Raw genomic sequence first — 69,748 nt, forward strand, 5'->3', positions numbered from 1 at the left:
GGGGATTTCAGGGAGAAACAGGCTGATGGCTGATGGTGTTAGCAAATCCTTACAACCATGTGTGAGCCCAAAAATGGAAAGCAGTGGATGTCTGCAGGTGAAAGAGGAGGAGGATTGTCCTGGGAATAAAGCAGGAGGGAAGGTCCCTCCTGTGCCAAGCAGGGATGATACAGACATTTCCATCTTGTGTGCATGCCTCAGGCTGGCAGATGGGGAATGCCCACTGCTGGGGGTGGCTGTGCTCAGTCATCCACATGAGCTGACCTTGCTGACCAGCACCCTTGGGTACAACCTCTCCAGTCCCATGGACTGGTAAGGGTGTGGTTTGCCAAAGCAACCCCTGGCTTGATCCCCATCTACCAGTGGCTGTTCCTTTCCAGAGTCCTGCCTCAAAGCTCAAAGGCCTGGGAGACCTCGCTGGTGGAAACTCAGGCAAGGAGGACATAGATCTATCTACACCTACTCTTACTAAATTCAGCCGTGGTCCCCCATTCTCTCTGTTTCTTCTTTAAGCGTTGCTGATGTAGCAACAGCTCATCTTGGTTCCCGTTGCATTCCCTTTCCAGGTTCAATTGAGTTTTTGTAAGGATCATTGCTGTGCTTGAAGGATGCTGTCCTTGAAGACAAGGTGTATCCAGGCACATTGTGAAAATGAGCAGTCTGTTCCTTGGCTGTACCATCATGGGTGCGATGTTCTTTGTGTTCACACAATGCCTGCAGCTGCTGGGTAGAGGAGGAGCAGACCTTGCCTCTCTGATGGCATCTGACGGCTGATACCTCTGATGGGTGGCATCAGTCACTGGCACACAGGCAGCAAATCGCACTCCCTGCAATGCCATCTGGGCTGTCTGTCACACACCCACCCTGAATGAGAATTGCTTTCCTGGAGGTCCTCTGCTGTTCCTGCAAGCCCTGGCATCTCCTGTAGCTCTGTGGGCCTGGATTTGAACAGGAAATTGCGTTGCTGCCCTAAATTCTGTTAGGCAATGTGGGGCTGAACCTGAGACAACTGGCAATGTAGTTAGTGGAGACCTGGTAAATACAGCGGAAGGAGAAGAGGGAGACTGAGCTCTTCCTATGGCGCATCCCTCCAATTGTTCAGATGAATAACTCTGTAAGCTGCCCTGAACATAATAAGTTCAACTGCCCTTCTTTTGGGCATCAGCTCTCCTTTCAGAAGGCCAAAGGAAATTCTCAACAGCCTCCAAGAGGATGCCCCCAGATCCTGCCCTGTCTGTATGAGCTGCACCATTTCAGTTTACAGTTCCCTGCCCATGTCTTGGACCACCCCTGGCACCTCAAATGTCACCAGACATCTGCATCTCACTCCTCGCATCCCTCTCCAATGATGAGCATGGGAGCTGAGACAGGCCACTCACATGCAGATGCCTATGTTCTGCACAGCTGAAATGAGGCAAGAGGAATCCCACCTCTGCTGGGTTTGTGGCAGGCATGGGAGGGAGCTGAGTCCCTTTCCACCACCAGCACTACAGATCCTGATTGAGATGCCTCGATTGACTCTGTGAATCCCTTCTTTCAGAAAGTGTAAATTTTTCTGTCACTGTCTAGGTGTCCTGTCTAATGATGGGACAAGGAAAGGTGATTCTCATGCCCAAATCTTTTCCTCATAGGAGAAATGACAGTGCTAGGAATACTTGTCTCCCCTCAGCTGAGAGAGGGAACATGAGTGATGCCTTCAGCCTGTTTCACAGCAGGTTCCCCTGGAGCCCCAGGGACACCTGGAGGGAGCCCAGAGGGGCAGAGAAAGTGGTGCCTTGGGCTGGGCCTCTGCTGCTGGGCTGGGCTGGGCTCCTGGGATGGAGGGAGCTGCTGGCAAGTGGGCAGCACTGCAGAGAGACAGCTCTGCCCAGGAGCAGCTCCTCTGCAAAGCGCAGCAGGGCTGAGGGCACTGCCTGCAGGCACGGATGGGAGAGGAGTGAGGCAGAGAGAGGTTAAAAAAAAACCTGGAGTGGGAAGACGCTGAGAGCTCACCAGCAGAGAAATCTTCACAGATAGAAGGTCTGTGGCTGCAGGGCATTGCATCTGCAGATCCTGGTGGGATCTCCTAAAGCTGGCATGTCGCACAGGCTGCAAGATTTGTAAGTACCACTCTCAGAGATTCTCTGGTGTAGAGGCAGAGGATGTGCTCCAGAGCAGGGACTCCCTGCTGCACCATCAGAGGGAAAGAGCAGGATGGCTGCCTTCTCCCAGGGATGGCTGCAGGGGTGTGAAGGTGGGTGTGCAGCCAGGGGTGCCCAGGGCTGTCCTTGTGAGCAGGGTCCCTGCACCGCAGGGGGCTGTGTGCTGGGGCAGGGACTCTGCCTGCCAGGGTCAGCACGCAGCCTGTCCGAGGAATTCACCACGGTGCTGCAGGGGGAAGCTGTGGGTGGAAGGAGCAGCCCCCAGCAAGGCAGGGTCCTTCTGCTGTTGAGAGGGTGCTGCATGGGTCAGGGCTGCTCACAGGCCCAGATCAACCCCAGAATATTTCCAAGGGGATATCTCAAGGAGAAGATCAAGGCAGGGATTAGTAGAACGATAAGGAGATTTCCTGAGTCTGTCTTTTGAGTTTCCTATTCCAGGGGGGTAGGGAAGGGGAGAGAAAAAGATCAATGGAAAAGGATCTCTGAAGTTTTAATAAGTCACTGAGACTCCTGAACTGCAATACTGAGTGATCAGTAGGTCTGTCAGAAGCCACGTAACATGCCTTCAGCCACTGCTCTGCCTATGGACAGCACCAGCATCACCTCTGCTGGACCCATCAGGGTTCTTCTGACCTGCCCTTTTCCACCTGCAAACAGGAACATGCACCCAGCCAGTGCCCTGCAAACAGGCAGGTTTCTGGAGGGCCAGGGTGAGTGCACAGAGACTGGGATGGGGTCTGTGAGCACTGACAGGGAAAAGACATGGGACAGGGAAACACTTCCCAGGGTGAGAATCTTCAGGCAGCAAGGATATGATCTGGGAATGAGAGGAAACAAAAAACAGAAGTATGTAGGAGGCGGAACGCAGAAAACTCCATTTGATCCCTTCCAGTGCAGACCCCTTCCTCTGAGCAAGCCCCCTTGCCTCCTCTCCCACCCACCAAAGCCTCTGCCCTCAGGGCTGGGGGCTCCAAGGCGTGAACCACCTCCTCTGCAGCCAGAGCTCCAGCAGAGCCGTGGTGCAGCTCTGCAGCCACGGGCCCAGTTCCCTCTGCAGAGCACAGGGGCTGAGAGCAGCTGCCCGGCAATGGTGGTGTCTGGGAGGTGGCGTGCACAGCTGGGGAAGGGGAACGCTGTCTGAGTGCCCCAATGCCTCTGCCCTGGCCTCTCTCAGCCACATCCTCAATGTATATTTTTCCTTGTTTCTCCACTTGTCTTTATGATTGTTATGTCATTCTTGCTGCCAGGATCCCTGGGGAGGTGGAGTTTCAGCTGCAGAGTCACACACTGATTTTGTGGGTTCTTTCATGCAGGTGTGTCCATGGGAACAAGTGTCCCAGCTTTCCTCTAACCTTTGTGGCTGTGTGCAATGCAGTGTGCGGGACTGGGGAATAAGCTGGTTTTCCCTTGATCAGATGGTGTCATTAGGAGACTTGGCTATCTCCCTGACGTTTCCTTCCAAACTCCCCTCCAGGATGCAAACCTGTCCTATAGCACCTTTGTGTTATCTGAAATCCTCATGGAGAAGTGCAGAGATGCTATGACAGAGAACGTTCTTTTGGGTTTGTAAAATGAGCCATGTGTGTCCTTGGGTGGAAGTGGGGTGCTGAGACCTTGAGAAAAGGTGAGACATTTAGTGGTCTGCCCTGGATCCCTCTGCTCACAGCAGTGTCTGGTTTTTTTTTTTTTTCAGGGTAACACAAGAGTGAGATCACCCCCATCTCAAGAACAAGCCCACGGCAGCTTGGAGGGAACAAGTCAGAGGGACAGACCAGCTCCCCTCAGTCTCCACTAAGCCCCAGACAATCCTTTTGCCTCGCAGGACTCGCTCTGCTCTCCCTGAGTGAAGCAGAAATGCTGAGGGTTTCTGGCATCCAAGAAAACTCCTCAGGTGAGATGGGGGGAGCTTTAAAAACCCCAAACACTCTCAAACTGCCATCCGCTATCCCCGTTCCTTAGCACTGGGAGTGCAGATGCTGACAGGCCCTTCTGCGTTAGGAGCAGTTTCATCTGACAAAGTTGAACACCAGGACTGGCCCCTGCCCCACCGTTCCCATGACCTCACTGCTGCAGAGCACGGCTGACTCCTCAGCAGCCAGCGGGCAGAGGCCCTGCTCCCCACACTATGTTCAGCCAGAGCTGCAGCCACTGAGCTGAAGGAAGGTCTCCTGGAAAAGGAGTAGGCGGGGTGGAGGCTGTGGTATAGCAGGGTGAAAGTGTATGAGAAAGGCTTAGATTTTGCTCAGAGAAGTCTCCCCTAACGCTTCATTGACTCTTCCTGTAGGAACAGGACCCCGTGCACAGAGGCAGCAGATGTCCAACACCAGCTCCATCACCCACTTCCTTCTCCTGGCCTTCACAGACAGGCGGGAGCTGCAGCTCTTGCACTTCTGGCTCTTCCTGGGCATCTACCTGGCTGCCCTCCTGGGCAATGGCCTCATCATCACTGCCGTAGTCTGTGACCACCGCCTCCACACCCCCATGTACTTCTTCCTCGTCAACCTCTCTCTCCTCGACCTGGACTGCATCTCCACCACTGTCCCCAAATCCATGGCCAATTCCCTCTGGAACAACAGGGCCATTCCGTACTATGGTTGCACTGCACAAGTCTTTCTGTTTCTCGTTTTATTGCAGCTGAGTTGTATCTTCTCACTGTCATGGCCTATGACCGCTACATTGCCATCTGCAAACCCCTGCACTACGGAATCCTCTTGAGCAGCAGAGCTTGTGTCCAGATGGCAGCAGCTGCCTGGGGCACTGGGTTTCTCAATGCTGTGCTGCACACAGCCAATACATTTTCACTCCCCCTCTGCAAGGGCAATACTCTGGATCAATTCTTCTGTGAAATCCCCCAGATCCTCAAGCTCTCCTGCACACACTCCTACCTCAGGGAGATTGGGCTTCTTGTGGTTAGTATCTTAGTGAACTTAGGGTGTTTTGTTTTCATTGTGCTGTCCTATGTGCAGGTCTTCAGGGCCGTGCTGAGGATCCCCTCCGAGCAAGGAAGGCACAAAGCCTTTTCCACGTGCCTCCCTCACCTGGCCGTGGTCTCCCTGTTTATCAGCAGTGGCATGTTTGCCTACCTGAAGCCCCCCTCCATCTCCTCCCCATCCCTGGATCTGGTGGTGGCAGTGCTGTACTCAGTGGTGCCTCCAGCAGTGAACCCCCTCATCTACAGCATGAGGAACCAGGAGCTCAAAGGCGCACTGAAGAAGCTCATTCAATCCATAGTCTTTCAGCAGCAATAAGCTGCCCATGTCTCCTCACAAGTGATTTCCAATGTATCTGAGGAATCTCCTGTGCTTTGGTCATTTTATCTGTGAGAATTCTTTTTGTCCAGGAATGTCTGCATGCAGTCCACTTCTCCAGAGGCATGAACCCAGTCTGGCTGACCTAAAGCACATGTGCCTTGCCCGATGGTAGAGCTGGCCTCCCATGTCACACCTCTGTAATAAAAGGGGATTTCGTCAGTGCTGGTGTCTGGAGGTCGGGCTCTTCTTCCAAAGCTGAGGTCGGGAACAGGATAAACCATTGCCCCCGTGAGTCTGTTCTGCTGTGCTTGGTTTCTCCATGGGCTGAGGGCAGTAGGGCTCAGGGCGATGTGTTAGGGAATGGGACTGGAGGGAGCTTTCAGTTACTGGAGTGAGCCTCCCTATTTGGCCACTTGCAGCACTCTCCAATCTCCACAGGTTTATGGCTGAGTTTTGCTGCACGGCCATTTTTGCCTCCTCCTGCTGGGCTCAGGGCCTGCACTGGGGGAATGGCCAGCCTTGCTCGACCTCTCTCCTTGTCCAGACCCTGGCAGACCCCGGAGCAGGGATGTCTGCGAAACCCCACATGGGATGCAGATAGGGCTGATTATGTTCCAGGACCTGGGGGAGGCTGTCTCAAATAGGAGGAACAGAAAGGGACAGGGCACAAAGGGACGTCATGGAGATCATGCAAGAGAAACTGTTCCTCACACCAAATACACCCTTTGCTCCCCAGTGCCAACAAGGCACTGACAGGGGCCATGAAGCAGCTGCCAGGGGGTGACCACCTGGAGTTGGGGGCTGCAATAGAAGTCAAGAGCAAAGAGAAGAGCGTCCATTGCTGTGTTAGAGACCAAGGCTGAACAAGGCAAATGCAGGGCTGCTGCTGAATGAGGATGGTAATCTAATAAACAGGAGCCAGCAATGGGGCTGAGGGGCTCAAGGCCTTCTGTGCCTGAGTCTTTAGTGAAAAGGTCTCCCAGGCCTATGTGCTCAATGAAGGCGTTCAAGAAGGACGAGAGCACGTATTGGCAGGAACCTCATGAAATCCCACAAGGACAAATGCCAGTTTCTGCCCCTGCAAGGGACTCACCCTGGCAATGGCACAGGCTGGGGGCTGCCTGGCTGGGAGAAGCCCTGTGGGAAAGGTCCTGTTGGTCAGGTCCTGGTGGTCAGCGAGCTGGACAGGAGGCAGCCGTGTGCCCTGGCAGCAAGGGAGGCCACCAGCATCCTGGGCTGTGTGATCAGGAGCATGGCCAGGAGGTGGAGGGAAGGGATTCTCTGGAATATTCCATCCAAATTTCAGATCCTCAATTCAGGAACAATACTGGCAAGCTGGAGTGGTTTTAGCAAAGGTCCCTGAGGACAGGCAGGGACTGGAGCACTTTGCCGGTGAGGAGAGGCTGAGGGAGCTGGGCTTGTCCAGCCTTGAGAAGGGAAGGCTGAGGGGGAGCTCATCCTGGCCTGCCAGTCCCTACAAGGAGGATATGGAGAATACAGAGCCAGGGTCTTCACCATGGTGCATGGTGGGAAGACAAAAGACAATGGGAGGAAGGTGAAAGAGAAGAGGTTCAGCCAGGACATAAGGAAACCTTTTTTCCCCATGAGCTCAGCCAAGTGCTGGAACAGGTCACCCAGAGAGGTTCTGCAGTCTCTGTCCTTGCAGGTTTTCAAACTTAGACTGAATCAAGCCTTGAACGGCTTGGGTCTGATCCTGCTTCTGAGAGGGTGGGCTGCAGCCTTCCTGAGGTCCCTTCAACCTCAGTTCTCTTACGAACCTATGAAGCTGGGCCCTGTTTCTAACTGGAGCAGAGCAGATGTTTATGGGACATGAATCCTCCCGCGCTGTAAGTGACCATCTAACCCAACATCTAGAGCAGTGAAGAGAGGTCGACACCTCAGTGTGACTCGCTCTGTGCAAAGACTGAGGAGTCCTGGGCAGGGAAGGTTCTGGGGACATGGGGCTCTGTGCAAGACACAAAAGGATCTTGTTTTAATGCCTGTAGGCCTGTCAGATGTCAGTTAATATCAATGAAAATGGAAGCAAGAAGAACTGAAGAGAAAGATCCAAAGCAAAGAAAGGTGTCAACACATTTCTCAGCTTTTCTTCAGTCTGTTGTGGTTTAACCCAGCAGCGATAATGGAACCAGAGCTGGCTTCAGCATGCAACGATCCAACACCACTCACCATCTCTCCTGCCCTGAAGGACTGTTATGCCAGGTCGAGCCCAAAGTCATGGACCAAAGGAACTCAGCAGACATTTTAGAGGGATGGCCCATAGACCAAGGGACTGATCTCTGTGTGTTTATATCAAAAGAGAGGAAAAGTGGTGGTGATTCATTGGAACGTATTGGAAAGTGTGGGACCTGGGCATGAGGTATATGGTATAGAATATGGGGTGGATACTGTCCTTGGTTTGGCTGGGATAGAGTTAATTTTATTGGGTTTTTTTTCCTGGTATCTGGTATAGTGCTGTGTTTTGGATTTAGTATGAGAATAATGTTGAGAACACACTGATGTTTTAGTTGTTGCTGAGTAATGCTTACACTAGTCAAGGACTTTTTAGCTTCTCGTGCTCTGCCAGCGAGAAGCTGGGAGGGGACACAGCCAGGACAGCCGACCCAAACTGGTCAAAGGGCTATTCCATACCATATGACATCATGCTCAGTATATAAACTGGGGGGAGCTGGCCAGGGAGGGCACTGCCTTTTTGTGGTCCGACAACTGATGTCTGCCTGGAAGGGTGCACAATTCTTTTTTTTTTTATAATTAAAAAAAAAATAAAATATACGAGCACATTTGCATCAGCTGAATCACTGGAGTACTTTCAAGAAACAACAATGTTTTCCCACCATGACAGAATAGGAATTTCCTGGAAGTGTACTAATGGCAGGAGAAGAAATATTGATCTTCCCCTGGACTTGTCTTACCACTACTCTGTCTAGTATCTCATCTCCCTCATCATTCAGGTGTTTCCACCTCTCCTGAGTAAGTGGCCATGACTAAGGACATCTTCTCAGCAGACTCTCTGGATGTATGCCCTTCCCATTGTTTTCAGGTTTCCTCCTCCGCTTGCTCTTGGATCGTTCAGATGCCTCTCAACTTTCTGGTTTCTGCTTTGAGCTTTAGGGAGTTAGAGACTTGCCCCATTTTTCAGGAGTCTAATTAACTCTTTAGTCAACACCTTAATCATGTGTTTATATCTTTGCTTTCTTATCTGTCTAAAAGTGTTCTTGTACAGAAATCCCTTGTGAAAGGTGGACCACGTTAGCTGCTGCTTGGACTCAGCAGACAGCTGAGGAGAGAGTTTTCAAGCTGATTAAATGGCATCATGTTTAACTTTTGTTTGTTGGCAATGAAGAGAAACCTTTCAGTGGCTGTGTGCAGCCCAGTTCTCTAAGGAAAGCAGGTGGGAGCTGGTGCAAAGGAGCTGTAACATCCATCTGCAGAGCTCAGTAGAGAAGTCTGGTATGAGGAAAGGGATGCAAGTCCCAGGTGGCCGATGAGGGAACTGGTGGGCTTGGGGAGGTGAGGAGCAAGGTCGTCCAGGCAGACCTCAAGGGACTACTTCTCCTTCCCTTCCAGACCTCCTGACGAGTCATCTTAGATCAATATCCACTGGAGCATGCTGCTTCTTCAGTAGACTGAAAAATCAGACAAAATACCCTTAAGAAGCAAAACTGATTTTTTTTACTGAACTCTTCCTCTTTGCCTACCCCACTGAAACAGCTCCAATTAGCTGTACAAGACATGAAGACTTGAAAAAAAGTGCAGGAACAGCAAGGCACAGTAGGGCTTTCTGCATTGTAATGAGCCCCAGGGCGCATTTGGTGCTGAGTCCTTGAGCCTGAGATACTGAGGGGAGATTTGCACAAACCTTTCCAGAAGTCAAAGTCAGAAGCAAAACTCAAAGTACCTTGAAGCATTAAGGGGTCCCTCTGAGGGCCATTACTGACAAGGCCTCCCCATGGAGTCGTTAGAGCAGAAAATTGGAGGCAGTGCTGGCAGGCAGGCAAAGGCAGAGTGCAAGTGGCTCTAATGCTTTGTCAAGCCTTGATGTGTTTCTCAAGCCAAACCCCAAGCCCTGACCCTTGATCGTGTCCCTCACGTGTGGCTCAGGGCTCTTCCTGGGGCACTGGGATGTGGGCTGTGCGATGCCAAGTAAAGGACAACGGTATCACACTGCCTGGCCTCTCTGCCAGGGTGCAAGGAGGCAAGGAGGCTCCGGTGGCATGAGGACAATGTGTCTTCTCACAGGCCTTGGTGTCAGAGGCATCAGCCATAGCCCAGGGGACCAAGGCCTCTGTTCTGTCAGGGACTTCTCAGCACCCTTGGCCATCTCTACCGCAGGCTGTCCTAGGCTGTCCCACGCCTATGGCTGTTTCTCTTCAGGCTGTAGACACCCAACCTGCTTCCACCACACACCATCTTCCTCCCCATACTGATGTCTCTCTGTCCTCACTGGTGACTCTTCTTTGAAACAGACTCATTTCCTGATCCAGACTCCCTCTGGGTGACCTCTTGCACCACAGCACTGCCCTTGGAGTGACATTGCTTTCTTCCTCATGTCCAGTCTGGACCTCCCAAACTGCAGGTTTTGCTAGTTTTCCTTTTTCATGGTCTTTCCCAGGTGCCACCACCTCTGAAAGCATATTTCAAGCTGTCATGGCCTACACGATCCCACACTCCCCAGATCTTCTGATTCACTAGGCCTAAGAAGCCCAGGTCTCTCAGTCTCTCTACACATGGCCCCTAACCCCAACTTGGCAGACCTCTGGATCATCTTCAGCTTCTCGCCATTCCTCCAGAATGGGGACCCCCACACTGGGACACAGTATTCCAGATGTGGCCACACCAGTGCTGAGTCAAGACGGATGACAACTCCCTTTGTCTGATGGCCATGCTCCTCCCAGTGCAGCTCAATATGCACATGGGTATGTTCACGTTTAGCACCATCACTGGCTGCTATGGCACCCCTTGTAATGCCCAGGCCCTTTTCTTTGAGGTTGCTCCTCATCCAGCCCAGTCTGAGCCTGCCTTGATGAGGACATACTAATTAAATGAAATTGCAAGCCAAGGCAGGTATTACCACGGTGACCATCCCAGAAATACCACATGAGGGTACAAAGCAAGACAAACCGTATCTGATGAGAAAAAGGTAACCAGAGGTGGACTATTTGTATGGGAGGGCATGAGCATGATCAAAGGGAAGAACTTGGGAGGGGCAAAAGAGGGAAAAAGAAAATACAAGGTGAAGCCAAGGACATGGCCGGGGCTGTTCAGGGGTACCTGCCAAGCAGCCCTTCACCTGCAACAGGCTGATTGGAGTGGGGCAAGAAAGCCACACTTGCTCTGACCATAGTTATGCCTGACTGACTTCCAGGGTCATGGGGAACCTGAGTGCTTTCCCTCAAATCCTCAAGAGAAAAGCCATGGTGGCTGGAAACACGGAATCGTTCAGGCTGCAAGTGACCTCTGGAGGTTTCCAGTCCAACCTCCTGCTGACAGCAGGGTCACCCGTGGGGTCACAGCAGGTTGCACAGGACTTCATTCACGTTGGGCTTCAAACCCACCAAAGATGGAGATGGCACCTCCTCTCTGGGAAACCTTGCTCATTGGCCCTCATCATCCCATCATGCACAACAGGGAAGAGCCTGACTCTTCTGGATCACCTCCTGGTAGGTGTGGGAAGGCTGTTCCAATGGTGTCCCCAGAGCCTTCTTTTTTTCCACTGAGTCAACAAATCCAGCTTTCTTAATCTAGGAAAATTACAAAATGACAACACTGTGGCAGTGATTAGAGGTGATGTTTCTGTTTACTTTTGGAGAGACCTTAAAGCACAGTTGTAACCCTCGTGTCTTCAAAGGATGGCCCCCGCTGAGCAAGAGTCCCTCACATGTGCAAATCACCAGACGTTGCCCAGCACGTGGGTCAGTGCACCTGGCATTAGGTATTGAAAAGTTAAGCTGCCGAGCCTCTGCTAAGTACAGTTCCCCTGAGGTGCTATAGACCACTATAGGAGGAGATGACACCATCCTCTGTACTGCTCCTTCCTCCTCGCTGTCAAAGGAGACCAGGCAATGAACTCATCTTTTTAGACATTACAGTCATAAAAGTCTGTGTTGGAATAAGTTCATTCCACTGAATTTGCTAGATCAGCTGAAGTATTGGCTCTGAGAGCATTGCGTCAAGGACTGGACATTTACTTCACCAGACCTGATCTGCAGACAGCTGCCTTGTTACTCAAAACTACATTTCTGACCAATATTCAAGATTTTATACCAAAGCAGAAGAGAGGTAATTTGAGGCAGTTAAGTTGGACTTTATTTCAGGCATGTTTTTGTTCTAACCAGGAGGTTAATGGAGATGTAAGCACCACTTGGTAGAGAAATAAAGCCATTATTCTTCTTTTGATTGTGTTCCACCTATTTTCTGTCATTTCCTAAAGGCTAAGAGGTTCAACAAAGATCTGTCACCAAAATAATCAGGAAACCAGGTTTAGAAGCAAGAAGTTGCATCAGAACTGAAGGGGGTGAAGCTTGTTGAGAATTGGCTGTACCATGGAGGGATGAAGCCCTTTGCTTGTTGCTTTCTGTCTCGGTTTCCACACGTAGAAAATGCCATTGTGGTATTCACCAGGGTTTGTAAAGTGCTTGTAGGTCATTTGAAAGGCATTCCTAGGGAAGGCCTTCTTAGGAGGATCTCTTGCAGGAGAGAACCTGGTGTGATATTCATTTCAGGAAACTTTACACTGCTAAGAAAGAAAGGCCTCATTTCTGCAAATATATCATCATCATGTGTTTGTCCTCCCCACCCCTGTCCGCTTTCAAAATCCACTTACAAAAACTCTTCTCAGGTGGAAAAGTGTTGCCTGAAGGTGATCACCCTTCTCTTCAAGCCTGCCTTGAGGGCATCTTTCATCATCTGGTTCCTCAGGCTGAAAAGAAAGGGACTCATCAAAGGAGTTACCACTGTGTTGAGAAGGACCACTGCCTTGTTGTAGGACATGTGGTGACTTGAAGGCTGGGCATACATAAGTATGCAGCTGCCGTAGCCCAAGATGACAAAGGTGAAGTGAGAGGAGCATGTAGAGAATGCCTTGTGCCTTGAGGAAGCTGAGGACAACCTAAATATGGTGTTAATGATGTAAAGGTAGGGCACTGCTGTCATGCCCAGTGAGCCAAGTAGGATGATGGATGAGGCCATGAAGGTGATCAGCTCAACAATCTGTGTTTGTGCCCAGGACAACTTGATCAAAAGCACGCTGTCGCAGAAGAAGTGGTCAATATGATTGGCATTGCAGAAGGGCATCCTGGCAACCAGGACAGTGGAGACAACGGTGGCCAGGAAGCCTGCAGCCCACGAGCCCAAGAGTAGCTGAAGGCAAAGCTGACCGTTCATGAGCATGGGGTACTGCAGAGGGTGGCATATGGCCACATAGCGGTCATAGGACATGAGAGCCAGAAGGACAAACTCGATGTAGCCCAGAAGGGAGTAGAAGTAGCCCTGAGTTAAGCAGCCTGGGAAGGAAATGGCTTTGCTGCCCATCAGCAAGTTTCCTATGGCTTTGGGTATGATGGATGTAGCGATGAAGATGTCCAAGCAGGAGAGGTTACAGAGGGAAAAGTACATGGGCCTGCAGAGGTCTCTTCCAGGCAGAACGAGGGCAATGATCAGCAAGTTTCCCACTAAGATCACCAGGTACGAAGCAGGAGAGGGATTGCCATTAGGCGCTGCTGATGGTGGCGGGAGGGGAAGCCCAAGAGAAGGAACTCTGTGACAGGTGTGTGGTTCAACATTTCTGCATCGGAGCTGCAGTGAGCAAGGGCAGATGGTCAGTGGAGGAAACAATGCCTGAGGAGGTTACAAGAAGATGAGACAGAGCAAAAGAATGTAGAAGGACGAGAAAAGGCGTTCACGGAGACATTCACGCAAAGGCTGGAAGGAAAACAGAAGAGAGGAGAGAAGAATCAACCTAGAGCAAGAAGGCACCATTTTATGCACTAGGAGCAAACGTAGTATGGGGGTTAGAGCAGGAATCCACCATAAACACAATGCAAGGTATTGTATTTGAGCTCTTTACCCAACAGTCCCTTTACAGGCAGTGGGGAAAAAACAGATGTTTCTCAACCGGTTTTATTCTAATCTATTTAAAGGTATCCTTTAGGATGAGCTATAATGCATTCTAGTGCAAGATAAAACAGCGCAGCCAAGTGCCTTTAACCTTCTGATTAGGACAGAAAGAGAGAGAAGGTGGCATGAAGATGGTGACCAATGAGGGGGCGTGTGGGAAGTAAAGGTAAGAAGGCGAGTGAGAGAAGAGGGAAGTTTTATTCCCTGGGAAAGGTTTGGTTTTCAGGGAAAGTCAGAGCCAAAGAGGGAGAAGACAAACATCCCGTGTTTAAAACTCTTCCATTTTCAGGACTGTCTTTCCATCCACGCTTGAACTTTGTCGGGTAGAACAGAAAACTTTATAAACAGATTCCTCCTCAGTCACTGACAACTTTCTTGCTGAAAAACAGTTTTGATAAACCTTTCTGGCTGTCGGAGGGAAAAAGAAAAGAAGATTTGAAAAGCAGCAGAGAAAAGGGGAATAAACAAAGGAAAAACCTAAGAGCATAACAAGATTGAAAAAGATGGGGGGGTAGGGAGGCGGAGAAGGGAAATTCATTCAGTTGGGGGATAAAAAATACCTTGTAAAGCAAACAAATAAAGAAACTAAATAAACTAATAGGAAATTGAGTCTTCTCTCTCCTGTGGTGTTTGGTTCTTTGTTTCTTTTTCTGTTTTTCTTTTCTTTCCTGTGGAATGAAGCCTGGTTTGGTAAGGAGTTCATCCTTACCAAGTCAAGAATTTATTATCTGAGGGCTTGGAAAGTTTGAATTCCTGGTGCAGTGCTTCTTTCCAAACAGCCTTCCCCTATGCGGGCCATCTCCTTCCTGTCCTGCTGGTTTTGCTCACAAAACCTACACAAGCCTGAAAACCTCAGACCCATCGGGCTCTGTGCAGCTTAGCTGAGATGGGCCAACAAGCCCACATCAAAGGAAGGGGTAGAGATCCCGACACAGGTCTCGCTTCCCGAGAAATATCACAGGGAAAGGAGGAATGTCAAAGGAGGGTGGCAGGTAAGAAGGCAGGCAGGCCAGGAATTAAAAAACAGCCAAATCAATGAAAATCGAGGTGAAATGTGACAAACCACTGACATGAATCTATGATGTGCTGGGAGCATTAGCGGGGGGAAAGAGAAGCCCAGCAGACTTTGTGTGAAGCACCATCTCCTTTCCTCCCACAACCCCTAAAGAACAGTCTATCAGGGCTCCTTTCAAGGCTCCTGTAAAGCCTTTGTGGGTGAGCTGGGAATGCCATTTGTGCTGAGGCACTTCCTCCAGACTGAAGGAGTCTCTGATTTTTCTTCCCCTTTTGTGGAGAACATTTCTAAGGCCTTCGGTACATTCCCTGAGGAGTCATGGCCTTGGTGCTAAAGGGTTCCTCAGCAGAGCAGCTCTGAGAGGGTGAGGGGAGATTAATGACAATGATAGCTGGCAGCTATCATTGCATCCTAACCCCTGCAGAAGTCGAGATCCATTCTGTGAAGTATTCTGTGAGGGAGAAGCACCGAATCTTAAAAGGTGCTGTCAAGAGATGTAAACCGTGAAAGCAGCTTCTGTGGAGTGACTTCCATGCTACCTGCCTTGTCTTTACAATGTTGGACACCTAAAGCATAGGTGGTTTTTAGTGTCAGAGTAATCTCCTTAGTTTTCCTGGGGTTTGCCAATGAAGTTCAGGACACAGTTCAACTTATTGCAGAAATGGATTTCTAAAGGTAGAGGAAAGGAGTCGATTCCTCTTCTGCACTTGCAAGGGGAGCCCTGACTGACAAATCAACACCTGGCCTCTTCATTGCAGACCTCTGGGAGATTTGCAGAGATCATTCATTGCTGTCTAGGGGCCACCTGACTGTCTCCTTCCAGTCCAGAAGGAAGCCGATGTCCTGAGGGTTTGGTGCTAAAACTGGCAACATTGTGAAGGCCTCTCTGCCCATCGTAGTGCATCTGAAATAGGACAAGGTATCTCTCTTTGGGTGGAATTGTTCCTCTAAAGCTGAGAGAGGAATCTCATTCTTCAGGGCTTTGGGAGTCTCCTCCTTGATGACACTGAAGAAGACTTTCCTCTCCTTGAGTACAGATAGCCTCTTACTTCCCCTTTCTCCACAGCACTCATGAAAACAAGACCTCCTTTGCACTCCATGTCGGCAGGCCAGCCCCATCCTCTGGCACTGTCTGGCAGAGCACAAGCCTCTGCCCATGGATTTCTTCCTGATCTCCTGACTTCGCAGTGGACTGGATGACCCTGCACTTGTCTAAGCTGGGCCCCAGATCAATTCTCCTTTCAACTCATTTCTTCATTTCCAGTGCAGGCAGGGGGTGTAGAGCAGGGGCTGATAGAACCCACTGCTCCCTCCATTTCATATATACAGTTTATGTTGCTGTAGGCATGATAGTCAAGAGAAGGTTTAAAGGGAAATTGGAAGGAGGCCATTGCAGTGGCTCTGCGGATCGGTAGAAGAGATGTTTCCCAAATTATCAAAGAGTCATAGAATCGTTGAAGCTGGAAAAGACCCTTTAGATCATTGAGTCCAACCATTAACCTAGCGCTGCCAAGTCCACCACTAAACCATGTCCCTAAGCACCACGTCTACCTGTCTTTTAAGTACCTCCAGGGATGGGGACTCAACCACTTCCCTGGGCAGCCTGTGCCAGTGCCTGACTACCAATTCAGAGAACTAATTTTTCCTTCGCTCCAATCTAAACCTCCCCTGGTGTACCTTGAGGCCTTTTCCTCTTGTCCTATCGCTTGTTACTTGGGAGAAGAGACTGACACCCACTTCCCTACAACCTCCTTTCAGGTAGCTGTAGAGAGTGATAAGGTCTCCCCTCAGCCTCCTTTTCTCCAGGCTAAAAAACCCCAGTTCCCTCAGCCGTAAGACCTGTTCTCTAGACCCTTCACCAGCCTTGTTGCCCTACTCTGGACATGCCCCAGCACCTCAATGTCTTGCTTGTAGTGAGGCGCCCAAAACTGAACACAGTATTCGAGGTGCAGCCTCACCAGCGCCGAGTACAGGGGGATGAGCACTTCCCTGGTCCTGCTGGCCACGCTATTCCTGATACAAGCCAGGATGCTATCGGCCTTTTTGGCCACCTGGGCACTCGACCAGCTCACATTCAGCTGGCTGTCGACCAACACCCCCAGGTCCTTTTCCTCTGGGCAGCTCTCCAGCCACTCCTCCCCCAGCCTGTAGCGTTGCATGGGGTTGTTGTGACATAAGTGCAGGACCCAGCACTGAGCCTTTTGAATCTCATACAGCTGACCTCAGCCCATCTATCCAGTTTGTCCAGGTCCCTCTGTAGGGCCTTCCTACCCTCCAGCAGAACAGAACTTCTTCCCAACTTGGTGTTGCCTGCCAACTTACTGAGGGTGCACGTGATCCCCTCATCCAGATCATTGATAAAGATATTAAACAGAACTGGTCCCAGTACTGAGCCCTGGGGAACACCACTTGTGACCAGCCACAAACTGCATTGAACTCCATCCACCACCACTCTTTGGGCCTGGCCATCCAGATAGTTTTTTACCCAGCAGAGAGTACACCCATCCACGCCATGAGCAGCCAGTTTCTCCAGAAGAATGCTGTGGGAAACAGAGTCAAACGGTGTCAAACACGCAGTTGTGCTGGAGAGCCCTGGCATCTCGCATAGCACTACAGGCCTGTATTTGGTCATTGAGTAGCTGCCCTGAATTAGGTTAGGCAATGTAGGGATGTCCACGGGCGTTGTGCCATTACAGTCCATGGTGATCTAGTGTATGCAGCTGATGGAGAAGATGGCTGATGCCTATGGCAATGGCTACATCTGCCCCCCTGACTACCTCAATAGGCTGCCCTGAACGTAAGGAGTAGGGAACAGTTCAGATGTCCTAAACGTGGGCATCTGCTGTTAGCCAAAGGAAGTCCCCTCTAAGCTCAAGCATGATGCCTCCAGATACTGCCCTCTCTGTGAACCACTGCATTACAGCTTGCAGTTACCTGCACATACCTTGGACCACCTCTGACACCTCAGATGTCACCAGGTGTTTGAGTCTGAACAGCTCACTCCTTGCCTCCATCCCCAGCAATTACCACGGGAGCTGAGACAAGAAGCTCCCAGGAACCAGGTTCCTATTTTGTGTCCACCTGACCGGAAGCAAGAGGAATCCCATCTCCTGTGGGTTTGTGCAGCCATAGATGAGAGCTGAGTGCCCTTCCAGCCCCAGGACTACAAACAAAGGATGAGCAGCCTCAATTGACTCAGCTGAATCCCTTCCCTCAGCAGGTGTAAAGGAGCTCTGTCACTGTCCAGGTGTCCTGTCCCATACCAGAAGTAAGGAAAGGTGATTCTCAAGCCCAACTCTCTCTGTCTGATAAGAGAAGTTGCTGGAAAGAAGTATCTCTCCAGAGGTGGGAGAGGGACCACAAGTTATTTACTTCAGTCTCTTTCACAGCAGGTTCCCCTGGGGCCCCAGGGACACGTGGAGGGAGCCCAGAGGGGAAAGAGAAAGCACTACTTTGGGCTGGGCCTCTGCTGCTGAGCTGGGCTGGACTCCTGGGATGGAGGGAGATCATGGCAACCAGGCAGTGCTGCTGAGAGACAGCTCTGCCCAGGAGCAGCTCCTCTGCAAAGTGCAGCAGGGCTGAGGGCACTGCCTGCAGGCACCGAGGGGTGAGGAGATAAGTAACAGAGAGTTTAAAGGCAGTCTGGCATGGGAGGACAGGTGAGAGCTCACTGTGGGAGAGATCCTCACAGCCCTTGACACGGTAAGTCCCTGGCTGCAGGGCAATGCAGATGGGTTCCTGGAAGTGTCTTCGAGACCTGGCACATGCCACAGCGGATCGGACCTGTCAGGACGGCTCTCCTAGTTTTTCTGGTGTGAAGGAGGAGGACATGCTCCGGAGCAGGGCTTTCCTGCTGCACCATCAGAGGGACAGGATATCACGACTCTCCTGGAGATGGCTGTAGGGGTGTGAAGCCAGGCATGCAGGCAGGGTGTCCGGGGCTGCTCTGGGCAGTGTCCTTTGTGCCCCAGGGGACTCTGCTGCCTGCCAGGGTCAGCACTCAGCCTGCCTGGGGAGCTCCCCCTGGGACTGTGGGAAGCTGTGGGTGGAAGGAGAAGGCCCAGCAGGGCAGGGCAGGGTGCTGCATGGGTCAGGGTTGCTCAGACAGGACATGACGGCTGCCTTCTCCTGGCAGCAGGGATATTATTCCAGGTGTGCATCTGGGGTGCCCAGGGCTGTCCTTCCGAGCACGGTCCCTGCACCCCAGGGGACTGTGTCCTGGGGCAGGGACTCTGCCGCCTGCCAGAGTCAGCACTCAGCCAGAGCAAGGAGCTCCCCATGGTTCTGCAGGGAGAAGCTGTGGGTGGAAAGAGTGACCCCCAGCAAGGCAGGGTCCTTCTGCTGTTGAAACGCTGCAGTGTGGGTCAGGGCTGTTCAGACTTCTACATCACCCACAGGACATTTGCAGAGGGTCATTTTAAAGATGGATGTCAAAGTAGGAGATTAACTGAAGGGGAAGGAGTCTGTGCTCTGGGTTTTCTCCTCAGTGCCTTGCTCCCGGGAGGAGCCTGCAGGGCAGAGCTGAGCACACAGCAGGTAGGATGGAGTCTGTGAGCATGGAGAGGGAGGAGATGTGGGGACAGAGAAAGGGGTCGTGACCAAGAAGAGCTGCAGGCAGCAGAGACATGGGCAGGAAGGGAGACCTGCTCGCAGCAATGCTGCGGGAGTCGGGATTCAGGCATCTCCCTGCCATCCCTTGCAGTGCAGATGCTTTCCCTGGAGCAACCCCCTGGTCTCCTCACTCACACAGCAGAGCCTCTGCCCTTAATGGCATGCAGACTTGGCCATGAGTTGCCCTACCCAGCAGCCTGACCAGCAAAGAGGAGAAAATCTCAAGTGTGTGACAGAGTGTCCCTCTCGTGCCTCCCTTGGCAGGGCTCCTTTGGCATGTTCTCCTCTTCTCCCTAACGCCCTTGTTCTCACTGTTACACTCACTGGTGTGGGGGGGTGAGGATTCACGTGCAGCTCAGACACCAACACTGCGTGTGCTGTCATGCACATATGGCCTTGGGGAAAAAGCATCCAGCTTGCACCCTGTTCACCTGTGGGGCTCTGGGTACTGCAGTGTGTGCGGCTGGCAGCAATCTCACCCTTCCTTCAGGACATAACAAATTCAGGACAGTTGACTCTGTCCTTGGGAGGTCCTGCTGGGCTGCAGGCTGCCCTCCCGTAGGGCACAGCTCTCCCAGGGCATCTCTGTGTTTTGCAGGAGCCCCATGGAGAAGACACCTCGGTGCTAAGGCCATTGAAACGCTGCTAGGTGACTGCATGTGGGCAGCTGTAATGAGTCTTCTGTGTCCCTGGTTGGGAGGGCAGAGCTGAGATCCTCCTCAGGTACGATGAGATGGGGTGAGGGGGTTGGAGATCTGCACTTGGAAACTGAATTCCTCTGCTCCCACCACTGGCCTCTTTCTTTTGGGGGGAACACCCGAGTGCGATAGTCCTCCAGGTGGAAGAGCTGCCAGCACAGGGCAGCTGAGAGCAGGGCTGATGGACAGAGCGGCTGTCCTCACTCTGCACTAAGGGACAGTCCCTGTGCCCAATCTCAGCATCCACAAGGTTTCCCTTGCAGTGCAGCAGAAATGCCAGGCATTGCTGCATTCAAACCACTCCTCAGCTGTGCTGGGGCAACTAGAGCAGAAGGCACAACCCAAACTCCCCACAGCTCTGCTCTGCAGTCAGGTGAATTGGGAGCCACAATGCTGAAAAGCTCTTTGATATCACGAGTGGATTTATTCTGAGATCACATCGAGTTCCTATTTACCAACCGGTGTAGGGCAGGTCTGACCCCTTTAGAGTCCCCAGCAGAGCCTCCTGCTCCCTGGGGCACCCTCAGCCAGCACCAACCAGAGCTCACCAAAGCTCTTCCTGAAAAGTGAAAGGCAGTTTGGGGGCTTTCTATAAGAAATTGAACAGATTTTCCTGAAGGCAGTCCACCCTGACTTCTCCCTTCCTTTACCTCCTTCAACAGATCCCCATGCCCAGAGGGACACAATGTCCAATGGCAGCTCCATCACCCAGTTCCTCCTCCTGGTGTTCGCAGACACACGGGAGCTGGAGCTCTTGCACTTCTGGCTCTTCCTGGGCATCTACCTGGCTGCCCTCCTGGGCAACGGTCTCATCATCGCTGCTGTAGCCTGCGACCACCAACTCCATACCCCCATGTACTTCCTCCTCAACCTCTCCCTCCTTGACCTGGGCTGCATCTCCACGACTCTCCCCAAAGCCATGGCCAATTCCCTCTGGGACACCAGGGCCATTCTGTACTATGGTTGCACTGCACAAGTCTTTCGTTTTCTCTTTTTTATTGCAGCTGAGTTGTATCTTCTCACTGTCATGGCCTATGACCACTACGTTGCCATCTGCAAACCCCTGCACTACGGGACCCTCCTGGGCAGCAGAGCTTGTGTCCACATGGCAGCAGCTGCCTGGGGCACTGGGTTTCTCTATGCTCTCCTACACACTGCCAATACATTTTCCATACCCATCTGCAAGGGCAATGCTGTGGACCAGTTCTTCTGTGAAATCCCCCACATCCTCAAGCTCTCCTGCTCACACTCCTACCTCAAGGAACTTGGGCTTATTGTGGTCAGTGTCTTTGTGGACTTTGGGTGTTTTGTTTTCATTGTGCTGTCCTATGTGGAGATCTTCAGGGCTGTGCTGAGGATCCCCTCACAGCAGGGACGCCACAAAGCCTTTTCCACATGCCTCCCTCACCTGGCCGTGGTCTCCCTGTTTATGGGCACTGCCATGTTTGCCTACCTGAAGCCCCGCTCCATCTCCTCCCCATCCCTGGATCTGGTGGTGGCAGTTCTGTACTCAGTGGTGCCTCCAGCAGTGAACCCCCTCATCTACAGCATGAGGAACCAGGAGCTCAAGGATGCCTTGTGGAAACTGATCCAATGGGTGCTGTTTCACTGACAATAACCTGCCTCCCCTCCTCTGCATGTTTCCCCGAGTTTCTCTTAGGCCACGTTTCCTTTTTTTCTCCTGTGATAATTCTACTTAGGGATAGTTTTCTGGTTTTGTACTCCTGTGGAAGTTTGATCCTGTTGTGTCTGACCCATGCACAACACTATGTCAGATGTGGCCCATCAAATTGTAGCTCTTCAAGAAAAGGTCACCTCCTGGGTGCAGTGCCTGAAGGCTGGGCTCTTCTTCCAAAGTTCATTCCAAGAAAATGTCCAAGGAATTGGTCTTTTAAAGTTTCTGTTCTCCTTGTGTTCTCAGTGGTTTTGGGAATAAGCGCATGGTAACACTGGGTTCCACTGGACCAAGTGTTCTGATTTAAAGGCTCTCTTCTTGGTGTCCAATGTCAGGGGAGATGGTCCATGAGCTCCCCATTGTTTCCTCAGTTTGCTTCATGTATGACAGGACTGATGGCATGTACCAGACTCTCTGGAAATTAATTTGGAGGGGTCAGGAGAGGATGGGGACTCACCACATAACTGATGTGGGATTGGAATGAATGGAAACGCAGAAGATGGAACACCCTCAAAGGTGAAGCCCCCCAAAAGTAAAGCACTAAATTGACATATCCACGAACATGGACTCTGCAGTGCCATGGGAGTAAGAGGGGACTCAGCAGGCACAGGGAAGGAAGAGTGGAGAGCCGCAGGAGCTGCCTGAGAACCCCCAGGGCCAGGACGCTGGTGCTGTCCTGGGGAGTGGGGCTGGTGGGAGCAGAGGAGGGGGCAAATTCAGTCAGGCTTGGGAATCAGCTACAAGATGAATTCAGGAGAGCCAGAGAGTGCCTAGCCTCTGTTTCCTCATGCCCTTGTGGCCAGCACCAGCCGTGGGGCTGATGGGGAGCCTGAACCCCGCTGCCTGCCCCCCAGCAGCTGCTGTGGCCTTCAGAGGGGCTGGGGCTGTGGGGTGAGTGCCCAGAGCTCTGCAGCAGCCTGCGCTGGGCAGTGCCATGGAGCCAGCCCAGGCTGGGCTGCTCTGCTGGGCTGGGCTGGGCTGGGGAGAGGGCAGGGGAGGTGGGGAGAGGTGGGGAGGGGCTGGGCTGGGCTGGAAAGAGCCCGGGAGAGAAAAACACCAGTGTAGAGCTAAGGTGTGTGAGTGTGCGGGGTAAGGGCAGCCAGCACTCCCAGTGCAGAGCCAGGTGTCACGGTGAAGGAAGCAAGGCACCAAAGGTGCAGAAGAGAGGGGCCTGGTCTGCACCATGTTTCCAGGACACCCTGGGGAAGCTGCCCCAGGAAATTGTCCCAGACCAGTCCCACCCATTGGCCATTTCCATCTCTGGCCATACACCCCAGCCCTGAGGAAGGACCTTTGCTGCATGGTCACCCCCATCGTCCTCTGGGGCTTAGTGATACCCAACTCCACTGCCATTAGTAATCAAAAGGAAAGTCATTTCCTCCTGACTCTCATTACACACCAAGTCCCACAGCTCTTGCCACAGCTGGTGTCTCAGCCAAGCCTCTTCTCAGACAGCTCCAGCCCAATCAGGTGCTTGTCTCAACCAATTTTGAAAATCTCCATTGACTGAGATCTCCCCAGCTGGCCTGGGTCCTTGCTCTGGTGTTTGGCTCTGTGGGATTTCTGATAAACCCAGCTCTCTCAGCCTCTCCTTGTCCATTATGTGATCCAGGCCCCAGCCATCCTTCCGGCCTCTGCAGGACTTGCTTCCGTCTGTCAGGATCTTCCTTGCGCTGCTGAGCCCCAGGCTGGACACAGCAGTCCTGCTGTGGTGGTCCTGTAGTGGGTTAGCCTTGGCCAGCAGCCAGACACCCACCCAGCTGCTCACTTGCATCCCCAGCTCAAAAGTACAAAGGCAGAAGATAAGGTGGACTAGCTCATGCGTCAAGATAAAGACAGGGAGATCACTTTTACTCATTACTGTCATGGGCAAAGAAGAGTTGACCTGGGGAAGATCAATTGAATTTATTGCCAATTAAAAGACAATTGGATAGAGAGCATAGGAAAAATATTCAAGACCATTTCCCCACCCCACTCCTTCTTCCCAGGCTCAAATTACTCCATTGCTCCCAATTCTTCTACCCACCCCAACCCCAAGAGGAGCAGGGGGGATGGTGAATGGGGCTTACGGTCAGCACAGAACATCTCTGCCACTCCTTCCTCCTCACACGTCTCCCCTACTCCAGCGTGGGCCCTCTCCACAGGATCCCATTGTGTTTGCCGTCAAGGCTACGTGTTGTTCATTTCTTTCCGTCTTACTTTTCTCCTTCACACTCACAGAATGACAGAGATGTTGAGATTGGAAGGCACCTCTGGAGTTCATCAAGTGCAACTCCCCAGCTGAGACACGGTCAGCTAGAGCAGGTTGCTCAGGACCTTGTCTAGGAGGGTCTGGAATACCTCCATGGATGGAGGCTCCTCAGCCTCTCTGGGCAACCTGTTCCAGTGTTTGACCACCCTCACTGTGAAACAGTTTTTTTCTTGGATTCAGATGGAATGTCATGTGTTTTTATCTGTGTCCACCACCTCTTGTCTTGACAGTGGGAACTACTGAGAAGAGTTTGGCTCCCTTGTCTTCATTCCTTCCCTTCAGGTATTTATGCACATTCGTAATATCCCCCAAGCAATTTTTTGTCTTGGAAAATTAGTGAAAAAAAATATACTTTTTCTAATTTTTCTCTGGAGGGCTCCATACAGGAAAGACATGGACCTGTTGGAGCTGGTCTAGGGAGGGCCACAAAAATGATCAGAGGGATGGAACACCTCTGCTGTGAGGAAAGGCTGAGAGAGTTGGGGTTGTTCAGCCTGGAGAAGAGAAGGCTCTGGGAAGGCCTTATTGCTGCCTTTCGGTAATTAAAGGGGGCTTAGAAGCAAGATGGGAACAGACTTTTTAGTAGGGCCTGTAGTGATAGGACAAGGGGTGATGGTTTCAAACTAAAAGAGGGGAGATTGAGATTAGATATAAGGAAGAACTTTTTTATGATGAGGGCAGTGAAACACTGGCACAGGTTACCCAGAGAGGTGGCAGATGCCCCATCCCTGGAACCATTCAAGGTCAGGTTGGACGGGGCTCTGAGCAACCTGATCTAATTGAAGATGGCCCTGCTCACTGCAGGGGGGGTTGGACTAGATGACCTTTAACAATCCCTTCCAACCCAAACCATTCTGTGATTCCATGATTCTTTCTGTGATTCTATGATAGGTAAGTACGGTGCTGGGATATCTTAGGTGACTGAGAAGCATTAGCTTTGAAAGCAGCTGGATGTGTTGCTTGGGGATTCACAGCTTTGGCAAATCCCCAGAAAACCACAGCTTTGTGTTAGAAGCAAAAGGCAGGGAGCACAAAAAGACATTTGTAAAGCCTAGGTACACAGTGAGGTGGAGAATCTGCGGGCGTGACCACAGTCTGCAGGAGAACTGCTGCAGGCATGGGACAGCATGGGAGAGCCCGTGGTGGGGATGACTGAGGGCACCAGAGGGCTTACGGAAATGCAGATACCCTAACATGCCATGGTGCTCTGCAGTTTTCCTTAATGCCTCCCTTCTTGTGTGGTTCATTAGGGAGAGTTCAGGAGTATAGTCTAAATGAGAAGATGTCAAAAAGAAATAACATTTTAAAAAGATTTGTGCATTTTCATTATTTTTCTGCTTACAGAATAAACAATATAGACAATCTCCAAGTCATATTGATCCCGAGGGTCTCATGATGAAGTATGAACATGCAGAAAAAGCAAGACCCTTTCTGTCAGACACTCTAGAGACACTCTTCATCCCACCCACCCCACCCCAACCTGAAACTCACATCACTCATGTTAAAATCGAAGCTTTTCCCACTCAGGCTGGAGCTGAATGTCTCACCCTCCATTTCCTTCTGCTTTCCTTGGACAAGTGGCTGCACAGAGACACAGCATTTCTCTTAGTTAACAAGAACAAAAAAAAAAAAAAAAAAAGAAAAGAAAAAGAAAAGAGTAGTTCAGTAAAGAATAAATTACATTTGTCAGCTGCCCATTAAATCCACGTTTCCTCCACTAAATCCCACTTGTACTTTTGAGGGGAAAATGTTCAGTGAGATTAGTAGGAAAGGGCAGAGAGAAAGGCAATGAAGGAGTTGGCTACAGAGACAGTCAGGAGACAGGAGCAGCAAGCTTTCAACTGCCTGAAGCTCCAAGCAGCACCTGGGTACTTGGGAGGGGTCTGAGGGAATGGAGAGTAATGGGAGGAGGAAAACCGGATGGACACTCAAAAAGGCATCTGTGCAGACAGTCTGCTGGAGAAGATGACTTGAGAAATGGTCAGTTGAATCAGGACATGTGGGAGTACCTAGAAGATTAGTGAGATTCTGTACACTCCATACTGGACAGAGCAGTGGTCAAGCAAGTGCCGGGAAGATCAAGGTTTCTTCTCCCGAGAGCAGTACACATCCTGGAGAGTTTCATGATGGCAGCACAGGAAAACATTCTCTCTCTCTGAAAAGTATTCAAACATTTCAGCTGATGAAAATGTTCCTGTACTACATAAATGTTGAGAAAGTTGCCTCATCTTTGCAGGCCGAGCTCAGTTCCTGACCACAAGCCTCCAGTGCCACTTCAGGAGATCCTGGTGTGCCTGATACACTCACCTGGGACTGGGAGTGACCACAAGGGGCTGTCAGAGACCTGGACCCTCCAATGGAAACTGCAGATGGAGGGTGACACCAGGCATCTGTGCTCCTGTAACTCAACCCACCCTGGTTTCCAAAATTGTTCTTAAAAAAAAAAAAAAAGGCACTCCAATTTCTAAATTCCTCTTTCTGAAGTTACTCTCTGCACTCACCTCCTCTCTGCTTCCATTACCTATGGAGCTTCCTCATGAGTTCCCTCTTCACCCAAGCTGGTCTTGTCAGCTATGTACTCACTGCTGCTCTTTGTGGGTGATTCTCTCGTTAAAGACCAGCTGTACTGAGTTGTGCTGCCCTTCACTGCTGCCCATGGGATCCCCACTAAAAGCCCCCTGAACAGGCCAAAGTCTTCCCCTCTGAGGTTTGACACCTGCACTCTGCTCCTCTCCCTCCTCAGGCTGCTCAAGAGCTGAGACTCCCCTTTTTCATGGTCACTACAGTCAAGGATGACCCTGGTTTTCACATCCCTGACCACTCTTCATGGTTTGCAAGGACCTGATCCAGGTGAGCATCATCTCTGTTGGTCCAGCTGGGGGCTTTGCAAAGAAATTGCTCCAACACCCTCCAGAAACCTATGGGTCTGTTTTCACAGTGCTGCGTTCCCTCTCCAATGAATGTCAGGGTCATTAAAGTTCCCAGAAAGAGCCCCATGTCACTGACCTGGAGACCTCCTTGAGTTGCTTAAGTAAGAGCTTGTCCACCTTCTCCCCTTGATCACCAGTTCTTAATCTCCCATCACGATGTCTCCCTAACTGGCCTCTCCTCTGATCCTCACCCACAAGGGCTCACCCAACCTGTTGACTTTCCCAGCAAGGAGCTCCATACATCCAAGCAACTCCTTCACACAGAAAGTATTCCTCTTCTGATGCTCCCAGCCTGTGCCTTGTGAAGAGCCTTTATCCATCCATTGCAGCACGCCAGCTGTGGGAGGTGTCCCACTGTGCCTCAGAAGTCACAGCTTGTGACAGACCTCGGGGCTCCAGCTCCTCCTGGCTGTTCCCAGTCAGAGGAGAGTGTTGCACATCTGGGCTGCAGCCCCCGAGTTGTGGCTCCAGGCCAAGCTCAGCCTTGTCATGGTGAACAGGGACACCAAGCACCCAAGAGCCCATGTGCGCAAAAGCTTTGCTGCATGGCAGAGACATGCTGGAGCGGATGGCAGACGGCATTGTAAGAGACATGAGGTGCCCCAAAAGAGAGCAATGCTTGCTGTCCCCAAGGTCAGAGAGAAACAGGGCTGGGCTGGGCAGCCCTGGCAGGAGAGGCCATTGCTGCCTGTGGTGTCCCTGCAGCCCCGGAGGGGTGCAGAGAGGTGGAGAGAGGCGGAGAGAGGCACTGATCTCCTGGAAGGACAAGGTGCTGCTGAAAGCGTCCTTGGGTGTGGACATCCTGTGATCTACGCCCACTCGAAATTCACTGGGCTCTTTGAAGACTGTATCGTCAAGAGGGTGAGTAAAGGATGGGGCAGAGGAGAACTAGAAGAAGCTGAGAACATAGGCTCACAAGTGGAGAGCCCAGTGCAATGTGCTTCTTATCATGCAGTGCCTTGCATCTGCTGGATAGAGATGGGGCAGGGCTGGCCTCACTGCAGGGGTGGCAATCAGTCACTTGCACACAAGCACCGAAGGAATCTGAGATGCCGCCTGGGGTGTCTGTCACGCACCCGCTCGGAGGGGACATGGCTTTCCTGTGGGTCCTGTGCTGTCCCTGCCAGCCACACGCAGTTTTGGTGGAGAGCCTTGGCGTCTCACAGAGCCCTACAGGCCTGTGTTTGGCCATTCAATGAGCAGCTGCCCTGAATTAGGTAAGGCTCCGTGGGGCTGTGTGAGACAACTCTTGTTACAGGCAACGGACATCTAGTCAATACAGCTAAAGGAGGGGAGAAAGAGAAAGACTTCCCTCTCCCTCTGGCACAGAACTCCATTTGGTCAGCTGGACACCTCTCTAGGCGGCCCTGAACAGTGTGAGTAGGGACGGGGGGTGATGTCCTAAATGTGGGCATCTGCTGTCATTTCAGCTGGCATCCTCACCAGGCTGCAGGATGATGCCCCCAGATGTTTCCCAATCTCTCAGTACTGCTCCATTATCGTGGACAACATCTGGTACCTCAGATGTCACCAGGTGTTTGTGTGTGAACTCCTCGTCTCCATCTCCATCAGTGACCATGGGACCACAGAAAAGGAGTGCAGGTGCCGATTTTTAGCAGACACCATGACTGAAGCAAGAGGAATCTCACCTCCTGGGGGTTTGTGGCAGGCAAAGGAGGGAGCTGAGGTCCCTTCCAACCCCAGGGCTACAACTCCAGGAGGAGATGCCTCCATTGCCTCAGCTGATTGCCTTCTCTCAGCATGGGTAAAGGAGATGCCTCCCTGCCAGTGCCCAGGTGTCCTGTCACATGATGGCCCAAGGAAGGGGGATTCTCAGACCTAACTGTGTCTCGGAGAGGAGAAAGGGCACTGCTGCAAAGAAACGTCTCTGCGGAGGTGAGACAGGCAACATAGGTGATTCCTTCAGTCTCTTCCCAAGGAGGTTCCTGGAGAGCCCCAGGGACACCTGGAGGGACCGCAGAGTGGGGTGGGGGGCAGAGCAAGTGATGTCTTGGGCAGGTCCTCTCCTCCGGGGCTGAGACGGGCTCCTGGGATGGAGGGAGCTCATGGGAAGCAGGCAGCAGTGCAGAGAGACAGCTCTGCCAAGGAGCAACTCCTCTGCCAAGCGCAGCAGGGCTCTGGGTAAAGGAGTAGGGCAGAGCGAGATTAAAGGCAGCCTGGAGGGGGAGGAGAGAGGAGAGCTGCAAGGGAAGAAATCTTTCCAGCCCTTGTCACGGTGAGTCTCTTGGTGCAGGGCAATGCAGCTGCCATTCCTGGAAGGGTCTCCTAAAGCTATCACAGCCTACAGCCTAAGGGATCTGTCAGGAGGCCTCCCAGTCCAGGGGCTCATGGTAGACAAGGGGGAAGGGGTGAAGGCAGGGTGTGCAGCGAGAGCTGCCCAGGGCATTTCAGAGGGGACTTTTCCAGAGGAAGAGCAAAGCAGGGGATCCCTTAAAGGTAAAGAGCTTTCCTGAGGCTGTGCTTTCAGTTTCCTGCTGTTTCTGGAAAAAGGGAAAAGGCGCTGCTATGTTTGGAGAGGCAGACTGAGAGTCCTGAGCTGCTACACTGAGAGATCAGTAGGTCTGGTGGGAGGCAAGTCAACTGCTTCCATCCCCTCCTCTACCTCCAGAGAGCACCAGCATCACCTTTGTTGTCCTCATCAGGGTTTCTCTGACCTGCTCCTCACTGCCTGCAAATGGGGAGTACCTCTAGAGAGTGCCTGGAACGGGGAGGTTTCTTCAGGTCAGAGCTGAGCAGACAGGAGTTGGTGATGGGGTCTGCGATCCCAGACAGGGAAAACTTGGAGGGAGAAAACAGTTCCCACCAGGGATAGCTCCAGGCTGCAAACACATGGGCAGAGTGTTGTAGGAAACTCCAACCAGCAATGTCATGGGAGGGAGACTTTGGAAAGCTTCTTGTCATCCCCTCCAATGCAGACACCTTCCTCTGAGCAAGACCCCTGCTCTCGTCTCCCACCCAGCACAGCCTCTGCCCTCAAGGCTGTGTGGTCCAGGGCAGGAGGTGCCTCCTGTGCAGCCAGAGCTCTGGCACAGCAGAGGGGCATCTCCCCTGACACAGGGCCACTTCCCTCTGCAGGGCAAATGGGCTGAGAGCGACTGCCCTGGGCTTTTGCTAACCGGGAGGTGCTGTGCTCTGCTGGGTGAGGAGAAGGCTTTCCTGAGTGCCCGGTTGCCTCTCCTCTCCTTGCTTCCCTTAGGAGGAGAGTCACAGGGTTTTTCGTTGTTCCTCCACCTGCTTGTGCTGCTCTTCTTCCTGCTCTTGGGCTCCCTGGCAGTAACAGTGGTGGTGTGGGGCAAGGGGTGGGGTGTGGAGTGCCTGCTCTGACACTGACCTGGGGGGCGCTGCCCTGGAGGTGTTTCCATGGGACCAAGGTGCCCAAGCCCTCTCTTAGTTTTCCTGGCTTGAGACACTGCTTCCCTTAGCAGACATCACCTTCAGACACCTGATCATGCTGGATAGGGAGTCTTGAGGGGCTGTGAGCATCACTCCAGAAGGGCACAGCTCTCCTGTAGGACCTTGGTGATATCTGAGAGTGCCTGATCTGCCAATGCCAATCAGCATCCTTGTCCTGTGCTCTCCATCCTACTCTGCAGAACTGTGCTGGAAAGGAGAGGTGTTTTGAAATCTGCACCATGAACAGGAGCCCTCTGCTCCCAGGACAGACCAGTCGCTTTTTCAGAGCAACCCATGGGTGCAGTCCTCCTCCAGCTGGGAGCGGTGCAAGCACAGAGCAGCTGGGCACCAGGCTGATGGACAGAGCAGCCCTCCTGGATGGGAGCACTGATGCAGGTTTACACTGAGAGCAACAGACAAAATTGATTGGCAATAAATGAAATTCATTTCCTCGAGTTGAGTCTGTTTTGCTCATGACAGGAATTGATGGTGATCTCCCTGTCCTTACCTCGACCCACGAGCCTTTTCTCATATGTTTCCCCCCTTGTCCAGCTGAGGAGGGGGAGTGATAGAGTGGCTTGGTGGGCACCTGGCATCCAACCAGTGTCAACCCACCACAGAAGTAGAACATTGCCTTCCCTTTAAATTGTTTCCTTAATTTCTTCATTGCTTCATTTTATTTTTTGACATTTTCTGAATTGTTCTGTCGTAATCAGGCCTATAACATTAAAAAGAGTATGTTTGTGTCTCACATGGAGTTCAGTGCCCTAAAACACTCCCTGCCCAGGACTGGCCTTGCCACTGCTCGCCCTTTCACACAGCCGGTCACACTCTGAGGGGCTGAGCTCTCTGAACCATTCCAGAGAAGAAGGGTGACCGTCTTCAGGGAAACGCTCTCTTTCTGCATGGCCAACATATTTGTGTTACCAGCACTTCTGGAAGGAGTCCCTAAATCAGCAAGACACACTCCCTTCACATTCCCTCCGCGGTGCGTGAATTGTCGCTCTATTTTAGGTGCAGAAAGGGACAAGATTGTCCTTACCCAGCACCAAACACCTCAACGCAGATGTCTACCTCTAATCGAGTTGCCTAGGCTTCCCTTTGCAGTAAATGGAGAAACAGAAGATGTCTCAACCGAGATGCCTGGGGATTTCCTGGTGACCAACTAATGCTCCAGAAGGGAGCCCTGGGTCACATTTCCAAGCACCTTATGGGTACATCTGTAACCCCGGGGCAGCTCAGAGAGCAACAGTCTCTGCATGTGGGCAAATGAACCCAGACCTGAACGTAGGTCTTAGTCTTGAGTTGAAACCTACTTAAAACTTATTCTAGGCAACAACTCAAAACAATCTTCATTTGCAGAATGTCAGGTATTTTCGCTGAGTGCTAATACTGTTTTCCTTTTTTTATTTTTGTATTTGGGAGGACCACATGAGCACAGTGCATTACTTCCCCTCTGCCAACATATTTATATGCAGCTGTTCATCAAAATACATTTCCTACCAGTGCTCTCAGTGGAGAAATTTTCTTTTGAAAAACTACTCTATCTCTAGTGACCTATTTCCCATCTCTTCTTCAGCCTCTCTGCCCTTTCTCCTTCCTGTACCTCGTTTGTCTTTACAGAGAACTCCAGGTGAAGACTGATTGAGTAATTCAATGTGGGAGATATTTCTGGGCATCATCCAGTTCCCCTCCCTGCCCCCTACTCAATGGAGGGCTCCCCCCAGTTATGTGTCGTCCACAAACACGTCGAGGGTGAACTCTGTCCCATTGTCCAGGCCACCACTAAAGATGTCAGACAGCATTGGCCCCAGCACTTCTCCAGGAGGGACGCCTCTAGAAACTGGCCATCGGTTGGACTTTCTAACAAGGATCCTCATGTTCCCCCTCAGCTGCCATGACATTTCAAAGCCAAAGGGCAGCAGCCTTGCAATGGCAGCAGCCGTTTCCCCCAGCCCCCTTGGGTGCATCCCCTCTGCTCCCAGGCACTTGCCTGTGTCCAGCTGGCACTAGTGCTCCCCAGCTGCAGCTTGCTCTCACATGGCTGAAGCTTTGCTACCCCAGAGGCTGCTGGGGGACTCAAGGCCCAGGGAGACTTTGGGGCAGACCTTACCAGGCAAGGGGTGGGGAAGTGAGGCAATGAGATCCTCAGCCTCTTCCATGCCTGTGCAAGGCCTTTTTGGACAGCACTGGTGGTCCAAGTAATTGAATCTTGCTGGGATTTATCTGTCCCTCACTGTCAGGAGGGTATCTCGGGCCAAATTAGCCTCAGATCCACACTTGGGACTTCATCTTGGAGGGGTTTCACTTGGGAAGAAGAGCCCAGGAGTGAGGAGCTCAGCCTCATGGTGAAAAACATTTTCCTTATCTCCAGGCTGAATGCTCAGTGGTATTTTCCTCCCAATATGCACCATCATTAAGAGCCTAGCTCTGTATTCCCCATGACCTCCTTGTAGGCACTAGCAGGCTGGGATGAGCTGCCTCGCAGCCTTCCCTTCTCAAGGCTGGACAAGCCCAGCTCCCTCAGCCTCTCCTCACCAGCAAAGTGCTCCAGTCCCTGCCTGTCCTGCAGGCCCTTTGTTAAACCCACTACAGCTTGCCAATATCGTCCCAGAATTGAGGATCTGAAACCTGGACAGAATATTCCAGAGAATCCCTTCCCTCCATCTCCTGGCCATGCTCCTGATCACACAGCCCAGGATGCTGGTGGCCTCCCTTGCTGCCAGGGCACATGACCGCCTCCTGTCCAGCTCGCTGACAACCAAGACTTTTCCCACAGGGCTGCTCCCAGCCAGGCAGCCCCCAGCCTGTGCCATTGCCAGGGTGAGTCCCTTGCAGGGGCAGAAACTGGCATTTGTCCTTGTGGGATTTCATGAGGTTCCTGCCAATACGTGCTCTCGTCCTTCTTGAACGCCTTCATTGAGCACATAGGCCTGGGAGACCTTTTCACTAAAGACTCAGGCACAGAAGGCCTTGAGCCCCTCAGCCCCATTGCTGGCTCCTGTTTATTAGATTACCATCCTCATTCAGCAGCAGCCCTGCATTTGCCTTGTTCAGCCTTGGTCTCTAACACAGCAATGGACGCTCTTCTCTTTGCTCTTGACTTCTATTGCAGCCCCCAACTCCAGGTGGTCACCCCCTGGCAGCTGCTTCGTGGCCCCTGTCAGTGCCCTGTCCTGTGCCAGCCCAGCCCCGCTGCCTCACATGTGGTCCCACAGCCCCATTCTGCAGGCACAGCATGGCAAAGGGTGTATTTGGTGTGAGGAACAGTTTTTCTTGCACGATCTCCATGACGTCCCTTTGTGCCCTGTCCCCCTTCTGTTCCTCCTACTTGACACAGCCTCCCCCACATCCTGGAACCTACCCAGCCCTATGCGCACCCCATGTGGGGTTTCGCAGACATCCCTGCTCCGGGGTCTGCCAGGGTCTGGACAAGGAGAGAGGTCGAGCAGGGCTGGCCATTCCCCCAGTGCAGGCCCTGAGCCCAGCAGGAGGAGGCAAAAATGGCCGTGCAGCCAAACTCACCCATAAACCTGTGGAGAGGGGCCAGTGCTGGAAGTGGCCAAATAGGGAGGCTCACTCCAGTAACTGAAAGCTCCCTCCAATCCCATTCCCTAACAGATCGCCCCATGCCCTCCTCCCCTCAGCCCATGGAGAACACCAGCACAGCAGCACGACCTTGTGGGGGACAACTTCTTCAGGCTGTTCCTGACCTCAGCTTTGGAAGAAGAGCCCGACCTCCAGACACCAGCACTGACGAAATCCCCTTTTATTACAGAGGTGTGACATGGGAGGCCAGCTCTACCATCGGGCAAGGCACATGTGCTTTAGGTCAGCCAGACTGGGTTCATGCCTCTGGAGAAGTGGACTGCATGCAGACATTCCTGGACAAAAAGAATTCTCACAGATAAAATGACCAAAGCACAGGAGATTCCTCAGATACATTGGAAATCACATGGAAAGAGACCTGGGCAGCTTATTGCTGCTGAAAGACTACAGATTGAATGAGCTTCTTCAGAGCATCTTTGAGCTCCTGGTTCCTCATGCTGTAGATGAGGGGGTTCACTGCTGGAGGTACCACAGAATAGAAAACAGCCACCACCAGGTCCAAGGATGGGGAGGAGATGGAGGGGGGCTTCAGGTAGGCAAACACTACAGTGCTGATGAACAGAGAGACCACGGCCAGGTGAGGGAGGCACGTGGAAAAGGCTTTGTGCCTTCCTTGCTCGGAGGGGATCCTCAGCACGGCCCTGAAGATCTCCACATAGGACAGCACAATGAAAACAAAACACCCAAAAGCTAAAGCAAGACTAACCACAATAAGCCCAATCTCCCTGAGGTAGGAGTGTGAGCAGGAGAGCTTGAGGATGTGGGGGATTTCACAGAAGAACTGGTCCAAGGCATTGCCTTGGCAGAGGGGGAGTGAAAATGTATTGGCTGTGTGCAGCACAGCATTGAGAAATGCACTGCCCCAGGCAGCTGCTGCCATGTGGACACAAGCTCTGCTGCCCAGGAGGGTCCCGTAGTGCAGGGGTTTGCAGATGGCAATGTAGCGGTCATAGGCCATGATGGTGAGAAGACAATACTCTGCTCCTACCAACAAGGCAAAGAGAAAGATCTGGGCAGCACATCCTGCATAGGAGATGTCCCTGGTGTCCCAGAGGGAATTGGCCATGGCTTTGGGGACAGTGGTGGAGATGGATCCCAGGTCAAGGAGGGAGAGGTTGAGGAGGAAGAAGTACATGGGGGTATGGAGTTGGTGGTCGCAGGCTACAGTAGCGATGATGAGGCCATTGCCCAGGAGGGCAGCCAGGTAGATGGCCAGGAAGAGCCAGAAGTGCAAGAGCTGCAGCTCCCGTGTGTCCGCGAAGGCCAGGAGAAGGAACTCAGTGATGGAGCTGGTGTTGGACATCTGCTGCCTCTGGGCGTGGGGTCCTGTTCCTACAGGTAGAGTCAATGAAGCGTTAGGGGAGACTTCTCTGAGGAAAATCTAAGCCTTTCTCCTACACCTTCACCCTGCTACACTACACCCGCCACCCTGCCTACTCCTTTTCCAGGAGACCTTCCTTCAGCTCAGTGGCTGCAGCTCTGGCTGAACATAGTGTGGGGAGCAGGGCCTCTGCCCACTGGCTGCTGAGGAGTCAGCCCTGCTCTGCAGCAGTAAATTCATGGGAACGGTCAGGGCAAGGACCAGTCCTGGTGTTCAAATTTCTCAGATGAAACTGGTCCTAAACACAGAAGGGCCTGTCAGCATCTGCACTCCCAGTGATAAGGAACGGGGATAGCAGATGGCAGTTAGAAATGTTTGGGGTTTTTAAAGCTCCCCCCATCTCACCTGGGGAGTGTTCTTGGATGTCAAAACAACCTCAGCATTTCTGCTGCACTCAGGGAGAGCAGAGCGAGTCCTGCAAGGCAAAAGGATTGCCTGGGGCTTAGTGGAGACTGAGGGGAGCTGGTCTGTCCCTCTGACTTGTTCCCTCCAAGCTGCCGTGGGCTTGTTCTTCATGAGATGGGGGCTGATCTCACTCTTGTGTTACCCTGAAAAAAAAAAAAACAACAGACACTGCTGTGAGCAGAGGGATCCAGGGCAGACCACTAAATGTCTCACCTTTTCTCAAGGTCTCAGCACCCCACTTCTAGCCAAGGACACACATGGCTCATTCCACAAACCCAAAAGAACATTCTCTGTCATAGATAGCATCTCTGCACTTCTCCATGAGGATTTCAGATAACACAAAGGTGCTATAGGACAGGTTTGCAACCTGGAGGGGAGTTTGGAAGAAAACCTCAGGGAGAGAGCCAAGTGTCCTAACGACAACATCTGATCAAGGGGAAACCAGATTATTCTCCAGCTCCACACACTGCATTGCACACAGCCACAAAGGTTAGAGGAAAGCTGGGACACTTGTTCCCATGGACACACCTGCATGAAAGAACCCACAAAATCAGCGTGTGACTCTGCAGCTGAAACTCCACCTCCCCAGAGAGCCTGGCAGCAAAAATGAAAGAACAATAACACAGACAAGTTGAAACACAAAGAAAAATACATTGAGGGTGTGGCTGAGAGAGGCCAGGGCAGAGGCATTGGGGCACTCAGACAGCGTTCCCCTTCCCCAGCTGTGCACGCCACCTCCCAGACACCACCATTGCCGCGCAGCTGCTCTCAGCCCCTGTGCTCTGCAGAGGGAACTGGGCCCGTGGCTGGAGAGCTGCACCACGGCTCTGCTGGAGCTCTGGCTGCAGAGGAGGAGGTTCATGCCTTGGAGCCCCCAGCCCTGAGGGCAGAGGCTTTGGTGGGTGGGAGAGGAGGCAAGGGGGCTTGCTCAGAGGAAGGGGTCTGCAGTGGAGGGGATCAAGTGGAGGTTTCTGTATTCTCCCTCCGACAGCACTTCTGGTTTTAGTTTCCTCTCATTCCGTCATCATATCCCTGCTGCCTGTAGTTTTTTGTCCTGAGAGGTGTTTCCCGTCAGCAATCACAGACCCCATCCCAACGTCTGTGCACTCACCTTGGCCCTCCAGAAACCTGCCTGTTTGCAGGGCACTGGCTGGGTACATGTTCCTGTTTGCTCATGGAAAAAAGGAGAGGTCCCTAACCCCAATGTGTCCAGCAGAGGTGATTCTGGTGCTGTCCATAGGCAGAGGAGTGCCTGAAAACACATCAGTAGACTCCTGGAAGACCTACTGGTCACACAAATTTACAGTTCAGCAGACTCGGTGACTTGTCAAAATTAAGGCGGTCGTCCTGTTCTGTCCCTCTGATGGTGCGGCAGGGAGTCCTGGCTCTGGAGCGTGTCCTTCTCTTCTACACCAGAGAAACTGTGAGATTCCTCCTGAAAGATCCCATAGGGTGTGGGATGTGCTACCTCTTGGATTTTCCTCCATGAGCAAAAGCTACATCGCCCTGCATCCAGAGACTTACCATGTAGAAGGATGTGAAGATTTCTCCTGCAGTGAGCTCTCAGATCAAAGCCTTCCCACCCCAGACTGCCTTTAACCTCTCTGCCTCGCTCCTCTCCTCTCGGTCCCTGCAGGCAGTGCCCTCAGCCCTGCTGTGCTTTGCTGAGGAGCTGCTCCTGGGCAGAGCTGTCTCTCTGCAGGGCTGCCCACTTGCCATGAGCTGCCTCCATCCCAGGAGCCCAGCCCAGCTCAGCAGCAGAGGCCCAACCCAAGGCACCACTTTCTTTTCTCCCTCTGGGCTCCCTCCAGGTGTCCCTGGGGCTCCAGGGGAACCTGCTGTGAAACAGGCTGAAGGCATCACTCATGTTCCTTCCCTCTGCTGCAGAGACACTTCTTTTCTGCAGTATCATTTCCCCTATCAGGAAAAGATTTGGGCATGAGAATCCCCTTTTTTTTGTCCCATCATTAGGCAGGACACCCAGGAAGGTGACAAGGAAAGATCTAATTTCTTTAAGATGGGGACTTATCCTCAGTTCAATCAATCAAGCATTTCATTCTGGATCTTTAGACTTGGGTTTGGAAAGACATGCAGCTCTCTCTTGTCCATGCCATCTCTCTGCTCTGAAGAAGATCCTTTGCAGCCATGAGGTCTTCGAGACTTGGTACCAGATTTTCTTATGGCAAATATGAGCTTGCCTGGTTGTACAGCTTTGTTGCTTCAGCCCAAATGTGCAGCAGTGCCCTCAGCCAGGGGCACAGGCAGGCAGAGCTGGAGCTGTTCCTGAGCAGACAGAGCTGTGACATGGTGGCAGAGCTCAGGACAGCTGCTCTTCAAGGACAGCATCCTCCAAGCTCTGCAACGGTCCAGATCAAAACCCAGTCTAAACCTGAAAGGCAATTGAATAATGAGTGTTTCAGGAACAGTTAAAGAAGAAACAAAGATCCTGTGTGGCCACTGCTGAATTTAGGAAGAGCAGGTGTAGATAGATGTGAGATTCTGTGTGTCCTCTTTGCCTCAGACTTCCCCAGCAAGGTGTCCCAGGCCTCTGTGACTCAGGGCAGGACTCTGGAGGTGAACAGTCAGCGGTGGATGGGGATCAAGTCAGGGATCACTTGAGCAAATTCCATCCTTCCCAGTCTATGGGACAGGAGGGGCAGCATCGCAGGGAGCCGAGTGAGCAGGCCAATGGCACAGCAAGGCCACTCTCCATCATATTTCAAAGGTCATGGAGTCTGTTCAAACTCCCTGACAATGGGGAAAGTGCAAATGTTGCATGCGCCTTTCAAAATGCCCAAAGGATGTGCAGAGGAGCAAATGGCTGTGCCCCGGGTCATGTTCAGCTGGATCCCATTTCTGGGTGTCTGAAAGAGAAGGATTTACCCAGGGCAGCTTGTCTTTCACTGTCTTTTTTGCTTTCTGTGCTGAAAGGACAGGATTGCTGGAGCCAGGGTGAGCAGTGGTTGTCTTTTGACCTGGAAGTCAGTGAACTTTTTAACATTACCCCCCTCACCCTCCCAATATTCTTGTGCCCAAGTTAGAATATTCTGGTCTGCCTGGCTGGATAAGTTGATGGGTAAATAACCAGATGGATTGTCGGGCTCAGAGGGATGTGGTCAATGTGTGGTACTCTGCCTGGAGGCACCTAGCTAGTAGGGTCCTGCAGGGGTCTGTGCTGCCACCTTCCCTGTTTAACGGGCTTTTAATGACCTGGAGGAGATGAGAGAGTGCTTTTTCATAACATTTGTAGATGACACCTTATTGAGGAGAGCAGACCTGCCATCCCAAAGCACAAAGACAGGCCAGACTGATGGGCAAAAAGGAACATCATGATGTCCAATAAAGACAAATTTCAAGCCCTGCCTTGAGGCTCACTAATCCCATGCAATGACAGAGGTCAGAGGCTGTGTGGCTGGGCAGCAGTTCTGTGGGGAAGGCTCTGGTGGTCCTTGGATTTCATTAGGCAAATCAGGAGCTATCAGCAAAGAAGGTCAACAGCATCCTTTGCTTCTCTTTTCATTCCTTGAAATTACAAGTACTTCTCTTTTACTATCCTAATACCCCATAAAAAGAACAGCCTACCCTATTAAACCTTCCCCCATTGGCCATGCATTTCTTGTTTCGTGCCCTCTGTTGGCATTTGTGAGATGGTTGCTGTGGTAATTTTCAACCTTGGGTAGCAACTCCATTAAGTATGTCATTCTCTTTCCGTACTTGTAGTATCCTGCAATTCCCCATAGTGTTATCTTGTTTGAGACACTGGCCCACAAACCTCAAATGCCAATGTGTCGGAGTTTCAGTCCAGAGGGACCTCGACACACATAGGGACTTGGCCAACAGAAATCTCCTGAAGTTTTACAACTCAAAGAGGTCAAGGTCTGCACTGGGGGCAGAATAACCTCGTGCATCAGGACAGGCTGGGACCTGACTGGCTGAGGATTGTTCTGAGAAGGGCATGGAAGTTATGATGGACGCCATACGAGCCCATGGGTTTCCATTTTGAAAAGAGCATGGAGAAACCAGAGAAGGTCCAGAGGGAGTCTGTTACGATGGGCTTAGGAGCCTAAAGCACATGAGCTGTGTGGAGAGACTGAGGCAACTGGGCCTCTTTAGTCTGCTGAAGGGGAGGCACAGGGCAGCCTAAAAGCAGGCGACACCTGCCCGGAGAGGTGGTGGAGCCAAGCTCTTCTGCAATGGCAGATGGTATGGCAGAGACCACAGCCACAAGCTTCTTCCCGGGGGCTTCAGACTGGGCCTCAGGAAAAACTGACTAGGAGGGTGATGCTGCACTGCAGCAGGACACCCAGAGCCTCTCTGTGATCTCCATCTTTGGAGACTTTCAGCTTTCAGCTCTGCAAAGTCACAGCCAACCTGACCCACGGTTGCTGATTCCCCACCCTGTGGTGGGAGCCTGGACCGGACACACCCAGTAGTCCCTTTTCCCACCATCTGTTCCACGCACTTGCACCTTGCAGTGTGCCCCAGGAGAAAGGATTCAGCTGGAAGTGAGGGTCTCTCCAGCACTGGCTCCTGGGACAATTCAGGCTGGAATTGTTCTGTACTCAGGAGGTCTCTAGTCCTGCCTTTGGTTCCAAGCAGGGCCAGCTCTGAGGTCCAAGCAGGTTGCTCAGTGAATGTCAGCATCCCTGTACACAGTCTGCACATGAGCCAGGCATCGATGCCACCATTGCAGCAATGGAGATGAGGCATTGGACCAGCTCCCTGAACCCAGGAATCGGTGTGCCATGCCTCCCGAGATTCCTGGGAACACCTCAGCATTTTGTCCAGAGAAGTGTGCCTTCTCTTTCGATGTCCTGTGAGAGAGATACAAATAGGTGAAGCTCTATCGTCTGAACTCACAAATTCTCTGTCAGTAAAGAGAAAGTCCCACAGCCTGTGGGATGTTCTCATGATTTGGTCCTATGGGAAGCTCAGTTTCATGGCTTGAGCCTGCTGCATTCACATTTCCAGCAAGGGGAAATGTTCGAGTTTGGGCATCAAACTTTTGCCCATTCTGCCTGGAGAGCCGGGACAGTTGTGTCACACAGCAGCCAGTGTCAGAGGGAAGATGGAGGTCATGTGAACTGAAATGGTTTCAACTCAAATGGAAGCTTGAACCCTGAGCTGGCAGGACAACATTGGCTGCAGTTAGACAGAAGTTACCCACACAAATCTAAGTTCAGACCTAGTTGGCAGAGTTTCTCACGCAGCTCACTGAGGAGAGCAGCGTGTTGGGGAGAGGGGAGACGTTTCAGTTTCCCAAATCCCGGGACAGTGCCCAAACCATCCTTCCCTTGGCCTGAGATGCAAATCTGGTATGGCCTCTGTCAAGAATCCTTCAACAATCCTTCAGGTGTTTGTGTGATTTCTCTAAGAATTTCAGTATCTAGAAAAAGAAAAAAAAAAAGCCTTAATCTGACTAAACGTAAATTTCTGCAATGTAGCAGTCTGCTTCTGTAGCAGCAATTCTGGGCAATGCCAACTGAATCAGTGTTTGCAATACAAGGCATGAAACCCCATCCGTTAGTACACATCTGAAGTAGTTCAGATGAAGGGTGGTTTTGCAAAGGTCGCCCTTTGTGTGCCCAGGTGGCATGGACACTGCTGGTTTCCCTCTGCAGAGAGTGGCAGAAGCTGGATCCCCTTCTCAGGACAGACGCCTTGCCAGGAAGACACAGCCATGGGGTTTGCTCATTAGGTTCTTACTGGCACTTCACTCAGCATCTCTTTGGATGTAGCTGGTGCTTTTCTGTGACTACAGAAAATCACACCCTTTTCAGAAGAGGTGGTCATAAAAGCCCTGTTATGAACAAGAAAGCTCACCGTGAGCTCTGGAGGAAACCAGGAAGATTGTAACAAGTGCCAGGAAGATCCAGGAAGCTCAAGGATTCTTCTGAAGTGTGAGTGGCCCTGAGCAGCAGTGATTGGCTGTGTGTAGGTCTGGGTTGGGGATGTCAGAGAGAAAGAAGGTGATGGCTGATGGATTTAGCGAATCCTTAAACCATGTCTGAGCCCAGAAATGGAAAGCAGTTGATGTCTGTTGGTAGAGGAGGCAAGGAGAATGTTTGTCCCGGGAAGATGGCAGGAAGGAAGGCCCCTCCTGTGTAAATCAGGGATGATACAGATGTTTTCACCTATGGCTCAGCTTAGGAGACGGGGAATGCCTGCTGCTGCGAGTGGCTGTGCTCGGTCATGCCCCAGGAGCTGACCTTGCACTCCTTCCCTCCTTCCCTCCCCATCCTTTTCTGGACTCGGGAAACATCCATGAGCCTGGAGGATGGAAAAACCTCCATGGCTGAGGTGAAACAGGTTGAGTTTTGATTCTGAGGCAGCAGAAGAAGGAGGATGTGCAGTTCAGTGCTGGGATATGGAGATAAAGAGAGGATTCAAGTGAGTTTCAGGGCTGGGACACCTTGGGTGACTGAAGAGCATTAGCAGGGCTTTGGAAGAAGCTGCACAGGTTATGGGAAATTCATAGCCATTGGCAAAACCTCAGAAAACCACAGCTTTGTGTTTGAAGACATGGTCAGTGAGGACAGAAAGTCATTAGTAAAGCCTGGGACATCATGGGGTCAGAGTGAGGTGGGGAAGCAGGGCTGGTGGTTAAAATCTGCAGAGAAAGAGGCCAGTGTAGGACAGCCTGTGGTGGGGATGGCCCCTTTGGGGGGGCTCAGACCCCACAACAGAACTGAAATCCTTGTCCTTTTGACTATGGCTGCTGTCTCTTCCACTGTAGTTCCTGAGAAGACACCAGCTCCTTACAGCCCCAGAGCTTTGGTGCCTCCTCACCCACCCTCCCTAGAGCCTGGGAGGACTCCTATCACTGTCCTGCACTCAGCATCACACACACCCCCATCTCACTGCTCCCAGGAACAGCCCTGAGCATCCCGTGAGGGAAAGGATCCCCATTCCTAGGGTATGGGGCTCAGCGCTTGGACATCCTGCTTGATGAGACACAGCAAAGGCTTTCACAGCAACCTCCACTTTTGATTTTCACATTTCATTTCAGCCCCAAGGGACAGCAGCTTTGTCTGCTCATTCCTTCCATGGTCTCTTCAGTGATGGCCCTCAATGGGGCCCACTAGCACCCTCAGAAACTTGGAGGTTTGCTGCTGACTTTTGCTTCTGCAGAGGCCAGTTCAGTCCACTTTCAGTATCTGCAGTTGAGGAAGTCGGCACCAGAGGGCTCATGAGCACGCAAAACGCCCCAAGCAGCCGAGTCTCTGGGCATATTTCCTTAATTCCTCAGTTCTTATTGGGTTAATTGGAGAGATTTCAGAAGTGAAAATATTTCAGCAATCAAAAACAATAAGAAAGGATTTCTTTTTCTTCCACTTTTCTTCATTTGTCTGCTTACACATTAAGTGCTATTAGCAATCTCCAAATGGTATTGAAACTCAACATCTCCAAATGGAGGCTGAATATGTAGAGAAGTCAAGCCCCTTTCTGTCACACACTCTATGGGCAGTCTTTGTCCTGAGCCCCAATCCCCACCTTTCTCTCATCGACCACCCGGGACTTACAGCAGCCTTCTTCCAATCTGAGCTTTCTCCACTCAAGTCTGTAGCTGCATGTTTCAGCCCATTGGCACCAGTTTCCACCTGTTTTTCTTGGACAACAAGCTGCATGCAGACACAGAACATGTTTCTTAATTGAAAAAAAAAAAAACCAAAAAACCAAAGGAAGACGTGGTTCTGTAAAAAATAAAATACACTCTTCTGCTTTAAATTAAGTCCACATTACCTCCTCTGAAGGCCTCTTTTGACAGTGGATGGCCTTAGGTCAACAGAAAACACATTTTTGTGTCAAGCACAGATCCTAAAACCCCCCCCAAAGCACTCCTTGCCCTGCACTTTGTTTGTCCATATTTGCTCACAATGAGCCACACACTGAAGTCCCAAGCTCCCTCGATTCACAGAGGGAAGCAAAGAGACAAAGTGAATGAAAAGCTCTCTTTTGAATAGTCAAATCTGCACTAACCCCAGCATATCTGGGTTACAGGAGCATCTTCAAGTAGACTCTGCAGCATCTAGACCCACTCATTTCTCATTCTCCTCCAGCGCTGGACAGCTTGCGTGCAATTCTCCAGGCTTCCCTTTCTACTCAATGGAGAGATATCAGTTGTCTCAACTGAGATGCTTTGGCCCACCCTGCCTGTCCGCTAGCTCCTGCTCCAGAAAGTCTCCCGTCAGCTCTGGGTCACTTTGCCCAGTCCCAGGTGGGAGCCTCAGCTACCCCTGGGAATCTTGGAGGCAGTGGACACCTCTGTGTGGGCAACTGCATCAGCCCCTGAAGGAAGATGTTAGGCAGAAGTTGAAACGTATGCAGGAAAGACCTTGGTGTAATGAGTGTGTAAGAAGTCTTCCTTTTCACAACTTGGACGCTGGTCTGTAAATTCTCATTATTGTTTCATGGGCCATGGACATGGACCAGCAAGCTGATGACACTTTCTCTCCCTCTCTGTAAATACAGATTTACACATCTGGTCCCTTTTCACTGGTAACATTTGAGTTTGCTCCAGTAGCTCCTGATTTGATTCCTCTCCACTCTTGGCTCTTTTCCTCTAGAGTCCTGCCTTGAGGCACAAAGGCCTGGGAGATCTTGCTGGTGATAATGGAGATAAAAAGCACACAAAATATCTCAGATCTATCTCTACCTACTCTTTAGCAGTGATCCCATATTAGCTTTGCTCCTTCTTTAACTGTCCCTGAAGTAGTAACAGCTTATTATGATGCCCTTGAATTGACTTTCCAGTTTCAAGTGAGTTAGCAGCTGTGCTAACAAGTTCTCCCAAGACACTCCAGAAACCGCCTGGACTGTTTGCATGCTGCTGTGTTCCTCTTCCAGAAAATGCCAACGTCATTAAAGACCCCAGTGAGGCCCAGGCTTCTACATCCAGTGACTTCCTTGCGGTGCCTATTGGTCTCTTCTCCCAAGTAGCAAGCGACAGGACAAGAAGAAGTGGCCTCAAGTTGCACCAGGGGAGATTTAGATTGCATATTAGGTAAAATTTCTACACCAAAAGAGTTGTCAGGCATTGGAACAGGCTGCCCAGGGAAGCTGTTGAGTCCTAATCCATGGAGATATTTAAAAGATGTGCGGTGCTTAGGGACATGGTTTAGCGGTGGACTTGGCAGTGTTAGGTTTATGGTCAGACTCGATGATCTTAAAGGCTTTTTCCAATCTAAATGTTTCTATGATTCTACGAGTCTATGACTATGCCCACTTTCTCACCCTCACATGACAGCTGTGCTAAGAAGTTCTCCCAAGACACTCCAGAAACCGCCTGGACTGTTTGCATGCTGCTGTGTTCCTCTTCATGAAAATGCCGGGGTTATTAAAGTTCCCAGTGAGGCCCAGGCTTCTACATCCAGTGGCTTCCCTGGGGTGCTTAGAGAAGACTATGCCCACTTTCTCACCCTGACTGAGGGTTCCTTGTCTCCCACCACGATGTCACAACTTCACTGGCGCCTCCTCTGACCCTCACTCACCAGGGCTCAGCCAGCTTTTCACTTGCCCCAGTAAGGAGCTTCAGACATCCAAGCAGCTTCTTCACTTTGAGGAAACCCAACTCCTGATCCTTCCAGGCTGTCTGTCCTGAAAAGTCTGTACCCATCCATCACAGCACCCCAAGCACCACCATGCCTTGGCAGTTACTCCATTGATGTCAAAAAGCACAGTCTCCAGCTCGTCCTGCCTATGCCACTGGCTGAGGGCATCGGTGCCCGTTTGGGCTGTAGCACTCAGCTGTAGCACGAGGCCACGCTCTGACTTGTCTTAGGGAAACCTGGTACCAAGTGTCCAGGACCCCATGTGGGCAAAGGCTTGGCTTCAGAGCAGAGACATGCCAGAGGGGTTGGCAGATGGAAACATGAAGCTGAAATTGACTGCTAAGAGTGAGCAAACAGCAAGGACAGAGAGAAACAGGGCTGGGAAGGGCAGCCCTGGCAGGAAACGGGTTTTTGTCAGTGGTGTGTCTGCTGCCCCTTAGGACCTTTGGTGGAGGTGAAGCTGGTCTCCAGGAATGACAAGGTGCTACTGACAGGCCCGCTGTGAAAATGGTTTGTCTGTTCCTTGACTGTGTTTTCCTGGGGGGTGAGTAAAGGTTGATGGAGAGAAAAAAAAACAAAACTTTGAAAGTGTAGGCATAAGCACAGAGACCCCAGTGTGATGTTTCTCCTAGTCATGGGCTGCCCTACATCCACTGGATAGAGAAGGGACAGGCCTTGCCCCACTGCAGAGCTGGCAATCAGTTCCTTGCACCAAGGCACCGAATCTGCCTGCGATGCTGCCAGGTGTCTGGCACACACTCACTCTGAATGGGGATGGCTTTCCTGTACAGGACCATCGCTGTCCCTGCCAAATGCCTGTGGCTGCGTGTCAGAGCCTTGGCACCTCACATGACATTACGGGCCTGGAATTGGCATTACACGGAATAACTGCCCTGAATTTGATGAGGCAATGTGAGTATGTTCTTGATGCCATCATCATTAGAGTCAATGGAGATCTAGTAAACCTGGCTGATGAAAAGACAGGGAGACTTAGCTCTGCCTATGGTACATGACTCCATTTCAGCAGATGAATCCCTGCATAGGCTGCCCTGAACATAACAAATAGAGACAGGTCCTATCGTCCTGAAAGGGGGCATCTGATGTCATTTCATTTGGCCAAAGATTCCTCACCAGCCTCCAAGATGATGTCCCCAAATGCTACCCTGTCTCTCAGCATTGCTCCACAAGGGCTTGCAAGCTCGTTCCATGTATCTTGGACCATCTCTGGAACTTCAGGTGTCACCAGGTCTTTGCATCTGAACACCTCAGTCCTGGCCTCCATCTCCATTAATGAGCATGGGAGCTGAGCCAAGGAGCTCACATGCAGGTGCCTCTTGTGTGCGCACCTGAACTGAGGCAAGAGGAATCCACCTCCTGTGGGTTTGTGGTCTGCATGGGGGAAGCTGAGGACTGCAGACATAGAATGGGGGCTGAATCCCTTCCCTCAGCAATGGTAAATGAGATCATTCCCTGTCCTTGCCTGGGTGTCCTGCCTAAAGATGGGACAATGATAAGGTGATTCTTGGACCTAACTCTTCTTCAGATGGGAGAAATGACCCTGGTGGAAAGCAGTGTCACTCCCCAGCTGAGGGAGGGAACATGAGTGATGCCTTCAGCCTGTTTCACAGCAGGTTCCCCTGGAGCCCCAGGGACACCTGGAGGGAGCCCAGAGGGGCAGAGAAAGTGGTGCCTTGGGCTGGGCCTCTGCTGCTGAGCTGGGCTGGGCTCCTGGGATGGAGGGAGCTGCTGGCAAGTGGGCAGCACTGCAGAGAGACAGCTCTGCCCAGGAGCAGCTCCTCTGCAAAGGACAGCAGGGCTGAGGGCACTGCCTGCAGGCACCGAGGGGAGAGGAGCGAGGCAGAGAGAGGTTAAAGGCAGTCTAGGGTGAGAGTAAACTGAGAGCTCGCTGCGGGAGAAATCTTCACAGCCCTTTCCATGGTAAGTCTCTGGCTGCAGGGCAATGCAGCTGTGTTTCCTTGAGGAGTCTCCTAAAACTGGCACATCCCACAGATTACAGGATCTGTAAGGACAACTCTCAGAGTTTCTGTAGTGTGGAGGAGGAGGACATACTCCAGAGCAGGGACCCCCTGCTGCACCATCAGAGGGACAGAACAGGACGGCTGCCTTTTCCCAGGGATGACTGCAGGGGTGTGAAGGTGGGTGTGCAGCCAGGGGTGCCCAGGGCTGTCCTTCCAAGCAGGGTCCCTGCACCCCAGGGGCTGTGTGCTGGGGCAGGGACTCTGCCACCTGTCAGGGTCAGCACTCAGCCTGGCCGAGGAATTCACCATGGTGCTGCACGGAGAATCTGTGGGTGGAAGGAGCAGACCCCAGCAAGGCAGGGTCCTTCTGCTGTTAAGAGGGTGCTGTGTGGGTCAGGGCTGCTCAGAGCTTCAGCTCACTTCCAGAATATTTTCAAGAGGAGGTTTCAAGGAGAATAGCAAGACAAGAATTACTCTAAAGATAAGGAACTTTCCTGAGTCTGTGTTTTAATTTCCTACTGTTGGGGACTGGGAGAGGACAAATGATAAAGGAGTTCACCGAGACTGCTGAACTGTAACTTTGAGTCATCAGTAGGTCTTCCAGGAGTCTACTGATGTGTTTTCAGGCACTCCTGTGCCTATGGACAGAAGCAGTATTACTTTTGCTGGACACATTGGGGTTAGGGACCTGTCCTTTTTTCCATGAGCAAACAGGAAAATGCACCCAGCCAGTGCCCTGCAAACAGGCAGGTTTCTGGAGGGCCAGGATGAGTGCACAGAGACTGGGATGGAGTCTGTGAGCACTGACAGGGAAAAGACATGGGACAGGGAAACACTTCCCAGGGTGAGAATCTTCAGGCAGCAAGGATATGATCTGGGAATGAGAGGAAACAAAAACCAGAAGTATGTAGGAGGCGGAACGCAGAAAACTCCATTTGATCCCTTCCAGTGCAGACCCCTTCCTCTGAGCAAGCCCCCTTGCCTCCTCTCCCACCCACCAAAGCCTCTGCCCTCAGGGCTGGGGGCTCCAAGGCGTGAACCACCTCCTCTGCAGCCGGAGCTCCAGCAGAGCCGTGGTGCAGCTCTCCAGCCACGGGCCCAGTTCCCTCTGCAGAGCACAGGGGCTGAGAGCAGCTGCCTGGCAATGTTGGTGTCTGGGAGGTGGCGTGCACAGCTGGGGAAGGGGAACGCTGTCTGAGTGCCCCAATGCCTCTGCCCTGGCCTCTCTCAGCCACATCCTCAATGTATATTTTTCCTTGTTTCTCCACTTGTCTTTATGATTGTTATGTCATTCTTGCTGCCAGGATCCCTGGGGAGGTGGAGTTTCAGCTGCAGAGTCACACGCTGATTTTGTGGGTTCTTTCATGCAGGTGTGTCCATGGGAACAAGTGTCCCAGCTTTCCTCTAACCTTTGTGGCTGTGTGCAATGCAGTGTGCGGGACTGGAGAATAAGCTGGTTTTCCCTTGATCAGATGGTGTCATTAGGACACTTGGCTCTCTCCCTGACGTTTCCTTCCCAACTCCCCTCCAGGTTGCAAACCTGTCCTATAGCACCTTTGTGTTATCTGAAATCCTCATGGAGAAGTGCAGAGATGCTATGACAGAGAATGTTCTTTTGCGTTTGTGGAATGAGCCATGTGTGTCCTTGGGTGGAAGTGGGGTGCTGAGACCTTGAGAAAAGGTGAGACATTTAGTGGTCTGCCCTGGATCCCTCTGCAGGTTTCTGTGGGGCCAAGGTGAGTGCACAGAGGTTGGGATGGGTCTGTGATTGCTGACAGGGAACAGACATGGGACAGGGAAACACCTCCCAGCAGGAAAATCTCCAGGAAGCAGGGATATGCTCTGGGAATGAGCGGAAACTAAAACCAGAAGTGCTGTGGGAGGGAGAATGCAGAAAACTCTGTGTGATCCCCTCCACTGCAGACCCCTTCCTCTGAGCAAGCCCCCTTGCCTCCTCTCCCACCCACCAAAGCCTCTGCCCTCAGGGCTGGGGGGTCCAAGGCGTGAACCACCTCCTCTGCAGCCAGAGCTCCAGCAGAGCCGTGGTGCAGCTCTCCAGCCACGGGCCCAGTTCCCTCTGCAGAGCACAGGGGCTGAGAGCAGCTGCGCGGCAATGGTGGTGTCTGGGAGGTGGCGTGCACAGCTGGGGAAGGGGAACGCTGTCTGAGTGCCCCAATGCCTCTCCCTTTTCCTCTCTAAGCTCACTGTATTTTTTCTTTTTCCTCCACTCGTCTGTGTTGCTGCTGTTGTTATCCTGTTCTTGCTGCCAGGCTCTCTGCGGATGGGAATTTTTAGCTGCAGAGTCACACGCTGATCTTTTGGGTCCTTTCATGCATTTGTGTCCATGGGAACACGTCCCAGCTTTCCTCTAAGCTGTGTGGCTGTGGGCAATGGAGTCTGTGGAGCTGGGGTATGAAGTGAATCTCCCTTAATCAGATGCCATCATTAGGACACTTAACCATCTCCTTGAGGATTCCTTCCAAGCTGTGACCTTCCTTCCAAGATGCAAACCTGTCCTATAGCACCTTTGTGTTATCTGAAGGCACCATGGAGAAGATCGGAGATGCTACAACAGAGAAAATGCTGTTGGGTTTGTGAAATGAGCCATGTGTGTCCTCAGCTAGAAGTGGGTTGTTGAGATGTTGAGAAAGGGTGAGATATTTAATGGTCTGAGGTGGATCCCTCTGCTCACAGCAGTGCTTGATGGCTTTTCAGGGTAATATGGAAGTGTGATCACCCTCCAGCTCAGAAAGCTGCAAGCCCCGGGCAGCTGGGAGGAAGAGGGAGGGACAGACCAGCTCCCCTCCCTCTGCACTAAGCCACAGGCACTCCTCCTGCCTCGCAGGACTCCCTCTGTTCTCCCTGAGTGCAGCACAAATGCTGAGGCTTTCTGACATCCAAGAACACTCCCATGGGTGGGACCGGAGGAAGAGCTGTAAAAACACCAAACTTCTCAACCTGCCTTCTGCCACCTCACTTCCTTATCACTGGGAGTGCAGATGCTGACAGCCCCTTCTGCACTAGGAGTGGTTTCATGAGACAAGGTCAAACACCAGGACTGGCCCCTGCCCCCACTCTTCCCATGAACCCACTGCTGCACGGCAGGGCTGACCTCTCGGCAGCCAGTGGGCAGAGGCCCTGCTCCTCATGGCACATTCAGCCAGCACCAATCAGGGCTGCAGCCACACAGCTGAAGGAAGGTCTCCTAGAAAAGGAAAAAACTGTTTGTGTAGCGGGGGGTGGGGTGGGGGTGTATGGGAAATGGCTTTGATTTTGCTCAGAGAAGTCTCCCCTAACTTGTCACTGTCTTTTCCTCCTATGTCCGTGCCCATATCCACTGTCAGAAAATGTCCAATGGCAGCTCCATCACCCAGTTCCTCCTCCTGGCATTCACAGACACACGGGAGCTGCAGCTCTTGCACTTCTGGCTCTTCCTGGGCATCTACCTGGCTGCCCTCCTGGGCAATGGCCTCATCATCAGCACTGTAGTCTGTGACCACCGCCTCCACACCCCCATGTACTTCTTCCTCCTCAACCTTTCTTTACTTGACCTGGGCTCCATCTCCACCACTGTCCCCAAATCCATGGCCAATTCCCTCTGGGACACCAGGGACATCTCCTATGCAGGATGTGCTGCCCAGGTCTTTCTGTTTGTCTTCTTGATGTCAGCAGAGTATTGTCTCCTCACCATCATGGCCTATGACCGCTACGTTGCCATCTGCAAACCCCTGTACTACGGGACCCTCCTGGGCAGCAGAGCTTGTGTCCACATGGCAGCAGCTGCCTGGGGCACTGGGTTTCTCTATGCTCTCCTACACACTGCCAATACATTTTCATTCCCCCTCTGCCAAGACAATGCTGTGGAGCAGTTCTTCTGTGAAATCCCCCACATCCTCAAGCTCTCCTGCTCAGATGCCTACCTCAGGGAAGCTGGGCTTCTTGTGGTCAGTATCTTAGTAGTATTCAGCTGTTTTGTTTTCATTGTGCTGTCCTATGTGCAGATCTTCAGGGCTGTGCTGATGATCCCCTCTGAGCAGGGACGCCACAAAGCCTTTTCCACGTGCCTCCCTCACCTGGCCGTGGTCTCCCTCTTTCTCAGCACTGTAGTGTTTGCCTACCTGAAGCCCCCCTCCATCTCCTCCCCATCTCTGGACTTTGTGGTGGCAGTTCTGTACTCGGTGGTGCCTCCAGCATTGAACCCCCTCATCTACAGCATGAGGAACCAGCAGCTCAAGGGTGCATTTTGGAAACAGATAACTGGATGTTTTTCTGGAGCAATAAACTGCCCATCATCTTCTGCATAGCCATTGTCGTGGTTTAATCATGATAATATTGTCATCCCCTTTCTAATTCACTGTCTGCTTTTCTTTTCTGACCGAGTGGCTGTGTAAATGAGGTGCTGTTCTCTCTGTGTGTTTAAAGAAAATAATGGGTCATTCACTGACTACTTCTTTCCTGATATCTTTCCTTCAAGGCCTTTTTGGAGCTGCAGGGACAGTTCCTGTGTGCATGGGTGGAGAGGATAAGAGTCCTGGCATGGCAGCACTGCCATGGCGCACCAACGCTTGGTCTTCCAGGGCTTTTCTCTTGCACTTCCACACTCTCTTCCTGATTCCTTGTGTTGGTGTCAGCCCTGAGTGCTCTGGCAGCTTGGTCACAATGGGCACTTCTGTGACAGAGCTGGCCTCCATAACAGCATTTCCATAAAGAAGCGTGATCTCCTCAGGGCAGTGCATGAAGGCTTAGGTCTTTGTCCAAAGCTGCTGTCAAGAACAAGCTCAAGAAAGGGCCCTGGGGAGGAAAACACTAGTCAACATCTAATGTGTGTGAGTGTGCAGGGTTGGGGCACACAGCAGTGTCCTCACACAGCCAGGCGTCTAGGGACCAGCTTGACGGACCAGCAGAGCAGGGTCTGATCTGTGCCCGTGTTTGCCTGACACCCTGAGCAAGGTGCCCCAGGGCAATGGCCACAGACCAGCCCCTTGCAACCACCATTCCCAGCACTGGCCCCTACTCCAACTCGGAGAGGTTCTTTGTCCCTTCATGGAAGGACACCAAAGGAGTAGGTCAGAAGTCCATGTTTGCATTGTACAGAGGAGACGTAAGCATACACATCTTGTGCATGAGGGGTTATGAACATGAGTGAGCCCAAATGCCATCAGCTGTTCCTAGAGGTGCCATGAAGGCCAGTGGGACAGACAATGCCTACAGGTCATTTCACTTTGAGAGTAACGTCCCCTGGGAAAGCACCTGAATGCAGCACTGGGATGTGCTTCCTTGAGCCGAGGTCCATTCCTCATGCTGAGGGGCATCTCAGACAGGCGCAGAGCAGGGCGATACACCGCAGGGCTGAGGTGCCTTCCAGCCCCTGGCAGTGGCAACAGGAGGCCAGAGAGTCATTGTGCCTGCTGCAGTGCCCTGCCTCCGCACATGCAAGGGAAGGACTCGTGCCTCTGAGCACCCCTGTGTGTATGAGGAGTGCATGAGGCCAGCTCAGATATGGGCACCTCACAGGCCCCTGCCCTTTCTGTGTGTGACTCCAGGAACAAACCCCACTGGCCCAGGGAGATTCATCTCACCCGCCTCAGACAGGCTCATTGCAAATGCTCCTGTCTGCTCACGTCACCCTTTCTGGATTGTGCCCTCAAAGGTGTCAGAGGCATCAGAGAGGTTCTGGGGTCCTTGGAAAAGGCAAACATCAAACCTTTCTTCAAGAAGTGCAAGAAAGAGGACTGGGAGAATTACAGGCTGGTCATCGTCACCTCAGTCCCTGCGAAGGGGATGGGCCAAATACTGCTGCAGCCATTTCCAGGTACTTGTAGGACAAGAAAGGGATTGCCGAACCTGTATGGGTAGGGGAAAGAAGGGGATGTTTTGTACGTGGGACTTAGGAAGGGTTTTGACATGGTTTCCCATAATCTCTTTATAGCCAGATTGGTTCCCAGTCCAGGAATCTGGACGGAAGAAGTGGGTGATGTAGTGATGGGAAGCTGGCTGGTGGATCCAGCCCAAATGTCAGCAGTGGTAGAGTCCTGCTGGTGGCCACTTCCTAGTGGCATCCCTCAGTGCAAGCAGTGGGGCCAACACTGTTGAGTGTCTTCATTAACTGCCTGGATAATGTGCCGGAGTGCCTTTTCAGCTCCTTTGTGGATGATGCCAAACTGGGCAGACCCGTTCCGCAACCTCATCTTGTTCACCCTGCCTTGAGCAGGATAGCTGGACAAGGTGATGTTCAGGGGTCTCTTCCAAGCTGAGTTATTCTAGGATTCAATGAATGTTTTCCTTGGAGAGCTTTTTGAAGACAGAAGAGACAGAAGAAGAAGGAGAAACAGAGAGGCAGAAGTAGAGGCATAAAATGCACCAATATAAATACAGCAGTTCCTCTGAGGAACATTTCTCTGCTCAAACCATTGGTCGGAAATCTATTAGATAAATTTGATGAAACAAGCTTACTTTTATCTGCTCACATACTGGGCCACAAAGAGAGTGATGGCTGGGTAGAGTATCATATGGTCATTTGTGTCTCAGGAACTCATAATCCATTAGGAAGCCAATGGCTGGGAAGGGGGCTGTGAGGTCACTTCTGCCTCTGGAGGTGAGAGGCCAACAGCAGGAATGTGTCTGGGAAAGGCACTGTGAGGTCACTTCTTCCTGAAACAGCCGATAGGTCAGCCCTCGACTCATGGCTGGGATATGTGCTTCTAAACTCACATCTACCGGTGTCTCTGACAGGCCAGCAGAAGGCACCTGGTTGGCACATTGGCTGGGAGACCCCCTCTGCCAAAGGACCTAGGCTCAGTGCAGGAAGGGGGCTTCTATTTTGGCTGTCCTGTCTCTTCTGCCTGAGTACAGGATGGGACAGCCGCAGGCACGCAGTTTGGTCATGTCTATCCGAGAAGCTGAAAGGCTCTCAGCCTTGGAAGATCATGGTGAGGTTACTTCTGTCTGGTCAGATGAAGGGCTACAAGAAGGCTTATGGTTTTGGATGCCTGTTTGAAGGGTTATTTCCCAGATGGTGGAGCTTTCCTTGGATGTAGGAAAGAGCAGGATACAGAAACACTGCCGCACAGTGCAGCTTGGATGGTGGAGACTGGACATGAGGAGGAAGAAATACCACTCAGAGGGTGGTGCTGTGGTACATGAAGTCCTCCGGAAGGAGTATGAGGTCAGTCCACCTCCTTGTGTTTGAAGGAACAGAGTGTGAGGGTGGACAGCCGTCAGTGAATGTATGGAAATGGCAGGGTGAGAGCAAGGTGAGGAAGCGAAATGGGTGTCTGCAGCCTGCAGGGCAAAAGAAGCAGCTGTGGGACAGCGTAGGACAAGCTGTGGTGGAGATGGCAAAGAGTGGTGGCAAGGCCGGAAGTGGCCAAGAGAACCCTAGGCTGTTCCCTTTAACTATGGCAATCATCCCTGCCACCAAGGCCTATGAGGAGTCGTTGTCCTAAGGCACTGGGGGGCCCTCATTGCCTCCTTGCACACCCCCAGTAAGGCTGTGAGGTGCCATAGCCTTGTCCTGCACTCAGCATCACGCCCCCACACACATCCCACTGCCCTAGGAAGAGCCCTGAGCAATGCATGAGGGACAGGACCTGCCTTCCCCGGGGCTTGGGGTCAGAGCTTGGCCTCTCTGCTTCATAAAACAAAGCCAGGGTTTCCTCAGCATCTGAGCTGCCTGCACATTCCCTTTGCCTGCCTGCAATCATGGCCTCCAATTCTCTGCTCTAATGAGTCCCTGGGGAGGCTTTGCCAGTAATGGCCCTCAGTGGGGCTTATGAATACTTCAAGATACTTTGGGTTTTGCTTTTGATGCTGACTCTTTCAGAGGTTTGTGCAATCTCTTCTCAGTACCTGAATTTCAAGGACTCAGCACCAAATACACCATGGGGCTCGTTAAAACACAAAAAGCCCTAATAATGTATTTCTCTTCCTTTAATTTTCTTCAAGTCTTGAAGAGTTGTACAGATAATTGAAGCTGTTTCCTGTGTACTTATGGAGAAAGATTTCAAAGAGCTTCTAAAAAACATAAGGTTTTATTTCCAAGGGTGTAGTTCATTATTTTTCAGTTTAGAGAAGAGGTGACGGCAGCATTCTCCAATAGATATCAATGCAGGGTGTCTCCTCGGGAGGTGTGGACTGGTAGGAGAAGCTGTCCCTTGAGCTCTGACAGCCTCCCACCTCACCTCCCCAACCCCACCATTTCTCTCCTTCCCCACCTGCGACTTTTCCTTACAGCAGACTTCTCCACTCAACTCTGCAGCTGGATGGTACAGCTCATTTGCACCATCTCCCCCCTGCTCTCCTTAGAGACCTGGCTGCACACAGGCACAGAAGGGTTTTTCCTATTTGCAAGCAAAGGAAAAGTCAAGCATGGTCAAGTTCCATAAAGAAAACCGACTCTGCAAGCATCTGCTAAGTACAGGCTGCCTCTAAGGAGGATGCCTTTCTACAGGGGATAATCTTAGGAGATCTATTTCAGGCAGGTAGATCCAAAGAAGAGAGATATAAACATAATTAAAGAGTTGGCCAAGGAGACAATTAGACTGCTGAAAGAGAGGCAAACTTTTAAGTCCCTGATGTCAAAGCTGCAACTGGATGGGTGAGAGGAATCTGAATGAACAAAGAGTAAGGGGAGGAGAAAACAGGAGACAAAGGGAAAGGGCTTTTGTCTAGGCAGTCTGCATCTGAAAAGATGACGTTAGAAATGGTTCTTCTTTCAAGAGAGCTGAAAACATGTGAAAGATAAAACTTATATTTATATAAATACTATTAATTTCTTTTAATAATTTAAATTTAATTGTAATTTAAATTTAAATTCCATACACGGTATAACAGGCAGAATAGTGGTAACGAAGTTACACTGGAAGATTGATATTTCTTTGGAATATCCCTTTTGAAAGGTCACAGGATTGGCAGAGGTCTCTTGGGAGTGAGGACAAAACAATGTTGCAGCCATCTTTGAAAGAGGCCAAAAGTGCAACCCCAGGAACGCCAGGCCGTACAAGCTCACTTGGGGGAGGAGTAAGCCTTCCCATGAGTGCTCTTGGGGGACATTGCTGGGCACCTCAAAGAGCAGAAGGTGTCCAAATGCAGTCAGCATGGATGTACTTTACCTCTACTTCAGCAAGACTTTTGGCATGGTCTCCCTTGATAGCCTTGTACCCACGTTAACCCATTACAGTCTGGATGGGTCGACAAACAGATGGGTGAAACACCAGTTGGAGGATGAGGCTGAGAGAGCAGTGGAGAAGGGGTCATACCCTGCCTGGAGGCCAGTGGGCCATACTGGGGCACTGTGGGGCAGCACAGGGGACTCTCCTGAGCCCTGTGCAGTTTAACACCTGTATCCATGACCCAGAGGAGGCAACTGTCACCACATTTGTGGATGGCACTACATTGGGAGGACCATTCCTGTGCCCTAGGGATGCCATTCAGGGCAAATCTGACAGGCAGAAGGACTGTCCAGTCCAGAACATCATGAGACAGAAGACAGACAAAGGCCAGGCCCTGTGCCTGGGGTAGCCTAACACCTGCAGTTGCAGGGCCTGGGGACTGCCTGGCTGGGGAGCAGCTGTGTGGAAAAGGCCCTGGTAGTGGTGGTGGACAGAAGGCAAAACATGACCCAGCAGTGCGACCTGGTAGCCAAGGCAGCCAGCAGGGCTGGAGGAGTCTCACCAAAAGAGCGAGGGCAGTGATTGTCTCCCCCTGCTCATCGCTCCTTAGACCACCTGTACACAACCGTGTCCATTTTTGGGCCCCCACTGGGGAAGGGGAGGAGGGAGTGAGCACCTGTGGGGCTGCTGGGCTCTTGGCCAGAGATCACCAGCACAGCAAGGGAGGTGTTGGTAACTGGCAGTGAGTTGAAGGGAGAGTCATCGAGCTGCTGAGCGGCTGGAGCACTTGCCTGGGAGGATGAAGTGGAGAAAAGGGCCTTGTTCAACCTGCAGAAGGGAAGGTCTTGGGAACTTCATAGTGACCTGCCAGTCCATGTGGGGAGGTTTTCAGGAAGGTGAAACTGCTATTATAACTGTATTGCTTGGCAGGAGAATAATAGGCAATCGTCAGATGTTGAAATGAGGAAGTTTCTGGCCAGAGATAAGGCAATGAGATATCTGCAGAGCATGGGGTGCTTTGGGCTGTAAACAGAATGTAAACAAATCCCCTGACTTGGGATCTCACTCAATGGAAATGTTCAATATTTGTCATAACCAGGCCATGAGCAGCTGATCTAGCTGGAGCTGTCTGAGAATGGGCTTGGGTGAGAGACCACCTGTGGCAAGAGCTGTGGGATTTGGTATTTAATGAGTGTCAGTAGGAAATTGGTTCCCTTTTTATTAATAATGGCAATGGATTTGGTATGACTGAGCCCCAGAGGAGGATGGGGGTGACCATGCAGCAAAGGTCCCTCCTCAGGGCTGGGGTGTATGGCCCGAGGTGGAAATGGCTGGTGGGTGGGACTGGTCGGGGACAGTTTTCCTGCGGCAGCTTTCCCAGCATGTTCAGGGCACATGGCACAGACAAGGCCCCTCTCTTCTGCCCATTTGATGCCTTGCTTCCTTCACCATGACACCTGGCTCTGCACTGGGAGTGCTGGCTACCCTGACCCTGCACACTCACACACCTTAGCTCTGCACTGGCCTTTTTCTCTCCCGGGCTCTTTCCAGCCCAGCCCAGCTCCTCCCCAGTACTCCCAAACTCCCCTGCTCTCTCTCCAGCCCAGACAAGGCATGAGGGCATGAGGAAACAGAGGCTAGGCACTCTCTGGCTCTTCTGAATTCATCCTGTAGCTGATTCCCAAGCCCAACTGAATTTGTCCCCTCCCCTGCGGCCACCAGCCCCACTCCCCAGGACAGCACCAGAGTCCTGGCCCTGGGGGTCCTCAGGCAGCTCCTGCAGCTCTCCACTCTCCCTCCCTGTGCCTGCCGAGTCCCCACTGACTCCCAAGGCACTGCAGAGTCCTTCTTCGTGGATATGTTGATTTAGTGCTTTACTTTTGTGGGACTTCACCTCTGAGTCTCCATTCATTCCAAGCCCAGGGCACGTGGTGATTTGCTATCCTCTCCTGTCCCCTCCAAATTCATTTCCAGAGAGTCTGGTACATGCCATCAGTCCTGTCAGACATGAAGCAAGCGAAGAAATAATAGTAGTCACGGACCATCTCCCCTGCCATTGGACACCAAGAAGAGAGCCTTTAAAACCTGAACACTTGATCCAATGGAATAATGTTGGCATGTTACCATGAGCTTAATCCCAAAACCACTCTCAGCGAGGCGTCGGGCACACAGGCGAGCTGTACGTAGGAGCTGTGCTGGAGAGGCTGGTCCGATTCCAGCAAGGCGATGTCGTTCCTCTCCGAGATATTTCTATCGTGTTGGTGAACCAGGAGCCGCTTAATATGGCGCACGTGGGCCTCAGGGCCCAGCTGGGTGGCCCCCGTCACCACGTGGTGATGTGCCTGGAAGGCAGATGGAGAGAGGGGTCAGAGATGCCCGGTGCCTATTCCCTAGGGATCCTGGCTGGGCATCCCTGCCCCCACGACACGCCATGTGCCATGGTGAGCAGCCATGGGCCGGAGCCCGCAGGTCCCTCTGCAGCCAGAAACTCCTTACTGTCCTGCTCGATGGCTTGCTGCTGTTGAGGCTGAAGGTCAGCCGTCTTCCCTCCCCACACGGCGTTGCATGGACAGCAGAGCCAGGGAGCCCCATGGGGTGTGCGTCCATCCGTCTCTATTTCTGCTTGAGCCCCGTAGATGAGTTGTGCCGGCAGCCTGGGTGCTGGCAGGGAACTGAGGCTCCCACATGGGGTTTGGGAAGCTGTGGCATGGCCACGGGGGACAAGCGGGCACCCTCCAGTGAACCCCATAATGGTTGCCCCAGCTCCCTCCCAGAGCCTCGGGCCACTTACCCACAGCTGTCCCATGTGCCGTGTGCAGGCCATCACACGGCCAGCAGGACGAGGAGGGGGAGCAAATTCATGGCTGCCATCGGCACATGGCAATGGAGGGCTTGTCGCCACCGGTGCAGCAGCCGATGTCGTGCCCACAGTAGTCACGTTGCCCGCGGTGGCCTCGGCCCCGGGGCTGATGTCACGGAGTCGCTGGGCATGGTGGCCTCTTGGGGTGGGGCAACGTGGCGGGGTTTCAAGCAGGAGGGGAGGCAGAAGCTGGGATCGGACACCCCCGACAGCCCCACACTGAGTGCTCCGCTTGCGGGATGAGGTGAGATGGATGCGCTCGACCCCTTGACCAGGCTGGTGGTGGTTTGGTGCGGGCTCCAGAAGACGTTAAGGCCTGAGCCGTAGCCGGGCCGTGAACTCCTCATCTTTCAATCCGTTCTCTGAAACCCCGCCAAGGAGCAGAGCAACACCGTGAGTGTCGATGCACACGGGCTTGGAACACCGACCGTGCGGTTGACGCATGGCTTTTCCAAGACTCATTTATCAAGGAACAAAGAAAGTTGTGGGTACAAGGAGCCTCCTGCAGACCTTTTCCATCGCCTGTAATTTGACCACAAGCCAACCACTTTATCCTATAAATACGGCAGCCTCAGTGAGCCGCCTTCGAGCTCTCCCTGCTTGGCAGCGTGGCGGCACGGCGGTGATCTCCCCTGGAGCTGGGACACCTTGCAAGGTCGCTCCTCGAGGCAGAGAGACCCTTTGCCAACGACAGATCTTTGGTGAGCAACCGATACCACGCCTAACCTTGTAGTACGGTAACTTTGATTTTGTCTTGGTGACTTTGCACGCTGAACTGATGCTAATGAACCGTTACATAAACTTTGCACGTACAATCCCTTAGACATAAACCGTTCTCCAAGTCTGAGACTAAGACTGGACCTAGCCACACTTAAGCTCCTTCAGGAGTTTAGAAAGCAAGGGGGTCTACTCTGAACCTCGTCACTCAACGGGAGGGTCTTCCTCACTCTTTGCATCTCCGGTCTCTCTGTGAATCACTCTAACTCAAGCATAACTCAGTTTTCTTTTCTATGATTCTTCCCGGCAGTCATGTGGGATGCCCCATCCGTGGAAGTGTCCAAGGCCAGGTTGGATGGGGCTTCGAGCAACCTGGGCTGGTGGAAGGTGTCTGTGCCCGTGGCAAAGGGTTGGAACCAGATCATCTTTAAGGTCCCTTCCAACCCAACCCATTCTTGGATTCGATGATAATACCTTGGTCAGCAATTCCTTAAGCGTTCTAAATCACGTGTTCATCACGCTCTGTGCCACTGAACTATTTTCTTCTCTCTTCGTTTAAAACCTAGATCTCATCGAATGCTTCCCGGCTGTCAAGTCCTGGGCCAGTAAAGCCCTGTGGCAAGTCGGCACTCTTCCAGTTGGCTGAGGTTATACCCATTAGCGTCACGATGGGAAGACGTGTGTATCTTCCCCCCCCCAAAAATATGAATTGTGTAAGGGTTGCTCTAGTATCAAGTTTAGAGTTTCTAGAAGTGTAAATTAGTAAATAATGGAAAAATAAGAGAATCAGGCAGTGGCGATGGCCCTGGGGACCTAGCTTTTCTTTATATACTTGTTCACGTGCAGTTGAAGACCGCACAGAAAAAGTTATGCTTCTTTTTAGAAAAATAAGCCTTATAATAAAAACAATGCTCAGCAAAGACAAGAGACAATGGCATTCTTCTTCCAGAGGAGCTGGATAGCAGGGTTCAAAAAATAAAGCTTTGGTTATAAGGCCTGGAAGGTGGATTGCTGAATCGGGGAGCAAGACTAAGAGAAGTAGATTTTGAGATCATCAGGAATCTCTGGGAAGAGCTGGGAGTGGAAGTCGTGCATGGAGTTCTAAACTTGGCAGCGGCCAGCAGTAATCAAAAATACCAGGTCAGGTTTCCCAACAGTCCTAGAAATTCTCCATGAGTCTTAAATACGCCTTGTAGAGGTCTCCCCTTTCATATGGATGAATCGCTCAAAACCCTCTGAGGCTCGGTGTGCGAATATTATTCTCTTCGATGACTGAAAGATGAAGACACACGCTGCGTTCCAGGTAAAGAAGAGTGGATGCTCACACCTTACTCGCACACATTTTTGCCCCTTTTTTTTAAATCATTTCCTATTTCAGTGAGGAAAATAGTTCTCTGGATCCCACCTAGTAGCATCCAGGCATATATTCTTGCTGGTTAATCCGTCTGAGGGAAAAAAAAGATTGGAAGCGCTGAAATAAAAGTCTTTCATGCCTCGTTCCGTGGAGAGTAAGGCTACGATCTGACTTTGCAGGAACCTCTACGAGCAGAAGACAACCTGCCTTACCCTACAGGCAGTCCTGGGCAGTTTGTGGGCGCGTGCTGGATGTCAGAAGTGCCTCTGCAAGGGTGATGACACCCAGCTGGGATCAGCGATCCATAAGGGCATTCAACTCCTGCAGCCCCAGGACAGCAGAAAGGCCGGTAACGCTTTGGGACACCAGAAGCTTCCGAGGTGTCCTCTTGCAGGACGGCAGCAGGCTTTGAGTAGCGCTGTTAAAGCTGTTGCTGAGTCCAGCCTGACTTTTGGAAGCCAGGATGAAAAGTTGCGACGGGACCGTGAAGCTTGCGGAGGCCTCGTTTGGGGGAAGGAGAGGTGCTTGTCTACAGGAGCGCGGAGTTTGCACTGCCGTTGGCGGAAACGGCGAAGCTGAGTCTGCCAGCCTGACGTTGGCATGTTGGGCAGGTTTCTGGAATCTCTCTCTCAGTGATTGCTCAAATGGCCTCCTACAAACCTAATTTAATATGCAAAATGAATGTTAAAGGCTCTGATTCAAACTGAGAAAAGCGTGACAGACATGCTGAGAACGTCCTCCTTATCTCTAGCTCTAGTAGGATCCAAGTGCCATTGATTTTTTCCAATTTTGGAGGCTGCTCTAATGTTGGATTGGAATCGGATACGAGCTGGATGAAAAGGACCACCTTCATCAGGGTTACCCCAGGCTTGAGCAGGCCTGCCCGTTGCTCTTGGTGGAACCGCGACACAACAGGCACCCAGTTCCCAGAACACCGCCACGATGCTGTGCTGAAGAATCGTCTTCTTTCCTCTTTCTAGAGGATCTTGCCGAGAAGCGTCTCCTTCGTCGAGCAAGGCTTTCTCCAGAGTGGTCACCAGCAATGACTGTGAAGTCGGAGCAGCATCGGAGAGCTGAGAGGAGTGAGCCTCCTACCAGGATCAGGGTGACCCCGTGCTCTCGTCGCCGTGGGAGCGAGATGTTTCTCCTGGACACAGAGGCTAGACCAACTCAAAGTGCGGTTATCCACGTCCCACTAACCAATGGTTTCTTGGTGGACGGCACGCTTCTTGTAGCTTCTTGGGAGGCTCTGCTGGCAGCATCGTTTCTTTCTTTGCTCCTGCTGTGCAGATCTGCTGAGTAACTAACTGCAAATGCTCCTTGCGGGAGCGGAAGGTCTTTTTGGCTTTCCTTCAGATTGAAACGACCCCGACCTTTCTCTTGGCTGAGGACAGCGTTCTGCTGTTAGGTACTGCAGAGGATTCCTCTGATTAACCCGAAGCCTCTTCTATGCCAACGCCCATCTTATGGCCTGCAAAAGAGAAAAGCCAAAGAGAGCTCACTGGCAGGATTGCTTTTCGCATGGGGTCGCATCCTCCTCCATTTGACACCGCGTCCCCAGCGCCCAATCTGCTCGTAGAGCCCGTGAGCACTCTCTATTTCTGACCGCTGAGCAGGCAGACTTCAGTGCGTTGATCTGGAGGGCGTAGTGGTATCTCCGGGCATAGGCCCCTGTCGCTCTCGTTGCTGCGACAAGAGAGGGCCTAGACCTGGGCATCCTGAGTCTTCGGGGGGCTGTTGGGCACATCCGAGTCTGACGGCTTGGGGTCTTTGCTGTCTCTGTGGGCTTGATCCCAAGGAGGCAAGCAGAGCGCGTTCTGCTGCAGAAGCAGGCGCACCACTTGGAAGCACGAGATGCAGAACCGGCTCCTCCTGCCCACGCACCCTGTTGCGTCTTTGCAGGCAGCTACCGGCCATCCAGGGGAGCTCCTTGAAGGCAAAGGAGGGGAAAGTGAACCTAATTCCTCTGGAGAAAGCCAGAACAGTAGACTTCATTGCCAGAACCATTGAGAGGAGACAGAAGGTATCTGACACGGGCTGCCGCAGTGAGCGTGTTGGACGGGACCGTGGAGAAGCATTGCTCCGTGCACACCGATTCTCACAAGATTTGTCACCGTGTGTTCACGGGACCACTGCCGAGTTGCTTTGGTGCTTACTTGAAGAGAGGCGGGTTATTCTGTCCTTTGAGAATAGACTTTTCACTTCTGTTGGCCTCATGAAACACACCCAAAGACCTTGTGGATGTTTCTGTCGGCAACTGACTGCAAGGCTTGTCGGGGATAGCCAGGGGCCCAGCGGTTGCTTAGCTCCCTGGTCATTAGAGCCTGGGTCTTTGGTGGAGCCTGCAGGAATCTAGGAGCAAAGTGGCGTGGAGAGAAATGCAGAGGAGAAGGGGCAGAAGGGAGGGTAGGCATGAAAACAGGTCAGCCCTCTGCAGGGGCTGTTGTCTTTTGGTCTCCCTGAGAATAAACGCTCAAAGAGGAAGGAGAAGCTTCCAGAAACACATCCAGAAATACTTGGAGAAAGAGAAAAAGAAGCTGGCAGAAGAGAAAAAAAAGCCAGTGCAGGAGCCTTTCCCCACGGACACACCAGGCCCTGCGGGAGGTGGCGACGTGCATCCTGGGGCAGGTCACCCGCTTGGGAGCCCCTGCTGCAGAGTGGTCTCCCTGTGCTCACACCGCCTCCTCCCGCCGTGTGTCTGCAGCGAGCTGGCAGTGCTGCAGCGGCATCGGTCGGGGAAAGGGGCACGCAGCAGCCACCAACTGCGGGAAGCTGGACCCCAACCTGCACCCTCTGCTAGGCCAGGGAAGAGGAAGGCAGGACCGGTACGTGGCATGGGCTCCTGGGGGGACTGTGTCGTACCCACCTGTAGAAAAGCATAGTTATATGCGTGTGACATCTTTCAAGACCCCTTAGCGTGTGCTTAGCTGACGGCTGAAGCACTTCTCCCGAGGCTTTCTCGAGAGGCAGCCTTCACTTCTGTCATCTCCAGAAATACCCACAGACTTGATGTGGTGGTGTTTGCAATGACGATGGCACTGCCAGGCTTGTCTGGGCTAGCAAGCAGCTGGGTTGCTTTCAGCCCCACGGTCGCTTGGCTCAGGGCTCATTGCAGAAGGGCTCTGCAGTGGGTCTGTGAGGGCTACGAGCAAAGCAGGGCTGATGGAGAGGCTGAAAAGAAGGGGCAGGAGGGAGGGGGAGAGCTCAAACCCCCCCAGCCCTCCACCGGGGAGACTAACGCTGCCTGCTGCTGCATTGCCATGGCCCTGCAGGCACAACCCTGCACGTGCATGGAGGAGGAAGGACGCAAGCTCTGGGACTCCTTGCACAAGAAGTTCCAGCAGAAGGCAAGGGCAAAAGTGGCAGCCCCGAAGGCTTGGAAAGAAGAGCAAGAGCAGTGGCAGGCCCAGGTACTGCAGGCAGTGAGAAACACTAAGGAAAAGGGCATTCCTCTCCTGCTGGGGAGCCAAGGTGGGAAGGTCCCTAAGCCTTAGGAGCATGGGGGCTGACTGTCCTGCGTAGGGCCGTACCAGCTCGAGGCGCCTTCCCTGCTGCCCAGCGGCATCTCCTGTGCTCATCCCTCTCTCTCTGTGCAGGGCTCCTGCATTCGCAGCACTCCAGAGTGGTGGGGAGAGGGCCGAAAAGAGCCCTCCATGGAGGATGAGGAGAGCCCAGAGGACAAGTTGAGTCTGCGTTTCGGAGCCCTCACCTCTGACAAGGTGAGTGTGGGCCAGCTTGAGGCCAGACCTGGGCCAGCTGGGGGCTGGTGGCCCAGCTGTGGGTGAGGGAAGCAAATCCCAGCACCACGGGGCTGGACACGGACAGCATCCCCTCCTTTCTCATGCCGTGGGAATGGCAGGGGTCAGTCCCTGATGCCAGGTGCCTCTCTGCAGCCCCAAGCACAGCCAGCACTGAGGGGGCTGTGGGGTTGAATGGGACTGTGTGGGTGGGGGCGACTGGGAGACAGGAGAGGCAGGAGGGTCTCGGTTGAGATGTGAGACTTTGTCCTTGCCGCGGTAGGAGCCTTTCCCCAAGGACCCAGTGGGCTTTGCGAGGAGCAGCGACCCGCCTCCTCGCGAAGGTAGAGGGAAGAGCCCATTGCCATGGTGGTGAGGAGGAGTCCCTCAGGTAAGGATCTCCAAACATGCGCGGTGTTTGCCCCTGCCCGGCAGTGCCTGCCCTTCCTTCGACTCCCCACAGCCTCTGGGCAAAGAGGGTCTCCTCCCGACAGCCCTCGTGGCGTGGAGAGTGGCAGGCTGGGATTGCATTACAGGGACCATGGGCCTGCTCTCTCCAGACAGAAGCAGGTCCCACGCCATGTGTCCTGACTAGACTTGCAGGGTTGCTCTGCACCTCTCTGTGCATACAAGGCTACAGAGCTTTGTATTCAACTCCTCAGCTCTGGGCAGCAGATGTAGTCCACATTGATGAGTGCCAGGAGAGCCTCTCGGGCACAGAGGCTCCCCAGAGAGATGCCCAGCAAGAGCCTCCTCCAGGATGACGAGGGCCAGCGCCGGCCAGCCAGGCTGTTAACACCAACGCACCTCCTGGTCCCTGGCAGTGTGCCCTGCTGCGGCTGCACATCCCTTCTGAGGAGGAGATTTTCCCCAGGGGGAGAGGAGGTGTGAGAGTAGGGAAGTGGAGGAGGAGGAGGAGGAGGAGGAGGAGGAGTGGTGGGCACCCAGGGGAGGAGAGGTGCAGGGGGAAGATTCTGGGGGCTCTCAGAGCCAGGGCATGGCGGGGCGCCCAGGCCAGCACTGTCAGGGGTACCCAGGGCTGTGCAGGCACCACCGTGTGCCGTAGGGGCAATGATACCCCAGGCAAGAACCGTGCCTGGGGAGAGGGATGTTATAGAATCATAGAATCATTAATGTTGGAAACGACCTCTGAGGTCATCAAGTCCAACTGTTAACCTAACATCCTGGTCCACCTCTAAACCATGTCCCTAAGCACCACATCCACATGGTTTTGAATACTTCCAGGGACTGTGATTGCACCACTTCCCTGGGCAGCCTGTTCCAATGCCTAACCACTCTCCATGAAGAAATTTTTCCTAATACCTAATCTAAATCTCCCCTGGCACAACTTGAGCCCAATTCCTCTTGTCCTATCACTTGTTTCCTGGGAGAAGAGCCTGACCCCCACCTTGCTACAACCTCCTTTCAGGTAGTTGTAGAGAGCAATAAGGTCTCCCCTCAGCCTCCTCTTCTCCAGGCTGAGCACCGCCAGCTGCCTCAGCCGCTCCTCATAGGACTTGTGCTCCAGACCCTTCACCAGCTTTGTTGCCCTTTGTCATGGTTTAAACCCAGCCAGCAACTAAGCCCCACACAGCTGCTCTCTCACTCCCCCCCGGTGGGATGGGGGAGAGAATGGGAAGAGTAAAAGTGAGAAAACTCATGGGTTAAGATAAAGACAGTTTAATAGGGAAAGCAAAAGCCGTGCGCACAAGCAAAGCAAAGCAAAGCAAGGAATTCATTCACTGCTTCCCATGGGCAGGCAGGTGTGCAGCCATCCCCAGGAAAGCAGGGCTCCATCATGCACAACGGTTACTTGGGAAGACAAAGGCCATCATGCCAAACGTCCCCCCCTTCCCTTTTCTTCCCTCAGCTTTATATAATGGGCATGATGTCATAGGGTAGCATAGCAGGGGAAGATGACCTTCATGTCTTTTAACTTTTTTAAGCTGATTCCACACGGGAACACTGTAGATAGTCCGTGGCATCTAGCAAGTGATTTCTCAAGCTTGAGGGCAGTCATCTCTTCATCGGTTGTGTCACCCTCTGGGCCCTACTGACTACTGACCATGCTTTGACTCTTTCCCTTGAACGTTACGTTGGTCAGACACAGCTTGAAGTAGCTATTGGCATCACACTCTTGAGGGGCACTGAAGGTGCTCTAGAGTACAAAGATATCATGGTGGGGCATGGCGTAGCAGGAATGCCTCAGGAGACCTTTCCCCTTCTTGAGCAGGATGAAAGCCAGGCTGGACACATGGTTTTGTTTGAGCAAATATGGGATGCTTTGTTCAGGCAACCACATAACCCAGTGGGACTTTTGGTACTGCTTGGGACTATTTTACATCCTCGGTAGCATCACTTTGTCCATAGGAGTCTTCTCAAGGCAATTCTCACTTCCTTATTCCTCAGGCTATAGATGACAGGGTTAAACATGGGGGTCACAACTGTGTAAAACAGGGCAAGGTATTTGTCGGTATCTACCGAATCCCTTGACCGTCGCTTTAAGTAGACAACTGTGGCCAAGCCATAGAAGAGCCTCACCACCCCGAGGTGTGACGAGCAGGTGGAATAGGCTTTGTGTCTGCCCAAACCTGAAGGCATTTTCAGAATTGCCCTAATAATTTGAATGTAAGAAGTAACTATGAAGGAGAAGGGAAGGATTACGAAGAGCAGGGTGATGGTGTATAGCATCACTTGATTCCAGAACGTGTCTGCACAGGCCAGTTCCAGCAGAGGGGGGACATCGCAGAAAAAGTGATGGAGGTCATGGGATGCACAGAAGGGCAAAGTGAACACCTGGTAGGTCTGTCCTACTTGCACTGGTACGACAGCCACCCAGGACCCCAGCACCAGTCTGATGCAGAGACCCCTGCTCATGACGAGGGTGTAGTGCAGGGGGTCACATATGGCTATGCAGCGGTCGTAGGCCATGGCAGCCAGGAGAAGGCATTCAATGCTGCCCAGCAAAACCAGGCAATACAGCTGGGCAGCACAGCCCAGGAAGGAGATCCTGCCATCCGCCCGCAGGAAACCCACCAGCATTTTTGGCAGAGTGGCTGATGTGTAGCATATCTCCAGGATGGACAAGTTCCTCAGGAAGAAATACATGGGGCTGTGGAGGCTTGAGACCACCACCGTGATGAGTGCAATCAGGCTGTTCCCTGTGAGGAGCATGAGGTATATGACCAGGAATACTGTGAAGCACAGGCCCTGCAGGCTGGAGTGGTCAGAAAATCCCAGAAGAACGAATCCGGATCCAACAGTGTGATTTTCCAAGCCTTTTCTTTGGGGCATTTTCCCTAGATGGAGCAATCCAAACATCAGGCTCTTAGAGGATGCTAATGGCCTGTCCACCATCCCACACACTTCAAGCCTAGAGAAAGCCTATGAACATCAGCACACACGTGATTGCAGGATTAGGCGAGCTGGACCAAGATCTGCCTGAATGTTTGGAAATCTAACATGGCTTGCTTGCTGCAGGGGGAGGGTTAAAAAGAGGAAAGAACAGAATCCTTGAGCCTGAATGACTGGGGTTTTTGATATGGGTAAAAGAAACTTGACTTTCTTTTTTAGAGTTGATTTTCTTAAACAGAATACCTGGTGAGAGATGAGAAAAAAAGGAAGAAAAAGGATAAATTCTCACCCCTTTAAGAACAGTCTTGCTTACGTTCCTTGTCCAGATCTTGTCAGAGCTGCATTGAATGTAAGAACACGAAGAAGAAATAGGGTGAAAAGGAGGAAAGGGATGAAAAGGGGAAGACAAAGCAAGGCAAGGCCAGGCAAGGAGAGGCAATCAAAAGAAAGTGAGGCAAGGCCTGACTTGATCCTTAGATCTCGACGAGAGAGATTCATCCCAGCTCTCCTCACATGTAAGAGCTCATCCCCTGATGCGGTGTCCACGCACAAACATCTGGGAGACTATTTTAGACCTGAATCATTACTTTTTACATGGCGAAGGGTGAATCCCATCAGAAGTACAACAGGCTTCTATCTGCAATGAATCGAGTGACACTGATGCATCCAGGGGACATTTGAACAAGACGGATAAGCCGCAGTTTATGCATAAATCTCAAGTTTTTGGGGTGCTAAAAGACATTTTTATGCAAGCAATCAAACTGCTTGATGCACTTTTCAGTTATACAGAGAAGAAAGTGATTAAAATTTGGCGATTTCCTTACGATACCCAATTTTCTGGAGCAGGTCAGGCTTTTATAACTTCTGAATGAGCCCTGAATAATTCAGCATTCCTAAACTTGCTGCTCTGTCGCTTGGATTTCTGACAGCTTAGAAATCCAGCCGAGGGCCCATTCACTCTGACCCCAACCCTGCAATGCTTCCCACTCCCCTGCAAGCCCTCGCAGAAGCAGAGCGATGCTCTTGCTGCCTGGGGAACTGAGCCTTCCCTTTGCATTCCCCGCCTTCCCAGAGCATAAACCTGGGCACTCTTGAGGGATGGGAGCTACAAGCAAGCAGCGCTGCAAGAGCAGGTTGCTTCTTCTGCAGAAGAGACTCAGCTGAATGATGTTTTATAATCTCAGCTTGACATGGGGAAAGAATACCCTCTTCGAGGCAGAGGACTGAGGATGCTGGCCATGTCTATCACTACCTCCCTTTGAGGAGTCTTCTTAAACTCGGATGTACTAAGCATGAGAACAGCAGGTCAGAAAACATGTGATAAAAGCATTCAGACTAGCCAAGTGAAAAACACAGGGCGGTTTTCTCAAGAGAAAAATCTGAATTCGCAAAAACACACAGTCCTAATGGTGTGATCCTTTTCCCAAGGTATTCCTGCCTTTTTCCTGTGAGTTTTTTCCATCTCATAGATGTGCCATTAAAAATTTCCAAGATAAAATTAGGGTTTGCATGAGTGAAAAGTCACCATGATTGTTTTTTAATCTACCTACTTTTTCATATAAATGTACAGAA

At 52.0% G+C, this 69,748-nt stretch overlaps 5 protein-coding genes and 1 pseudogene across 6 annotated transcripts; 3 read left to right on the top strand and 3 right to left on the bottom strand.

The window, feature by feature from the left end:
- Positions 1-4,454: 4,454 nt before the first annotated feature.
- Positions 4,455-5,389, top strand: LOC309603341 (olfactory receptor 14A16-like; the record flags this gene model as incomplete). The annotated part of the gene is given in 2 exon segments (XM_082338211.1): positions 4,455-4,761; positions 4,764-5,389. Coding segments are annotated over 2 exon segments (933 nt in total).
- A 6,855-nt stretch (positions 5,390-12,244) lies between these two features.
- Positions 12,245-13,191, bottom strand: LOC309603364 (olfactory receptor 6T1-like; annotated as a pseudogene). Its single transcript has one exon. The product of its transcript is annotated as an olfactory receptor 6T1-like (transcript).
- Positions 13,192-20,534: 7,343 nt separating this feature from the next.
- LOC309603365 (olfactory receptor 14A16-like) lies at positions 20,535-21,461 on the top strand (the record flags this gene model as incomplete). Its single annotated transcript, XM_082338231.1, has 1 exon — positions 20,535-21,461. The coding sequence occupies one exon, from the start codon at positions 20,535-20,537 to the stop codon at positions 21,459-21,461; it is 927 nt and encodes a 308-aa protein (XP_082194357.1).
- A 12,634-nt stretch (positions 21,462-34,095) lies between these two features.
- Positions 34,096-35,031, bottom strand: LOC309603366 (olfactory receptor 14C36-like; the record flags this gene model as incomplete). The annotated part of the gene is made up of 1 exon (XM_082338232.1): positions 34,096-35,031. The coding sequence occupies one exon, from the start codon at positions 35,029-35,031 to the stop codon at positions 34,096-34,098; it is 936 nt and encodes a 311-aa protein (XP_082194358.1).
- Positions 35,032-50,391: 15,360 nt separating this feature from the next.
- LOC309603367 (olfactory receptor 14A16-like) lies at positions 50,392-51,348 on the top strand (the record flags this gene model as incomplete). The annotated part of the gene is made up of 1 exon (XM_082338233.1): positions 50,392-51,348. The coding sequence occupies one exon, from the start codon at positions 50,392-50,394 to the stop codon at positions 51,346-51,348; it is 957 nt and encodes a 318-aa protein (XP_082194359.1).
- A 15,829-nt stretch (positions 51,349-67,177) lies between these two features.
- Positions 67,178-68,116, bottom strand: LOC309603340 (olfactory receptor 10AG1-like; the record flags this gene model as incomplete). Its single annotated transcript, XM_082338210.1, has 1 exon — positions 67,178-68,116. The coding sequence occupies one exon, from the start codon at positions 68,114-68,116 to the stop codon at positions 67,178-67,180; it is 939 nt and encodes a 312-aa protein (XP_082194336.1).
- Positions 68,117-69,748: the final 1,632 nt, after the last annotated feature.

The sequence above is a fragment of the Platalea leucorodia genome, assembly GCF_965183815.1.
Source record: "Platalea leucorodia genome assembly, contig: HAP1_HAP1_SCAFFOLD_59, whole genome shotgun sequence".
Lineage (NCBI taxonomy): Eukaryota > Metazoa > Chordata > Aves > Pelecaniformes > Threskiornithidae > Platalea > Platalea leucorodia.